This window comes from Amblyomma maculatum, chromosome 5 (assembly GCF_055883805.1).
Source record: "Amblyomma maculatum isolate TAMU_Amacu chromosome 5, ASM5588380v1, whole genome shotgun sequence".
NCBI classification, from domain to species: Eukaryota; Metazoa; Arthropoda; class Arachnida; order Ixodida; family Ixodidae; genus Amblyomma; species Amblyomma maculatum.
Window position 1 is genome coordinate 115,136,465 of NC_139348.1, and position 72,089 is coordinate 115,208,553.

A 72,089-nucleotide genomic window follows, 5' to 3' on the forward strand; every position below is an offset into this window, starting at 1 on the left:
AGGGAAAATAGGGGCACTACCAGCATTCTGTATTTTCTTCACCAATGAACTGTAACTATATGTGGTACACAAGATGACACACCATTCAGTGTGCTGTACCAAGGCCGGTCTCGAGGGAGAGCGCGCTTCTCTTCTCTTACGGCCTCACCTAGTGGGGTCTGTTTTGACCTCCCGCCGCACCTCGGTGGGGTCGCCACCGCCCCACTGCTGTGCCTCTGCTAAAGCCGTTCATGCGCAAAGGAAACGCACTCGCTCTTTGTCCAGCCCGCGTCAGATGCAACCGGCAGGTCCTGACATTTCACTCCTTTGGTTTATACAAAGATGCCATAATCAGCGTCTAAGATTTATCATGTACGAGGAATAAAATATAGTCAACACCCCTTGTCCTTCAACGAAGGACAAGCGGTGTTGACTATAATTCTTGTCCTCGTAGAAGAGTGTACATGAGGCTGCTTCTTTAGCTAGTTTCAAGATAGTGCAAGCGTCACACCCGAAGTCACTGATTAACTTATCAATGTATTCATCGAAGTAAGCTAAACCTGAATATGTGACAGTGGGTAATGGGATGACAGGAGATGCCACCACAATTCCTTCATTTCTTCGGTTACTGATTGCGGCCAAGCAGAAATGATTTCTTCGGCATTGACGAAAGCTGCCTTGATTTTGCTCCAAGATGAAACTTCCGTCTTGACAACGTGGTCAAGTGCCGCTGTTACGGCCCTTGCGTCTAGCATCTCGTTCTTTCCGCACATTAGCCTTGCTTTCCCTAAGAGAGCCTCAATGGGGTCGCTATTGAGTTTCCTGGTGAGGGCGGAGCCGACACCATTCCCCAGGAGGTATTCTAAAACTTGTACAGTAGACTCGTGATGAACAGAATTCCTTGAAACATTTCCTCAGTGAAAGTTCCCTTCTTTAATGCTTTAGAAGTTTCTTGGGTGCTTTATAAGCAAGTGAACTCGTTTGTCAGCCACTGCAATTGAGTATCACCAGCTGCGTCATTTATTAGCCTCTTTTTACCGCTTACAGCACAAGTGGTGTCATGAATATCAAACCATTCCTTTGTTTTTATAAGCATAATATGTAAAATTTCTTTAAAACAGCATTTTAAAATAATGTTTAAATACAACACATTTCCTAATATATAAATTATAATAACATTAAAAACTCAACCTTAGAGTCTACTTTGACTGTTATGCTAATACTTTATATCATGCAAGCATTATGCAACTCACATTATATTTTTATGAAATTATTTCCATCTTCGGTGCTATATATGGATGGTTTTGCATCTAGCGCTGAAAGACGGTTTTGCTGTTGCAGAGGAGTTGCTGTAATGTTAGCCTTGAAGAAGCTTCAATGTGATCACTGCTGATTTTTTTTTTTTTTTTGCATTTTTGTGCAGGCTTGGAAAAAATTCGGATTGAAATGGGCAAAAGTAGCTAACATGCCGCAATGTATGTCATATATGCTTCCGAGCGTCCGCTGAGCGACAGTGTTTTTTTATATAATGACTGTTCTCGTGTATAGTACACTGACGATAGTACACTGACGACATGCCGCTGCAGCATCTATTCCGTGTTCTTTCATTTTGGGCTGCACTCACCACGAAACCCGCGAGCGACAACATGAAACCAGGCAGAAGCCACCCGGCACCGCTGAAGCAGGTACGGAGCGAACAGTGAGCAGGTCGCGTGCCTTGCAGCGGTGGAGAGCGTAACTCGAGGAAAAACGTTCCCATTGCTCCCGCGGCTATTGAGGATGCCGGAAGAAAGAGCGCACTCTCTCCCTCGAGACCGGCCATGGCTGTACATACCTACCTTGCTATCCACCATGCACACCATAACGACCATGTAGTACACCATAACGACCATGCGCACCATAATGACCATGCACACCATAACAACGATGCCCACCATAACAACCATGCCCACCATAACGACCATGCACACCATAACAACCATGCCCACCATAACGACCATATGCCCACTACCATAATCCACCATGATCATGGTTCCATCATAACCACCATGAGAAAAATTTCCGACAGGGGTACCACGTGCCCAAGTGACATCCCCATTTGTCCCAACTGCAGAAAGCAGCATGAGGCAACGTTTTCCAGCTGCACTGCCTACCAAAAGGAGAAACTAATCTATAAGTACAAGATATCCAACAATACTGACTACAAGTCAGCAAAAGCTGCTTTAATTGACCAAAATCAAATCAGGAGTAGTCATCACAGAAAAAAACCATTGACGGGAAAGAAATCACAAGGACAGTCACAGAAAGATGATGCTGGTCATCCGAGAATTGATGACGTGGTTGAATTTCCTCCTCTTCCACAACATTCAGAGGTTCAACACCCATCTGTACCAAGCCCACAAAAAATTACTGTACAGCAGCCTCATTCGAGGAGTGCATCCCGGAACCGCTCATGCGAAACCTCTATTCGCAGAAACTCTGACATTTCTAGTTCCCAACTGTGCTCACTTGTTGAGGCTGTTCGTGCTTTTCTTACACCACTCTCCTCGCCGGTGGCGAAAGCCATCCTTACAATTCTTGATTTCATATCTCCTCTCCTGGCACAATGGCGGTAGCAGACAATCAGTCGTCTGCTCCACCCAGCGTGCAAGCCATCCGAAATAAGGCCACCATCTTTCAATGGAATGCCTGCAGCCTCCGCCCCCGTCTCTCTGACTTTCGACACTTCGTCTTCAAGCATCGTTTCCCTATAATTGCTATATCAGAATCTCGGCTTAATACTACAATCCGTCTCTCAGGCTACACAGTACTGCAATCAACAACTGGTACAGACCTCAGTAAAGTTCTTCTGGCTATCCGGAAAGACGTCAACTTCATCCAGCATCCCATACCAACTGATCCACATAATGAGTACGTTGCAGCCACTTTAAAGTGCATGAACATGCAGTTTACAGTAATTGCTGCCTACATACCACCTCGTGCTAATTTCAATATTGAACGCCTACAAGATATCATGCGAAGTACCCCTGTGCCACACATTATAACGGGAGATTTCAACGCACATCATCCTGCTTGGGGAGGCGTCAGATCGACAGCCAGAGGCCGGCAGCTATTCGACTTCGCACTTTCCAACAATTTATTATTTCTCAACGACGGCCAAGCAACTTACTATCAAGGAGCACGGTCCAGTGCTCTTGACATCTCCATGATCTCTGCTGATCTGTCAGCTTCAACAACCTGGTCTCTGGACATCGAGACTCATGGCAGCGATCACCTACCTACATATATTGAGGTTTGTGGCTTTTCTCTCGCCTCTCAGCGGCATAAAGTTCGCTACACGAACTGGGAAGCTTTCGCTGATGCCGTAGAAAAGCAGGATCTGTCGAACTTAAGTTATGACTCCTTCATTGCTGCAGTAGCACATGCTCAAACATTGCACACGAGAGTCCTCCACCTGCCAAAGGTGTACTCAGCTGTTGACGCCGAATATGAAAAACTTCGAGCAATACGTCGCAGAGCAGAAAGACGAGCGCGCAAGACACTTTCTAGAGACGATATCCGGACTTCTAGGCGAGCACAAAAACACGTTCAACGCCATTTGGACAAGCTAGAAAGAAGGAAATGGACATCTTTTTGTGCAAAATTAGATCCTAGAAAGCCACTATCTAAAGTGTGGAGTATTGTGCGAAGCTTAAGAAGTCAGCCTTCACAACTACATCCTTTCGAGTGCGTGGCTCTAAATGCCAATACTACTTGTCTTCATGTAGCAGAGACTTTCTGTTCAAAGATGATTGCTCCATTAGCAGCTCCTTCACTGCAAAATGTGCTCCCCACCTTTGTCCCGTCGCCCAACACTTCTTTCCTAGACGAACTGTTCACTATGGAAGAACTTCAAGCTGCGCTAGCAGTTACCAACAAAAGATCTTGCCCAGGGCCTGACCATGTTAGCTACACTTCGCTGTCGCGTCTTGAAAGAAAAGCCAAAACTCAGCTGCTTACCATCTATAACAACTCTTGGATAGCTGGCAGCCTTGTAGAGAGCTGGAAGACTGCGCGCGTAATACCCGTTCTTAAACCTGGTAAGCCATCAATTGATCTAAACGCTTATCGTCCTATTGCACTGCTAAGCTGTGTTGGGAAATTGATGGAAAAAATGGTTCATTCACGCCTTACCTGGGACTTGACGAATAGGGGAATTTACCCTTCATCAATGTCTGGCTTCCGAAAGGGCCGAAGCAGTATTGATAATGTTATTGCTCTTGCCAACTGTGTCAGGCGCAGCAAAGCTGAGCGGTCTCTAATTATTGCTGTTTTTCTTGACGTTAAAGGAGCATTTGATAATGTCACGCACGAGGCGATTCATTCAGCCTTGCGTTCAATTGGCATTGCTGGACGAATGTATAACTGGCTTTCTGACTATCTTCGGGATAGGACCATTTACATGTCAACGGATCAAGGTGACACGTCCTTACATCATGTGTCTCGTGGCGTTCCTCAGGGAGGGATTTTAAGTCCAACCCTCTTCAATATATCTCTTCTTGGTTTGGACAGGTCCTTGCCACCTACTGTTCAAATCTCCCTCTACGCAGATGACATCTGCATATGGTGCTCCGGAAGAAACAGGCGCATTGCGCATGCTCGGCTACAAAAAGCAATAGTTGGCATTGCATTATTTTTAAACAAGCGAGGTCTTGTTATATCTCCAGAAAAGTGCGCAGCAATTTCATTTTCACGACGTGATCTCTCCCGTTATGTACTGAAAGTTGCTGGCACTCCTATACCATATGTCAACCATCAAAAATTTCTAGGTGTGACCTTTGATAGGTCCCTTTCATGGTCACCACACGTTCAACAACTTAAGACCAAACTCTCTTCATACGTATCTATATTCCGTATGCTCTCAACGACCAGAAGAGGCTGCTCTACCGATTCCTTATTACGGCTTTATGGAGCACTTTGTGAAGGTCTTCTGCGTTATAGCCTCCCTGTTCTTCAAGGCCTCTCGCAGTCAAGCATTAAACTACTTGAAGCCATGCAGGCCAAAGCTTTGAGAGTGTGCCTTGGTCTTCCAAAAAACACTTCCACAGTGGGCACTCTGGCGGAGAGCAGACGTCTATCTGTAACCGTGCTGATACCGCAGGAGCTGCTTCGCGCCCAGCTGCGCTTTGCACGTGAACCTACCCACCCGTTTTCAGAGCAAAGCATGACATCACTCTCCAATCTACTGCCTGCGCAATATCAACGTGCAGTACTGTCATCTTTCCCACCATGGAGGTTTGCTTCATGGCAAATTTCGACAACTATACCTGGCATCAAAAGAAAAGCCCACACCCCAGGACCCGCACTTAAATACTTCGCCCTTGAGCACATCTGTGCACGCTACAGTCATCATTGCCACATCTATACTGATGGCTCTGTCACAGCTATTTCTTCATCCATCGGCGTGTGGATACCATCAATGCACACCACAATCTCGGCAACACTCAGTCATCGCACTTCAGCTGTGGCTACTGAGTTAACAGCTCTGAGAGAAGCAATTATATATATTCTACAACAACGCCCTGCAGCATGGGTTATCTTCAGCGATTGTCGCGCTGCACTACAATTGCTTAAATCATCAAGAATTCAGGAAGAGCTCGTCATTGACATAAATAAGCTACACACAGAGGCCTATGACCTGAGTCACAGCATTGTGCTAAAGTGGTTACCTGCTCACTGCGGCATCGCGGGCAACAACCTCGCAGACGCCGCTGCAAAAGAACTAAAAGATTCCACAAGGACAATTTCAATACCATTCTCACGAAGAGATGCAGCAAGACTTGTAGCAACTGAATCGTGGCGATTGCAACGCTCTCTGTGGTGTGACCCGAACCATCAATATCGACCTCTACACCGAATAGATCCCACTTGCGTCTTTCGAATTCCTCACAATTTGAACAGGTGGCATCGAAACTGTCTACACAGAATCCGCTTAAATGTGTCATACACAAACTACTTCCTACATAAAATAGGCATAGCGAGCAGGCCTCTGTGCTCTACATGTGATGTGTGTGAAAATTTTGAACATTTGGTAACCTCCTGTCAACGGTTTACTGCACATCGCAGGACACTGCGCAATAATTTAAGCTTACCTAAAGAAACAGCCTTGCGCCTTGAACATGTCCTGGGTCCTTGGTGCGACGGATCGTCTGCTGCGCGAGCTACCAAGGCCTTACTAACTTTTCTGAAGGACACAGGGTTGATTAATACCCTTTAAAACTCATCTGTGTGTGATTATGTGCGTGTGAAAGTTAGCTTTTCTTAAGGACACAGGGTTGATCAATACCCTTTAAAACTCATCTGTGTGTGCTTATGTGCGTGTGAAAGTGTGCGACAACGATTCTTTTTTTTTTCTCATTTATTTCCCCTTCCCCTCCCACACTCTGTCACCCTCATCCCTCAACCCTCATCAGGAGTAGCATGCTAGGCTTACCACCAGGCAGACATCTCCTGTTGCCATTAAAATATCTCTCTCTCTCTCTTGACGACTCTTCCTGTAGTTACGCTTCGGATGCCATCGCCCGCGCTGATGCCGCCCGCCACATTGCTCGAGACCGGCTTGGCGCGTCTCAGTGCTCACAAAAGCGTCGTTATGACCTACATCATTGTGACGTCCACTACCCTCCTGGTTCCCTCGTGCTTCTTTGGCTTCCGGCCCGCCGTGTGGGGATGTGCGAGAAACTTCTGCCTCGCTACGTGGGTTCTTACCGCGTCCTGCGGCAAGTCACCGATTTGACCTATGAGATCGCCCCTCTACAGCCCAAGCATCTTTCCACAACCACTCATCTAGAAATCGTGCACGTCGCCCGTCTGAAACCATACAATTCAAGTTCTCCTATGTAGGCAGCACCGTGACGGTGCTTCTCCCGCACGGGGAGTACTGTTACGGAGCACAGTATCGAGATGACGACGACGCGCTGGTGTGATGTTCTGAAGAAGACAACGCTCAGGCTAAGCTGGGTTCGTTCTGGTGGCGAGTGCTTCTGACAGTCAACTAGCGGTAACCGCTGTGTACATTTTCCTTAACAATATATACTGAAGAAAGCGTTCCAATAAAGAGAAGTAAGATGACATCGCAAACACATGCCATGACTATCGAGGAACGCGATTTACTTTTCTGACAGACTCAGCAATGAATTCCCAACGCACGCAGTCGCATTCTGGCGAATCAAACGTGTCTCGACTATTTCAGGTATCCAACGATTCCTGCTCGTTTGCTTCAAAACCGCACTCGCCGTCCGTGGCTTTCGGGGTTTACTAACGCAATCCTAGCAGTATTCAGACAAGCTGTACTTCCATGGTTGTGAAACATTGCGCTTGTGTTCTACCAGTCTTTCAATAAAACATCTGCCAATTTGCCATGTGTATGAATGGGCAGTTCGGGGAGCGCACTGTTGAGGTAAGGAATAGAAATATTTTCATAAATGAGATAATCGAAGCACGTTTATTTGCAAGAATGCAGCGGCATGCGTCGGGACATCATCGGTGAATATGTCAGAAAAGGAAATCACGGCCATAGATGAGCATGACACGAGCACGATGAATCTGATCTTATTTATTATTATTGGAGCGCTTCCTTTAGCACATACGCTTCCGTGCTCCAAATAAAATCGAGTGATATGTGAGCGCTTTGTCCTATCTCCCTTATGTCCCTGTCGCTTATGACCACAGAAACAATCGCAAAAAGAAACCTAGCTCGTAACCCTTTCTGACAAAACCTTATAAGTCACGAAAAAAGGCTCTACCCGCACAATGCCAGCGCATAATTATGTTGGAGTAAAAGGATACACAAAACACCAAATGTTTTAGGCAGTAATGTTTCTAAAAGAGCATGTTTCAAGTTTTCTTATTATAATGTCCTAACCGTAGGCTATGTAACGTTCTGCGTCTGATTTTTAGGGACGGAAAATGTTCTGGGAAAAATTGCACTCCTTGGGATGAACTTAGGAAGCGTGAAGGCATGCAAAAAATGAAAAACTAGTACATATTTGTTGCAAATGTTAAACGTCAAGCTAAACGCCAAAAAAACTATTTTAATGCTGCGAACTAAAAGTGTCTTAATGTAATATATCACTTTCTGTTTCTCACAAATGCTTCAAAACACTATTTTAGTCTCTACACTTCACAATTTCCAATATGCAAAGTGACTAGCGAAACACAGCCCTAAGAGGTGGCATGGCACAAAACTCCAAAGCACAATGTTTTGTTCTTGGTTTCTGTAAATTTTATAATGCCCTCCTCTCGAGTTATTACGAATTGAACACAACCAAAATCGTAAAGAATGCGGAACGTTTGATTTCCGATGCTGCAGACAAAATCTAGTCCCTTCTTTGCTGAGGCTTCGTTTAGCTTTGCAAAAGGCAGTAAACATTTTAATATTGGTTTTATTCTAATGGAATTAAGCCATCGTGCGTAAAAAAAAGATTATATGTGAAGGATCACTTCATAACCGAACCTAGCCCTTACGCTATAATTTACGCCGCCTTTTTCTCTCCTTCTCGAAACATTTTCTTTTTGCTTCAACAGTGATAATAAATTTTTAGTCACGTAACTGAAAAAGGAAATGAAAGAAGCTGCGGAAATGAATTGTTTTAAAAAGAGGGCGTTAAAATTGCAAGGACATCTTTTAAAATGCTGCTATCATTCTGGACGTAAGAAATTCTGACTGCTTAAAGCCTTGTCATTCATTGCTTGTTATTTTGCAGCGATTGTTTCCTTTTATATGTAACATAATATATTTCATTTCTACAGATCTTCGGCCATCAACCGCTTCTTCTCCTGATAGCCTCTGCTGAGAGAGAACTTCATAACCCCTGCTTGTGCATGAAGATAACGCTTGAAGCTCTCGCAGATAATAAAGCTACTTCCTGGGTCAACTGCTACTTCCGTCCTCGAGCTGAGTGAGTACGCTTTGGATAACATAGAAGCAGAACCGACAAGCGTCCGATTCATTCTCGCATAGTGATATCACATAGCATCCTGTATGGTTCATAAGAACAGTCTATAATAGGGAATGGCTGGCCCTATTGAGTATTAGATTACATAATTCAAAGAAAGTCTCCGCAAACATCACTCAAAAGTGTACAATATCCACCTGCAGAAAGCGAACATGAAAGCAGTTTCATAGTATTGAATTACTGCCTTCAGGAATGACCTAACATCCTAATTTTTCTGGGAGGCTGCGGATATTATGGCGAAAGCCTTTCTTGGCTCATGCGGAGGGAGTAAAGATATTAATGGTGAAAAGGAAGGTACAGGAATGAAATGTTCAATAATAGCAGTGACAGTCGTGGTCTATTCAGTGATACAGGTAAAATAGCGATACAGATGATTATAACAGGACCAATAACACTGACGATGAAGGGTACAGAAAACAGTTGCTTAAGTCGATGTCTTCACATTAAATTCCTCATCAATTTTACATAGAGAACTATCTCATATAGTGATAGATGTAAACGGTAAAGCTAAAATTACGCTTAAAAACATCTCATGTATGCGGTAATAGAAAAAGCTGCCAATCCCATTACTAATAATGACTAGATAAATTACAACAAGGGTTCTTTACTGACGTACGCAGTAGCGGAACTAACCAGGACAATAATGAGACTGAGTCGTAAAAATCAATCAGCCTAAATGTTCCAAAGAAAGCGTTAGATGAAGAGGTGAAGCAGTTGAGATGGATCATGTTAGTACAAACTTCTGAAGGCAGTGGGGCCATTGTGCTCTACAACTGCCCAAGATGCCTACGCAAGGCCTCATTACGTCGGAGTGCCTAATTCTCTAAAAAAAAAAAAGCCAAGAATATTTTATTCGATAAAAGAAACGACGCTAAGGAGTCGAAAAATTACAGCCCAATAAAGTTACTAGCAGTTATGAATACGGTTTTCGTAATGTAATTGCTAACAGAATGAGCATACCCTACACTTCAATAAACCGAATATTCAAGCAGGTTTTCGAAACAGGTATTCTGCTGTCGATCATATATATCTATACTATCAACCAGGTCATAAAAAATTCTTGCAGTATAACCCGTTTCAATAGATAGCATTCATTGACTTCTAAGAAGCGTTAGATTAATTCGGCACTGCGACCGTCATGCAGGCTTTGAGAAGCCTGTTCTAGATGAGCGATGTGTGAAAGTGCCGGAAGATATTTATAGTGGCCGGTGGACAGTAAACATAGTTTTGCATAAAGAGAGCATTCATATTTCCATAAAGAAATCTGTTAATCAAGAAGACACAATCGTTAGGACTATGCCCACCTTTCCTAAAAGAAATAGTCAGAAACTTCGAATGGACTAAGTTGGAGAAAAGATTTAATGGAGAATACCTCAGCAGTCACTGATTACACGATGACTCTGCTTTCAAAGTTACTGTAGGGTGAGTTTCAAAGAATGATTGTGGATCTAGCATAAAAGGCTGAAATGTAGAGCTAAAAATTAACATCACAAAGTAAAAGGTATTGTCCAACATCCTCTGGAAGGCACAGCTGTGTTCATTAGCGGTGGAAGTGGTAGATGAATATGCCTATTTAGAGGGAGGGGGAAAATTTATCTATTAAGCTAAGTTGAAAATAGAGCCCATTTGGCTATTATTCGGCAATTACGACTTGATACTTATCGGTACCACTCATCAGGAGGACAGAATCAACAGAACAGACGGTAGCGCAAGTGCTACCTTAAAATATATAAGATGTTTTGCATTTCGACTTTGAAGCTGTCTAAGATCGGTGCAAATAAATGTTCACGAAATGCTTCTATGGACTTGGAATATAGAGCGAAGCGTTTGCAAGCAGCTGGAATAGTGTTTGTAAGGTTCAACAACCCAAAGCAGCGCAGGCTTTGAGAGACTAAGTAGTGGAGAGCTCTGAAATTTGGACCACCTGGGGTGCTTTAACATGCACTGACATCGCACCGCATACGAGCGGCAATATTTTCGCAGGTAGGAGGATCCCGCATTCTTGGGCACAGCAGTCGAGCAGCGCCCTTAACCCCTTCACCCCCCCCCCCCCAAATGTACATATATTTATATGTTTTGGTCTCAAAAATTTGAGCCCGTCTAACTATGCACGCGTGACCTCAACAACTGGAGAAAATCTCCCTAATGCGATGATCGGTATGTGATCTCTCTGAAAAGGACGTGCATTTCCGGCTAGCACTGGTCTGTTATCTGTGTAGTTCATAAGTCAATATATATGGAAAAGAACCTAACCACCGAATAATGACTCGCCGGTTTCGGGGGTCAAGCAAGAAGAGTAATCACTGTCACTTGTTATACCACTTTTTTGTTGTACCGAATGCCCTACGGAACACCTGCATAACAAAGAGAAGCATTATGCCGAGTGTCGTCCTCTCCCGCGCGTTTAGCTGAAATTTGTACACAAGTATTTACCAGCAGGCACATGATAAAAATAAACAAAATAAAATTGCAAACCAATAAAAACCCTTTATCAAGTTTGCACAGTATTCGATAATCAGGTTTTTGTACAGGCTGAACTGAAATGAAACTGGTCGAATGGTGATTCTGGAATATTCTGTATGAGCCGGTGTCCCGGATTTCTGAAGATTAAAACATCACTGGTCTGGCGAAAATATGCAGAGTTGTAAAAAAATACTGCATTTATAGATATCTTGGAAATTCACGCCAGTCTTTGACGTCAGTGCCATCTGCTCTAGGAGGTGTTTCGGTGTCATGAGAAAGAGCGATATCTACAAAAGCAGCAATAGCTGTAGTTCCTCAATTACATGAATAAACCATGCTGACAGGCATGGCCTCACGATAACTTTCATAAAACTAATATCACAATCGCGCTGAAACAGGTGAGCCACCGGATGTGATGTCTGGCATAGTACGCAAAGTTTATGCTTTGAGAACAGAGCAAGAGCATTGGGCTTGCGTGCGGCGAAGCCAATTCATATACGTAACCAGCATTCTCTTCGTAAGTTGCTTTATCAAATGTGCCCTCTATCTGTCATGCTTAGTCTTAAACATAGGTTCACCAGAAAACAGGGACGCACGAGTTCAAAGTAAAATCATAAATTATACTTTCCTACGTCTTCGCTGCTGCCACAGAAGCGTTAGTGGATGACGAGGTTATTCATTCATTCATTATTTATTTATTTATTTCGTATGTTACAAAATACAAAGAAACGTTGATGGAACCATAGTCATCAATGTTTGTTATGTGAAGCCCATGGACAGAACTACTTGCTGTATCATAGACATTCGCTTCTGCACTCTAGATTTGTCACAAAGCTACTGGTAAGGACGTTATGATCTTCTCGTGTTCATTCTCGCTCAGGGGATATACAGTACTAGAAAATATTGCTCATAAATTCTCCAGTAACATATTTAGGAGCTAAATGTAAGTACTGTTAGATTACGAGGCTTGATGGTGGTCTCAGTTGAAGAGGGATATCGCTCTCACGCGCTTTTTGTTCCTAAAACCACATAGTTAAAGAAAGGTTTAATGAAGCCAGGAATATAGCGCCTGCAAAAAGACATACCAAACATAACGATTTCATTTATTTGGCATGCGATATTACTGTCACCTGTTGATAAAGCCGCTAGCGACTAACATTTTCTTCTACGGAATGAAGAACGTCTACTTCCTGCCGTGCAAGCTAAAACAACTTCTTAAAGATAAATAAATGAAAAAGTGTCACCTTTCAGCATGAGAACAGTAGCTGAATAAATATGATACAGTATCAGTCTGCTGCTTACTGATCATAGGTCAATGCTTATGTGAATGTGTACATATTTGGGAAAACTTTTACTGTGTTTGTCGAAAAGCAGTGGAAAATGAGAGCCATGAAAACCTAGCTCCAGTTTTAAAATTCTCACCCGCAAAATACAGATTGAATCTAGGCGAGCTCCCCCTCACCACTGCACTGGTATAGTAAGCACTGTGCCAAAATAAGGAAAATCTAGTGCACACGGTTGTCCCAGAGCCTTATGGAAGTTATGGTGCACCTAAAGAATAACAGCAACAACACAAAGAACACTTTTATGAATGTTTGCTTGACAGTGACTCGGGATCATGTGCTTGGGCAGAAAGCACTAGTAGTGATTTGCAGCAGGTACTTTGCATTAGGGAAAGGAGTAAAGAAATAATAGATGCGCGGTTACAGGTATTCGCATAAATATCTGAACACATAGGTGACTTCTAAATGCCGCCTGTCTTGGACGATGGGTGCGACAGCGACAAGAACGTTGATGCAGTCACACTGGTCTGGTGTCCAGGACATGTAACAAAAGCAATTGTAACTTTATATTTTGAGACCTGCACAGAGACAAAAACGCCCTAAAAGCCGCAGCGGGCTTTAAATCAGTTTTATTTTTAGCGAAACACCTGTTCGCAATCAGCTAGAATTAGGATTGTGCAGTAGCCTCAATATTAACGCAAAATCGCATCCTCTCTTGTGTATCCAAAATAAATACCGATACTCTAATGCTGCACTTTTTATTGTAGCTTTATCCTTACCCGAAAGTTTTGATTTACGTTCACCTAGGAACCACGGTATTTAAAATCATCTCTACAACCACCCGGCAGCGTGGTGGCTGCATTCGAAAATACGCATGCCTCTGCAATTATTTTGTTTCAAAGAAGTTGGCCGCACTAATTCCCTTATAAAAGAACTAACACTAACAATTTTCTGAAGAAAAATATGTTATAAATGCACTCTTTTTTTTTTCTCTTTCAGAACATGTGCGAACATCATGATGAGAGCGTATGTATTTAAGACAAGTTCAACCTTTCCTCGTCGTTGTTGCAAATGGGCTTCAAAGTATTCGAAAATGTTATCTGCAATTTTACAACGCACTATAATTTTGATTGTCTGTTGTAGAGGAACGCCTAAACCATGTTTGTGCTGGCAACGTTTGATATCTCTCGATAAAAGCTGGGTTAGCCCGAGAGAAAATAGTCAGTACTTTGTGCCAAAGATTGCTTTTTGAGTCACAGCAAAACTATACAAGACAATTTGTCTCTACAGCGTCGCTAGTGCTTATGCAACAGTTCCAAGGGTTGTAACCATTACTTTATATTTCAACTAAAATACATAATTTTTGCGGTGTTCTCTATCAAAATTGCTACTTCCGTGTTTTAATAGTTCTTGTTGACTTACAATAATACAATAAAATGATAAATGCATCACACGAGCGTTAAGTGTCCATGACTGGAGACTATTTAGGGTTGAAACAACCCTAAATATATATATATATATATATATATATATATATATATATAAACAAGAAAGGTTATAGATCGTGTCAAGAACACATATTGCGGTCGACAGCTTCAAAACCGCCTCAGAAGAAATCGGCAGCCGTCATCACTAACTGCAGTTCTCGAGGATAGGAAACAACAGGGACAGAAAGAAAACGTTTGCTACAGAAGAAGGCGCTTTCTTGCAACAGACAATGCCTCATGCGGTACCAATTCCTATTCTGCGATTCCATTTCGCTCTCGTGTATGCCTTCTACTTCACGTTGTTGGCCACTAGGGAGACCGAGACGTTTCACTTAGATGCGGAGCTAACTATTCCTCAAAGGTATTCGAGGCCTTCTAGTAAAGCGCGGTTGCTCAAGAAAGAAGATAGGTTTCAAGATTCCATCCGTGTCTGCGCATTCGCGTAATGTTTCTTGAAGAAGGATATGCCTAAGACGGATCACAGCCGCACTGACGGAGAAGTACAATGGCGAAGAATCGGTCTGTCCATTCGTACCAACTTCTCCTCAGCATTGTCCTCATGGAGTCATGGGGGGACGTTATATGGGTCGTCGATTTCTTGAGCTCAGAAGCGAGCTCTTCACTGAGGTTGGAGTTGTCTGCACCTGATTCCACCAGGTTATCAAAATGCTGGCGACTATACTCAAAGAACGTGTTAAATCTTTTGTTAGAAATATTGTCTTCATTGAATTCAAATTGGGAGCAACTCTTTTTAGGAGCTGAGGCAAATATTCTCCGAATTGACGCGTTCACCTTCAGCGTTCTCTTACTGATACCTTACAGGCTTAGCCATAAGGTCCAATTTGCCTCTACGGGCAAAGAGAAGAATATTTCTGGCATCTCTACACTAAAGAAAGAAAAGTTGTTAATCGCAAGCGTGCGGGCCATGTTCTGTAATCTGGCGGAGCATGAGCAAGGGGGGTATGTTTTAAAAAAGTGGGGGATTTGCATATAAATCGTGGTGTACACTAATTAGGCCCCTTTGACGTAGATGCAAGTCGAGGTAACTGAAGTCTGTGGTCCCGTGCCTAGAGATCACGTTTGAGTTACGCACAATCCCCGATGATCTCGTTTCTAAACTTGTTCCTTTACATATATGTACGTGTGATGGTGATGACAAAAATCTACAAAAATCTTACCAGAGTCGCGTTTTTCTTCCCGTATGTTTGCTTTGGTCTAGACGTGGTGTTCGAGTGCAGTAGCCTTGCCGAGGTCGAGCTTTTTTACCTAGAGTGCTTCTCATGCTGGCTGCTTTCGCGATGAATTTGTCAACTGCTGTTTGCTTCTTGACCTAAATGTGTGGCGTTGCTTACCTGGGATCCTTGTCATCAACCTTGTTTTATTTATTCTACATTCCAGCTTACAAAAGGTAGATTTTTCATTGATCCGGAGGAAAGAAGGAATAAAAATGGAACTGAAGCCGAGCAGGGGACGTGAGTAAGGCCCCTATTTTAAAAGGTTTCTACCCACTTTATATAGCTTACAGTTTGAACCCCGAGCGACTTCGAATAGGTCTGCGTTTGCAAGAATGAAGAAATCCACACCCTTGGAATGCCACTCGGTGAAGAGGGCAGTACTTTGTCGCAAAAGAAATTTTGTATTCACGACATAGACTGTATAGCCTCTGCGTTGGTGCTGCATTTAGAACTAACCTCCCTTGAAAGCGCGGTACATTAAATATGGCAGTCGACGATGGCCGAGGATTTCATGCTAATGGTGAGCTGTGAATGATGAGGCAGTTCCCATGTGGACCAAGAGCATGTACTCTTATTCTAAAGCGTCCACAGCATGTAGGTCACTACTTCATAACCTCGTCTCCCACCAAAAGACGCCCCTCACCAGCTTTATCTCAGGGAGAAAAATGAAGTAGATAGTATTTGACAAAAAAGTTTCGCCGCACACTATCTGTCACCACGGAAGAGGAAAAGACGAGAAATGCTTAGGTTGTTACCGCTCCAACACCCGACATTGCTGGTCTTATTGCAATAAAAATGATCTTGATAAAACTAGATGGCATGCTTTTTTTCCCTAACGAAGAATTCCGGGATTCTTGGATGCAAGCTACTATTTCCGCTGATCCTGAATTAGATTTGCCGGCAAATTTTGCCGAAAATTAAGCCAATGTTCAGTATTTCCTGTAGGTTTTATCTCGGGCCAGCAATGATAAACCGTGAAATATTTTTTATATATAGTTGCGTCGTTTAATTTCCAGGCAACGTTAGCGCTGTAATTAGGCCGCTCAACTTCATTATTTTGTCAACACAAACATGCAATCCTGTCAGCAGCATCTCTGCTCTAAAAATATACTATTATGTTTATTTCCGCGCAGCTTTTCATCCCCCAATTTGTTACCGCTAACGAATAATCATGATCATAAAAACATTTCATTCATTACGATGTGAATAAAAGGTTGCTGTAGGCAGCAAAAGAAGTAAATGAAAAGGCGCTCCCCTGATATGTTGTACAAGACACGCAGTGAAGCATGCCTTTATCGCCACACATCACCACATGATGACGCCAAATTCGGCTCAAGCCGCCTACACCAAACGATCACTTGTTCTTATTGCACCTTACCTCAGCTAGGCAGTTTTCTAAAGGCGTCTAGATGGTTTTCACTTACATTAGAAAAAGCACGCGCAAAGAAACAGGAACAGCCGACGATTACAAGCTCAGCACTGCAACCGTAATGTCTTGGTTCACTAACAGACCAGACTCCCTTCTGTGAGCAAACGCGCATCAAAAATGATGGCCGTATACACTCTCGCCAGTAATCTCCAGTGGCGAGCCGCCTGATTACAACTCTCCAAATTATTCTGTGAGAACCGGCCCCTTAATGTTGGTTATGCGGATGCAAGGCATGCCTACCATTTCCGAATAAAATATACTTAGGTCGGCTAATTTCTATTTCGTGCGCACTGATTTGCAAAGCACGGTGCTATTTGCGAGATGCTACAATTGCAGCTGAAAGAATTTTCATAGTTACATTTCCTTTTCCCACTTTATTCAACTGTTTACGGCCGGCGGCTTTTGGCAGGTGGAAATATTAAGGACGTTTTCAGGAATGCTCATTCTTTATCTTAGGGTGGGGTGTAACGCTTTTGGAATAAAGGCATTGGTAGCTTTCGCTGCTTAGTTGGCCTGTAGATATATAAAAAAGACGTGATGTTCATTCAGGGTTACTCTGCGACCGAGGCTTCCTGCAGGCACTCTTCAATAAGTTTGCTGACACAAGCAGCGCCAACTAGCATCCAGCGGTAGCTAGAAATCAGGCGGCCCCAGGCGCATACGCTATGTATCTTGCGGCCGCCATGTTCATTTGCGTTCTGGATCTTTTTATTGAGCGAGAATTACTCATTTTGTGGCTTCACTAAGCTCCTGCGATGCTTCGATGCTAAGGATGCAAAAAATAATAATAAAAAGCGCAGATATTGCTGCGCGTGCCATTGCTTCAATTGCGAAAAGGAGCTGACTGTAACTTATACCGCTTGCATGGGAGACCCTTTTGGAATAACGTAGAGGCATGTAAATAGTGGGTATGCAGCGAGTAAATTAAGTAAAATTAGATTTCTATTCATGGCTCTAATACGTCTCAAAGCGATTCAGTCTCCGAGAGACGCCTTAGTGGAGGGCTCTGGACACTTCTATAACCAGGGGTCCTTCAACGTGCACTGACATGGCATAGCACACTGGTGCCTGGCTCTCACCTTTACCGAAAAGCGTTCGCCGAAGACAGGATTTGGTCCTGCATCGACTCCCGCAGTGAAATTCGTTGGTGTATGGGGTCAGTCACGCACATATGCAAATGTGCGCATAAACTCAAAGCTGGGTGAGCGCCAAAGAGCAGTACAATCTGCTAGGACCGCCCAATGCTGCAGTGGGTGGAGCAATCACTACAGCCCACGATTGATGTCATCATATTTGGCGCCTATTGTAGGCGAACTGCAGGACTGAGTGATATTGACTATATTTAAATGCGGGAAAGGCAACTGAGTAGACCAGTCGCTGTATCAAATTACAGTTGCATTTTATGCAAGGCGAAATACAAATATGCCAGCGTGCTCTAGCAACTGGAACTGAAATATGGCCCCTATATGGAAGGTTAAATTCAAAATAAACTCGAAGCATACAATTACAGATTTGGACTGGCGTTGTTTCCGGTTGATATATTATTCAGACGCCGAAAAGGTAATCTTCTCTGGGTGGAGGCCTGTGATACCCTGTTCATGGAGCAGGAACTTCCAACCTAGTTCCGCTTCAAGAACATATCACGTCGGCTTGTCAAGCTACTCAATACTGTCTCGTTCCAGGCGATACAGAAGAAATCATATCTCTAAAGGCCTCACTTATCGATGCTTTGTCAGCGGGTGTTGGCTTATATTGCGGCTTTCTACACGCCTGCGTTAAAATGGTACAAGAGTCATTCTCGTTTTCGTTTATGAAGCAGGCTAAAGTTGCACAGTGCTTGTAATCGCAAAGGTATCTATACCCGCAACTGCACCTGCATTTTATATCATCCACCAGACAAACAAAACTGTTTTAATTGTATGAAACTGTATAGCTTAACCACTATGAAAATATTGTCGCGCACTTCCCGCGGTTCAGTTTGCTAACCCGATTGTAGCGAGTGAGAAAGCCAACCGAGTCAGTGTGATGCACTTCCCGCGGCTCACCCAATTGTAGTGGGTGAGCCAGTCATCCACGTCTTCCCCAGGCTTGTCATAAACGTGCCGTGGTTCCCCATAAGTCTGTGTGGTGGTCGGTTGTGCTGCTGGTATGGACTGTGATGAAACATCGGCTTGCTTTATCTCCGTTTGTACGAGGGGTAGCTCGGCAATTCTGCATCGGCGATGTAGGAGAGGTTCCGTGTGGATCTATATCCGCAAGCTGGAGCACACTTGTTACGAGGTTCATTTACACGGATTAGGATGCTCTAGCGATTAGCACGCCAAAGTGGACAAACCCAGCTTCCTCTTCCTCTTCTGCTTATCCCGCTGTCACGCGTTAGTAATTATAATATTAACGATGCGCCCTTTACGGTGCGCACACTCCCAGACCACCCTTAGAGTGAGTGGGGGTAGCTGTTCCGGTCGCAAAGGAGATGCCCTCGACCTGCGTGGCAAGCTCAGCCGGAATTCAACGACCTTGTAGTGCCAGAAGGGGGTGGCCGTTTGGTGCCCAGCTATCTCCGATTCAAGCCAGAGTAAGGGTCGCAGTTATAAGTAACAAACAGAACACACTTTATGCACAGCAAGAGACGATACAAGAAATACACAAGAACCCTAAAAATTAACAGACGAGAAATTCACAGAATAACCAAGGCTAAGCATGCAACTACAGAGGTATTCAATAACAGAGAGGCTTTACAACACACAGCAATACACGAGAGAGTCAATAAGCAAACACCGAATTTTTCACCGCTCACTGTTGCAATTCGACGCCTCGAGAGTCACGATGTGGCCGCCATGTAAGACGAGCGCCGCTTCCTCGCAGGTCTGTGGGCCTGCGAGCAGCGTGTGATGAATCACCGTGATCACGCTGATGAATCACTATCATCGCCGGGTGATGAGAAAGAGGGTGACGCCGACGCATACAAAGCTACGCGCTCTCTCGCGCTGAGAAGGAGGCATTTCTGTAATGTAGTCAAAACTTCAATGCGGCGCCGCGCGGGCAGGCTTCGTGCCCCGCCGACTTTATAAATATGTGCGCCAAATTCATGACACCCGTAAAACGTCTTCTTCCTCCAATACAGGATCGCGAGGTGTGCGTGAAAATATTATGCTGCTGCAAGCAAGTGAGAGCAAAAACTGGCTATCAATATCTTGATTAATTTCCTCTCATCTTCGTTTTGGGCTTTAAATGTTTGAGCGTGAGGTGTCAGTGTACTATGTTCTTGAAAAGTTCCGTTTATTCATGTGAAGCTCAACGTCATACGAGTACTTCTCAAGTCGCGAACGGCACGTCGTGATGAGGCCCCTCGTCGACACCTTTCACGTTATGGACATGCCAATTATCGAACAGGAGGCATCGTTTCCCCAGTGTGGATACTCCAAAGTAGCTCTCTCAAAGTATTCGATGGTCCGTTTTTTCATTTTATTGGCTGTGTCAAACAAAACAGTAGAAAATGACGACCGACAAGCTCTTCGCCGTAGCGCGCGAGGGCAATGCAATCGAGCCGACCGCCCCGCGAGGACGTAGGACATGCTGTATTTTACTCCCTAAGGGACCACTTATGTTTCCACAATAATTGCTTTTGAAATAGTTTCAGTTAGCGCCTATAAACAGCTCCAAGGCGTTCAAAATACATTGCCATCCATGTTCCTAGTAAATTTAGAGATTCATATTCTATTAACCTCTAACGTGAAGACATCTGGTCATGTCTTCCGACAACAAAACATTAACTTACACCGATACGCTCAATCCGTAAACCGAGTTGAGAAAACATCCCCTGCTGACCTGCTACAGAGACTGCGTTGCCAATTTTGAGAGGTCTCTTTACTGTGTCATTTCAAGAAATTTCTTTCAATCAGTCCCTCTCAAACATTCTATGCCCCTCGCGCTTAGAGGCGCGCGGGGAATGTACGAGCAGGGTTTTTTTCTGTGGTCTGAATAAGTTCGTGTTAATTCACACGACGATATATTTGGCGTTCATTTCTCTTTTATTTTGTTCTTCAGATGATAGCGGTACTTGTTATGAATGTGTAGTGATGTCCTTCACTACACCCTTTAAATCTGACACGCCATTTGACATACACAAATATTCCTAACTCACCTGATTTGATCATGTACGCGGATGATACCAATATTTTTTTTTACCGACTGTGCCTTGTCTAGATTAGAAATTGCGGTCAGTGAATATTCAAACAATTTAGAGATTTGGTTTACGGCAAATAAACTCAGTTTGAATCTTAATAAGACTACATACATCATATTTAGGCCAATCAACATCAATCTACAATCCAGTATAGTAATTAAATATAACAGCAACGTTATAAAGCAAGTTACGAATAACAAGTTTCTAGGCGTTTGGTTCAATAAATACCTTTCATGGAATACGCACATTTTAAATTTAGTAAAATACTTGAGCAGAATTATAGGATGTCTTTACAGAATTTCTAATTTGGTACCCGTTTGGTTAAACATTGCAATTTATTATGCTCTTTTTTACTCCAAACTAACATAGTGTATTCTCATATGAGGAACCACAACTTCTACAAATATGAATAAGTTGATTGTTGTCCAAAAAAAAGCCCTTTGAGCTATTCAAGGTTATTACGGTATACCGCGCGACTTGCGTAGAGAACCCTTATTTAAAAAATATGGCATATTAGCCGCTCATCAGATTTACTACTTTCTTCTTCTGCAGTACACTCACCATAATAGGCTGTATACTACTCTACCTGATAGATCTACAGTAACGTATGATCTGCGAACACGAAAAAAAACTTGTACCTATTACTCGAAGAAACTATGGAAAACAGAAATTAACTTTTCAGGTGCCATCCCTTATCCACAACACACCAAATGTGGAATTTTCACTGGCACCTAAGGTATTTAAACAGAACGTAAAACAATATTTAAATTAATATCTCCTATAATTTCAATGGTGGCAGTAACTGCATTTTTCTCATATGCAATCTTTTTTGTGTAAATATATTTTGCTATAAAATATATGTTATTGAGTGAGTGGTCTGTTGATTTGAATATCCAATGAATACTGCATGTATTGATACCTTTTATATATTGTATGTAAGTGTTGAATGTTTTTTTTATATATTTTATATACACTAGAGGTGTGTGCTGTTGTCTGCAGTTGTCTGCTGTTGTCTGTTTTGGGAGCCAAGGCCTAGTCAGGCTTGTCGCCTTTTGCCTTGGCTTCCCATTTCTTTTAAAAGAAAGGAATAAACTCCAAATTCAATTCCAACATACGGAGTGTACTAATAGGCTGGCATCTAAAATAGGCATGTATCCACAGAAGTAAATTAAATCTATTGTGAATCTATTTTGCTGTTCACTGTGTAACTCTGCGGCACTGGAGCATCCATCTGTATTATGCGATAGAAGATCAACTGTGGGCATGGCTATAATGTTCCGATTTAACAAACTGTATGTTTTAAATCAAATATAAGTATCATAACCCTAGACATATCTGGCAGATCATCTAACTTGTGTTTGGCGAATGTTAGCGACTGTTGCTTATGTGCCATAAAACCACATATAACTAACTACTACTAAACTGCATGATGGCGCCTGTTTCGCCCGAGAAGCGTACCTGAGTCGGAACATAAGGCCACAATGGCTCCACTGCCGTCTTAACCTCACCTTTCCAAGCATCCGCACGGGTTGATAGCGCCTATCATTTTCACATGATCTCGACTCACCACACGAACAACAAATCGAAAAGTGCTGGCAATCGCTGCTCCCAGCGGCCACTAGCAAGATGGTTGGTTGGTTCACAGGAAGGGAAAGGCGCAGTAACTGTCACACTTGCTCTGTGGACACCTGAACCGCGCCGTAAAGGAAGGGAGGAAGGTGGGAGTGAAAGTGGAAAGAGAGAAAGGGGAGCCGTAGTGGAGGGCTACGGAGTAATTTCGACCACCTGGGGATCTTTAACGTGCGCTGACATCGCACAGCACACGGACGCCACTTCGTTTCGCCTCCATCGAAACGCAGCCGCCGAGGTCGGGTTCGAACCCGGGAACTCCGGCACAGTAGTCGGGCGTCTTACCACTGCCACTAGCAAGAGGAATGCTCGTAATTTGATACACCTGTATGCATCATTTTCTGCTTCCTATCTTAAGGCGGCCTTTGGTTGCAACCTTAGGATAGCGTTCCTAGGACTTCACCTTGCGCATGCTTATTATGCTACAACCTACAGGTCTTGTCCTTTCTGATGCTTTCATATATATGCCTGTTGCATATATAATTATGTGTTTATTTTTTTCGCCTCGCGGTGAAGCAGGCCTGTGTTACTGACACGGCATAAGAAAGTATTTATTTCAATATGGGCGTGGTAGTCGCTGCAGCGTCTCATCAGCGAACGTTCCGTTCTCGCTGTTGCTGCTGGGCATCGAATGCGTCTAGTTTGGCTATGTACGCAAAATAAATTCACCACACATTTTCTCACTGAGGTGCACTGAAATTGCTCGTTTTGTTCCACAAGCTATTCGGCACCTTTTTTGCACCTGCGACCTGTAATTATTCATTTAAGGCGCCTCAATATGCAACTTGATGAATTTTAGAAAATTCAACAGCCGCGTCTGAAGTTTATGTTTCCTTTCATGGTTCTAAAGTTTTAGGCTCAAAACTTTGGCTTCATTTGGTTCACGAGGTTTAACGTCCCAAAGCGACGTTACCGTCGCAGGCAAGGTTAATGAGAGAATCCGTAGTGGAAGGCTCCGGAAATTTTGACCACTCGGTGTTCTTTAACGTGAGCTGACATTGCGCAGTAAACGGGCATCTGGCGTTTTGCCTCCACCGAAAAGCGACCGCCGAAGTCAGGAATCGATCCCGCATCCTTGAGCATACCAGGCAGACTCCCAATATTCCTTAAAGTATGAGCCATACTACTCGGTACATTTTGAGCTCACCACCGCTGTGCAATTTTAAGAAGCGATGTTGAATATGGTTGGAGTACAAAATTGGCAGCGTGTTCATTTAATTTAAGGAGTTTTAAGAACATTATCCGCAGAAAGAACCACCTTGCGTTCTTCACTAACCGATGGCCGAATTTTGGTGCATTTCTACCTTTTCTTGACGAGGCGCACAGTAAAGAGGTTGTGTCAGTGCACGTTAAAGAACCCCAGGTGGTCAAAATTTCCGGAGTCCTCCACTACGGCGTCTCTCATAGCCTGAGTTGCTTTGGGACGTTACACCCCACAAACCAAACCATTACCTGCGCTTTCACGACGTCCATTTCGCGCGACCGGTGAAGGACGCAGCGGTTGGCCCCATGCTAACATTGTTCCCTTAGCTCGAAGTCACGCAGGCGCTAGATGTGAAATACACAAATGCTAAGCAAATACTGAATATGATGCAGCATATGATTTGTCGGACATCTGCGTCAGGGGCATGCCGCTCACTTTATTTCCAGCTAGAGATTAACAGGCACTGTGAAGAAGAAATTTAAAGTTTACGGTTTAAAAGCGATTAAAAATCAAAATGTAATAGTGTCCTCATCAGTTTTGCATTTCAGACTTTTAGGCACAATTATTTAGAAGTCGCCGAGGCCGCCCAATCGAAGCAATGATCTTATTTCTATAAAACCAAAGGAAGTGCATGTTATATTTCGGTAAATGAAAGCTGGTGCAAGTCGATGGCTTGGCGAAGTGCAAATGGGTGTGCATAGATGTCTATTCAGTTTCACGTGGTACAAAATTTTCTGAAATTTTAAATATTTCATTCTCACTGTACTTCTTCTTTGGTTATTAGGTACAGTGTTTTTTGTGATAAATGCCTAAATATTCTCCTGTTCTTTTCTGTAACAGGCAATCTTGCCTTCAAGTTGAAGGACAGTTACAACATACTCTATGCAGAACAAAAATGTTTTATTGCCGCTGTCAAAGAAAGGAAAGACGGTAAGCCACAATATATGTATTACTAGGTAACCCGCTTAGTTGTATGCGCATAGCACCTGAGACAGCAGCCTTGCCTTATCTTTGAAACAGAAAGCAGATAGAATTGTACACTTGTCTGTACATAACTGAGATAAAATGTTCTTTATAAAATGCAAGAAATTGTCTATAAATATTCTTTGGTGAGCCTCGTTGAAGGGCGTATTCTCTATATTTGTATATATTAGTGTGAAATTATTACTTCCAAGTCACCGATTGAGTAAAATGAAATTGGAACCACACCACCAGATGAAAGACAGCTTTTTCCAGTTCTTGAACCCATCACAAAAGTTGAAAATATATTGCTTCTGTGTGGTTTTTTGTAGTAAAGGAGACCTCCTCCAGAGTAATGAAATATGATGTTATTAGCTGGCCGGCGCTTGAGAATAGAATATTTAATCGCACATCAGCAGTATAACCTTCCTATGCATCTAAGCTTAAAAATCAGGTATTGCAGGTAGGGTCGGCTTAATCTTATTATGAAAGAAATTTGTCTTAAGGACAAAGAAGGCGGACATATATTATGATGAGGCTACCGAAAAATATAAAATAATATGCCTCTGCCTGTGCCACTAGGTATAACGGGCTGACAGTCATTAAGTGGAATCTGCAACTGAGGCTAAATATTAAAAAAATGCGTAGTTTTATGCTGCTGTGCAAAGAAGAACTGAAATACGCTTCCCTTCGGAAGCAAGGTAATAGGATCCATTTACATTGTAATGGACTACGTGGGAAAAGCACAGCGTCAATTGTCGGCAAGAAGGCAGGACCACAACCATAAAGCGAAAACCAGAATCAGTCATACTCCTGAGCGATGGATGATGAGCCGATTCTGACCGTTCCTTGTATAATAATAGTTATTAGTTCACGGGAATGGAAAGAAGTATCTGTCACACTTGCTCTGTAAAGACTTGAACGCGCAGTAAGGGAAGGGAGGCAGGTACTAATGAAAACTGAAATAGAGAAAGAGGCACCGTTATGTAGGGCTCCGCAGCAATTTCAGCCGCCTTAGTATATTTAACGGAAATGACGTCGCATAGCATAAGGACGCGTCTTCGTTTCGCCTCCATCAAAACGCAACCCGCGGATGTCGTAATGGAACACGGGTACTCCGGCAGAGTACTAGGACATCTTATCTACTGCATCACCTCGACAGAGTCGCTATATAAAAGGCCTCCGTAATTTTTCGGACAACCTGGGTGCTCTATATAAGAGGGACTGTGTAGAGGACGCATGAGAGCATTTGTTTCTTCGAGAGCATGCCCTCACTACTCGGGGTGCTAACTCGCTTTTCGCATCGATGTCTCCGAATGCCATTCCCCCAGTTAAATATAGGTGCCCACCAAAACGCTAGGTACAGCGCCTTCCGTTTCAGCCAGAACACCTAAACAAATGCAAAAATATCGTAATGAAAAAGCAATGTGACCTTTATTTGAATACTTCTGGGGTACACCCTAAAATTAAACAGCTATTGTACCATCCTTGCCACAAACCTGAACTCCGGCGCAATGGTTGCGACACTTGACGTCTGTACCAATGAACCAGTGTTGAACTTCAAAGCCGACAGATACATAATAATCGAGGCGAAGCGGGAAGGCGTCCGTGTGCTGTGCGTAGTCGGTGCACGTTAGAGATCCCCAGGAGGTTGAAAGTGCTCCGTAGTGCTCCACTATTGCACATCTTTCATTCCTCTTTCATTCCCATTTTTCTGCCTGGCCTCGGAGCGCGGTGAAGATGTTCACCGCGAGAGTGACAGATACCACCCCTTGCCCAAACTCTTCTATTTTTACACTTTGGTCAAAATACATTTTAATCGGTTTAAATACAAGCATAGAAAAATGCCGCAATGAAACGGTGGAATTAAAGCCGCTATCGCGTGTATCCTCCCAAGCATCCTTGGCCGACCATTTACGTGTGGCCGACGTTCGGAAAATGGTCGGCAGCCTACTTAGTCGGCTAGTAAACCACGGCAAGCGGTCGGCCCGTAGGTAGCCGCCAGCCATTTCGGCAAGTAGTTCGCAGCGGCCTTTGGCCCGACTTTTTTGGCGGACTAAATGCCGGGCACGGCGCCAGGTTAATGGCAAGAGTGCGGCAATGCGTTGGCCCGACTGTTGAGGCGGTACATTGAAAAAAAGTTATGAAGAGCACGACTGCTACTGTTTTTTAAATTTGCCTGTTACTTGGCTTTGGTTTTTCGCGATGTTATGTAATTTGCGCTTAGTATGGAACAAAATGATACATGCTATTCAGTGTAAATGTTTTGTTACATTAATTAATGCTATTGTTTGTTTAACTTGTCGCTCACATTTTTAGTGAACCTTATAGCTGTTAGTAAAATTATTTACCGAGTTCTGAAAAAGAGCAAGCCACAAGGTGACCGCGATTTCATGTGTAGATCATGTCATTATACTGTTTACTTATTACGAAGCGCAGCTGTAGGTGCTGTAACATCAGTTATATTTTGGCGCACAAGCTCCGTACACCCCATTTAGCCCGTATCACTCACTGAAATGCGTCCGCTATATGGCAAGGCACTTGAGTAGACGTAACTTCTCGTTGTAAGGGAGGAGAAGGCTATTGTGTAAAATAAAAGAAGCGGGCAGAAGAGAAAAAGCACACGGGGGCAGAAATTATGCCACTGGTAAGCCTTGGCCGCGGCGAACGCTCCGGCAGGCAAGCAAAGAGACGAATTCTAAAAACACTACTTCGCAGCAGGAGAAGAGAAATGCGTACACGGAGGGAGACCCGGACGAAACAAAACCGACCTCACGCTCGGACGTTTCGAAGGAAGGGCGGAAAAGAGGGGGGAAATGGTGGGAGGGCGGGGCAACTGTGTCACCCCCGCAGCTCGAAAGTTGGTGGCGAGCGTTCCTGACTGGGCGAGGGAAGAGATGTATACACGCCGACTTTGAAGAGAGCATGCAGTTTTGTGGTATTTGTATACTATTTTTGAAGGAGCTCTTTTCGAACAAAGTTGTCTTACGATCAAATACATGAAGAAAAAAAAAAACGAAGGAAAATGATTATTGTCCAGGTTCATACTTTTTTTCTCAAAACAGTCTGGTAAAGCTAAGAGCCGCGAGAAAACGGACCAGCGTCCTTGTCATTTGGTTTTGTTTCTTTGCGTGTGGCCCATTCATCCTCTTTTACGACCTGCCGGGGTGGGACGGGCGGCTCTTTTCATTTTTTTTTTTTTTCGGAAGTCGGAGGGGCGCATTTTCGCAGCTAGCGGTCCGATTCTACACCGGAAACTACCCCCCTCTCCTCCCCCGCTTCTTGTCAACAATTCTTGGAAAACTCGGCAGCTTGTGCTCGTGGGTGCGTGCGTGCTTTCAAGTTCATTGCAGAAGTGTAGAGCGCGACCAAGAGACGATCTCGAGCGCGCGAGGACGCTGTACGTGCGAACGAAATGTTGGAAATGTAAGCGCGTTTTCCAAAGTTGCGCGTTATTAGTTAAAATTACAAGACAGTCAACTTTGTTACCTTCAATAACTAGGCGCTGGACAACCAGACCTCTTTTTCATCCGCATTTATATACTGTCAGGACAAGTGACTGTAGTAGTTTTCAACCGCTGTATCCTTTCAGTAACTCCGCCAAGCCATCCTGAAGTAACGCGCTCCTCCGGCGCGTTTGGACACAAAAAATCGAAGATGCTCCGCTTTTTCTGTTTTTTTTTTGTTCCTTTTTCTTTTTGCTCAAAGAATGGGAGTGTGGTTTAATAGGAACGAAACAGTTGATTTTTATTTATTTTATTAGTATTTTGCTTTTGTTTTACAGATTGTTTTGAATTATGGCTTCTATATTTTCTTGCTTGTTACTGTCCACTCCTGGTCCGCGAGAGACATATTTTCTCAACGCATCCTGCATATCAATATGAGTTTGAGACCCCTATGTTAGACAGAGTGATTGAAAATTAAGAATATTTATTGAGAGCTACACGAGGTACGCGCAATAAAAGAAGCTAATTGAAAAGAATTCTTTCCTGAAGCAGCTGCCGCAATTTCGGGTTTTTGTTGTGGCTTGCAGACTAATAATATGGAGAACTTTTAGTTTTAAGGCGTGAACATGTATCGGAAGTGATTAAAGCGAATTATCTGTCGTACGTACTAAGCCGAGAGATCGCTTGTAGAATAGCCCTGCATATGGAAGGAATGCTGCATAGGTCCAGAAACTTAAGACTTCTGCTTGAAAAGTACCGGGATAAGAGAGTAGAAACGATCATGACGTCATAGGCGTGAACTTCAACCATTTACATAGCAGGGAACCAAAGAAATCTTATTGATAAACATGGAAATAGCAAAGCACACTGGGACAATAAATAATGTTTCAGTAAAACAGCAAACAGTACCGAACATATAAGGTAGCGGCAAGAAATATATAATGCAGTGAGTTTCTGGTCACACGTTGTATATCAATAATGCGCAGCTGCAACAGGACTCCATCGGGAGCTCTGACCCCTTAACAAATTTCCAGACAGTCGATTGCTCGATCCTTTGTGCTCACACATATACGCGTGAGCCGCAGGCTTGCGTCTTTCAAGACAAGAACCCAGTTCAAATCACTTCGATGTACAAAGTGACCTTCCTGAGGTGGATGTGCCGCGTCAACAACCTCCGGATAAAGCTTTGCTCTCCAAGAACTAACAGCTGGCTATATCTAGGTGAGACGCACTAGCATGGGGAACAGTAGACAAGACAACGGGGTCACCGAAAGAATACGATCGACCGCGTTCCTATTCTGCCAAATGATCAATCCCACGGACTTCACTACACGTTGTTCGAACGCTTCGCGCGGCCTTCCACTGTGCGACGAAAAAACTCACGGCGCTAGGCAGCGGAATGTCCAAGCTGCGACGCAGTCCTTAAGGACACGTGTGTGAGACTCGACCTGACCAAAGTTGATACTGTGCGGATCAATATGCCAGCTGTAAAGCCTGTCTTAATTTGGTGGGGATCGAATACGCCACACTCAGTGCGCCACCGAAAGTCTCTTAGAGCATGCGGGAGATTGGGTGCAACAGGCGTCTCCCACTTCGCATACGTTTGGCACATATGTATAGGGGCGCTGAATAGCAGAGCGCTTCGCAGAGATTAGATACTGCTATGGCTATCCATGCTCCGTCTACAAACATCTCCTCTAACTATGCGAACACGTGCGCCTGCTTCCCCTGACCATGCACTACAAGCATCTGCCTTCTACTTCCAAGCCAGTATAAAAGTTAAGGCCGCCCAACGTAACCTATGTGATCCACTAACTCGCGGATACCCGATAGCGCACAACAAAGGGCATAATGAAGACAAGGCGGAACCCAGATAGGCGCCACCACCTAGCTATAGTGAAAATATAATCAAAGTAGATTGACTTTGCAAGAGGAATCCACAAGAAAACACGTGCTAAGTCATGCAGGGTCGTATCATTGGGAGGCTGGATCAATAAACAATCAAGGAACGCAGATGTGGGAAAGTTGGCACCTGTGTGCACTAGGCTTTATCAGAAGTTTCGCGCATACGTTAATTAGCTATAACTTTAGGATGAACAAGATGTCCGAGATTATTGAGTTAATAGTCTATCCCGACATCGGCACGAAGCCGTGTGTGACGCATGCACGTACGCACGCACGCACTTACGCACGTCTGCAGTCGCACAGAGTAAATTGTTCCACGACCTTACACAGTAGTACGATGGAATAGTTAATAATATTTGAAAGAACGAAATAAAAATTAGGGGGACGCTCAAGCTTCCCCTTAACATTCGACGGGATACAACGCCTTCTCATTCTTCTCTCTATCTCTCTATTTCGATGGACAACCGCAGTTAATTGTAAATTGGTTATAGGAAAGTAAAGGCGCAGCATCTGTCACAGATCCCGGTGGGAACCTGGACCGCATCTCCATATTTACTACCACATTCCGAATATTTCAGACAAAACCCGACGATACTCAAGCGAAAACCGGGTTAGCGAGGTGGCTTTTGGACCAAATGAGCTGTAACGCTTCGCATATATACATATATGCTGCACTCTCGATAGACGAAACTCGAGTATATTGCCGACATGCGGATAAATGGAACAGCTTGGGACAAATATTTGCACGCCTCAGTTAAAACACGGGGATTAGGAAAGCTTTATTCCTTATATATCAATATGCCGAGGCCGACTGTCTTTATCCAGAACACAAATGTGGTCCTGATAGTTTTCAAATAAAAATGAAAGGCACGCAAAGAGCCGATCGCCCGGACGATTCGCCTGCGAACACAAGCATTGTGCAAGAAGTAACCTTTGGTTCTTTTGAGAAAATTCAAAGGGATTGCGTTTTGAGAATCCCGCGCAACATGACGAGGATCGATCGGCTCCTGCACCAGTGGCGGTCTACCTTGTTAAATTCTTCAACGTCAGCCTCACACGCAGAAATATGGTATGAAATGCCAGAATATATATAAAGTTCCTCGAATCCCCTTTTCCCCAGCCGCGTATTCACTGCTGCTATATTATATCACTAAATAACATTGTGCATATCAAAGTAAAGTCTCCTGCAATACAGCAGGTTTCCCCTCTACGTTCCATGAGGCAGTCGGCTTAGCAGGAGAAAAGTGGAAAATTCGTATCATTGAAACAGCTATTTTTATGCAACATTGAGTTATACCGCGTGCATGATATATATTGACACTATATCATTTGAGCCTGCTGATAGAATTATACATTGCGCAACAGAAGGTGAAATTAACTGTTATTTATACATATTTTGAAATAAAGCTTTAACCGCGCGCTAATTGAGCCGCAGCGGGTATGGTACACTCTGTAGTTGATCGCGAGTTGTCATGAACTTATGCTTGAATTTGTGAACTGGTAGGCGCTGATTGTCTGTTTGAAGCATACTTAGTATTAAGTGCCTAAGATTTGCGCGGTAACTGCTGTGAACCTACGAATGTAATTGTCCATTTTTTTTATGGTTAAATGGTAACCTCTGAATTTAAACAACCTCATCATAAAGTTAACCTATAACGTAACCCTAAGCAAACCCACGGTAAACCGAAGAGATCACGTGCCTTTAAGGTTTATATGTTAACCGTCAATTACTTTTGCCAGTGCCCTCGAAACCTATCAATCCTAAACGCCCTTAAATTCGTTTCGCAGCCTCCGTGAGTTTACATTTCGTACGGGGTCAAGAAAAGAGGCGGTGAGCTTTTATGAGCTTTCATCCGGATCCGGTGCACTTTGCCCTGCAACCTTCTACTGATTTTCATGCATCCCTAAAACAAATGGACAAAATATATTTTTGTCAGAAACTTGCAGCAGTTACTATGTGGCTCAATCGGTATTTACCAGCTTGAGCTCGAGGTCACGGGCTTTAGTCGAGCTGCAGAAGCCGCATTATGATGGAAACCAAACGCGAAAACGGAAATGTGGTTTGCGATTAATATGACAGCCCGAGGGACTCTAAATAACCCACGTACTGCTTTGGGAAGTATAAATCCGCATGGACTATGTAATCTCTGCAAAGGCACTCATAATATACAGTGTTCTGCAACTTGACCGTCTTGGAAAAGTTTCCAAGACGGTTCCGATAAAGTTGCTGAACACTATATACATAGCCAGGTCTTGCTATTTTGGCTAAATGAAGCTGCAGGTGTTCTACTGCCCCACACTTGGTTTATGTGGAAGATATTCGGTTAACAGAACATTACATACATTCACTCCAAGCCATATTTTTTTCATGCAAAGAACTACAGCCGCTGGTATCAAGACGGGGGCTCTACAGAAGCCGTAGAAAAAGGAAAAGAAAAGAAACTACCTCGACGCTTCTTGAACGACGAGGGAGGGGGGGGGGGGGGGGGGCGTAAAAAAGAAAGAAAACTGCTTCTCGCTGCGCGGGACCCGCTGTCCCCCATCGGTCCATCTCTTCTCCCTGCGGCAAAGCGGAAAGAGCCACGGGGAGGCGAAAGGCATCGAGGCACCCTACCGCGGGGGGCGACAGGAATGCCGAAGCAGAGAGAAATAGCGGGAAAAAGAAAAAAAAAAAAGAATTGCATGCACCGCAGACAGGGAGATTCTCCCTGCCTTTGCAGCTTCTCTCCCCCCCCCCCCCTCCTCCCTTCTTGAGGTCACGTGGCCAAAAGGCGGGAAAACACATCCCGCGCGAGCTAAGATGCGCGGCACCACTCAGTCGACGGCCAGCCTCCGTGAGTCCGTGTGGGCGCGCGCGATGCCTACTGCCTAATTTTATCGTCCGCTTTTATTTCGCGCAAATTCAATCTGTCTCAACCTCCTGCAGCAGTCAGCGTTTGAAAAGAACAGCCCATATATGTAGCTGATGATTGCAGCCGCTCTGTACAGATTCTTCGTGCCGAAGTTCACCAAAACATGCGTAAGTACATGATCTTTCGGTCTTGATCAGAGGAGCTTTTTGCTAGATTCGATATTATACTGAACATAATAATGTATTGTTTTGGAGCATATGTTTGTCTTGTTATATACTCCTTGCATCTTTCTTCAAATATATATATATATATATATATATATATATATATAATTGGTGTGGGCGCTGAACGCGCAGGAAGACTTGCTGAGCCGTTTGGAAACAAGGCTGCGGCTGGCTGCGGTGGCAGAATTGGCTCATTTTGCTGCAGTCTGGGTCCTTGGGTATCTCCTGTCCCAAAATGCTCGCCTTTTAATATGGAGGGACACTCACTATACCGATCAGGTAAGTCCAATTAGCACACATTTTGTTCAATACGACAATATACTGCAACTGTTTCTGGAGCGCGTATATATATGCGCATCTTATTACTACGTACATTTTTTTTTTTTTTTTTATAATCGATGTGTGCGCATTTCGCTCTGATTGCGCAGGAAGACGTGCTGAGCCGACTTGGAAACGATGCTGCGGCGGTGGAATTAGCTCTTTTCGCTGCAGTCCGAGGTCCGATCTCCTCTGCCCCAAAACGCCCGTCTTTCACTTCTTCACATCGAAGTGCATGCACTGACATGTATACCGACCAGGTAAGTCAAATTATCGCTGATTTTCTTCTATACGATAATGTACTGCAACTAATTATGTATTGTTTTGAGACTTATGCGCATCTTGTTACTGTAAATGCATATTTTGTAATTGGTGTGCGCGCCTTGCGCTGATCGTGCAGGGAGGCGATATCAGCTGATCTGGAAACTGGCTTCGACAGTGGAAGCTCGTTTCGCCGAAGCCCGAAGTCCTTGGTCTCCTCTACACTAAAACGCTGGTCTTTCGCTTCTTCATGGCGGTGCACTTGCCGGACAGGTATTAGCGCTGATTTTGTTCTATCCGACTCACATCGATGGGACGCATGCAACCCAGTTAAATGTCAAATGCTATCACTGATATAAATATTGCAGCACCCCTCGCCATAGGAGCGATCAGAAGCTGTACTAGCATCATCGCTACTGCCAAGCAAGCTCGTGCCAGGACTGAGTACCAGATTTATGCCGTGTTTATTATTATTATTTTTTTTTTCTGCTGTAATGATGTATATACGTGAAAATTGATGATTAAGTGATGCGGTGTGCTGGCAAGGTAAGTGAGCAAGTGCGTTCATTTTGTGGATTTTGGAATTATATATGTGATGCACACAGATCTGAGCCGTTTCACATTGATTTTGCTCTGTGCGCTTGCTTTCTGGACAAGCAGTTGTATTTTCATCGTGCGGATTATTTCCTGGTGCTTACATGCTCATGAGGTGTTCAGCTAACTTGTTTCAAGCTTTAAAAATTTAGAACGGGTTCTATAAGCTTCTAAGAGTTGGGCTGTCTAAATAGCCGTCTTGGCTGATGAGACAATTTTTAAAATAATGCTCGGTTGTTAAATAACGAAAATAAATCAGATGACTTATCGTTAAATATCCGGTCGCTTTTGCTGTAAAAGTTCCATCTAGTTTGAGAAAATTAAGCTGTATTCTACGGAATAAACTTATTGTAGGTTTCATGTAAATATCGCGGAAACTGTTTGTTCTGCCGCGTTGGAATCCCTCATACGCGCTCTATGACAAGCGCGGACACTTGGTTTTGCTAGAACTATTAAATTGCAGCATTAGCATGCAAGAACGCGCTTCGGGAGGATAAGGTATGAGTGCGCTACGGTTGCAAATTGCAACATCATGACTCCAGCAAAACAAAGTGATCGCGCCTTTCTCGCGGATTCACGGATCCTGATTACCTATTGCGGCTTTGCGCTAATGCGTTTTCAGTAGGGTCGCATGAAGTCAAGCGCATAAAATATATTGGTGTGATAGTGCAGTTGGTGGCAGTGAGCAGACATTATTTTTTCTACCTTTTCACCCTATATTTGCCTGCAATGTAAAAGTGTAGGCGAAAAGGAAATATTTAATTAAAACACTTTTCTTCATACAGCTGACCAAGATGGAACCTGCCGCAGATCCGACCAGTCGCAGACATCAAGTGGTCGACAGGCTGCCAAAAGAAGGAGACCAAGCCTCAAGCCCATCTTCCATATGTGGCACACGCGCAGTCATATATATATATATATATATATATATATATATATATATATATATATATATATATATATATATATATATCCACGCTTATTAAAAAGCAAATCGCGAGCTTTTTCTGAACGCTGTTGACAAATAAATTTTTCACCAAATACTGCAGCTTTTGTTTCTTCATGGCATCAGAAAAGCTACTGCTTTTCTTGATGCATTTGTATGTGCTACCCCGTTATATATGCATGGGCCACGATATATTAAATGCATGGCATGATACTTGCACGAGGGGCGATGCCGGCCACTAACCGGCGTCGGGAAGCAACCGGCCGACGTACGGTCTTTCGTCAGCAAAATGCTAGGGCAGACGAGCGGCCGACCATTCAGTAACGCTGGCAGACGGCAGGCCCACGTGCGGCAGGTGCTCGATCACGTCGGGCCAAAAGGTCGGGCCGTAGTCGATTGCCGAAAATCGGCCGACGTTAGGTCAGTGTCAATCCCCGACGCCGGCCCTCATTCGGGTGCCGAAGGTCGGCCGGCCACTTTTCGGTCGGCGAGAAAGGTCGGCCCTACCTTTTGCCACACACTTTTTTTTGCTTGGGCTTAGGGTAAGTTCGCTCTGTTCTCATGAGTCAAAACGGCAAGCGTGAAAACTTGAAACCTGAACATGAAACCTAACCTTGCTAAACCACACTCAATGGAGTCTTCACTCTTATAACTAAGTTGAAGACACGCTTAAACCGCCACCTTTTTTTGCCTTTTTTATTCTCCTTTTCAGAGCGCAGCTCTTTGGCGCCTGTTCCTGGGTTTCGCGTTGTTGCCGCCGCCGCCGTCGGCACCGTCTCTCGTAAACAGCTCCCTTTTAACTATCACCTTCCTTCCTTTTCTTACGGTGCTATTCAGGTGTGCGTAAATACTAATGTGACAAATACTGCGCCTTTCCATTCCTGTGAAACAATTGTGAAAGGCACGCTCCAGAGCTGAAGTGGAAGACGTGGCCACACATGGTACACACTGCAAAGATAATAATTCATGAATAAAGCGAGCGCCCACACCGAACTGCACGGTAGCGTGTTCTGTAATCTAGAATTCACACACTCACCGTGAAAAGCATCATATTTTGATGTATTTTGCGTATATACAGCTAGTTCACCCTGATAAAAAAAAAACCTTTGCTTAACAAAAAAATGTCTCCATTGGCGTCGTTTAAGTATTAAGCTCTTTGGCATCCGTTTCTGGGTTTCGCGTCGTCGTCGTTGTCGCTGTCGTCTCTCGTAACCATTTGTCTGTAATTGTACATACATGGCTTCCTCAAATTCTTTGCTTCAATCTATCGAAAAGCTGAAACAGCTGATGCGCTGCGCTCAAATTTCGCATTAGGAAGTACCGTAATCGTGGCCAATGTTTGTTCACTACTGGCTCTGCAGCGTTTAGACTATTCCACACCTTTCTAAGTGAATTTAAGTTTTCTTAAATGTATATTGCACAGCCTTATTACAGTGAAAGCCTCTACAAAACATTAATAAATCTGAAAACTAATGCGGTATAGATTGCTTCCCGGAGGATCCACGCTTTGTTTGGTTACCATTCACCATTTTACGCCGTTTCTGAACTAGTGCGTAATTTTGCCTCACAATATACAGGCAAACGAAAACTGAAACACCATAGTAACCGACAGACCGGATTCCATGCACGAAGTTGTTTATTTAACAGCATCAATTTTTCTCTGCTCATTGTCATGGTGACCGCAACCCGATCAGCACTGGTCAATTCTTTTTTTCGCCTTTATACACCGAGCGAGCATATTTTTTTTTTTTTCGAAGAGTTTGCCACAAGGCATAAGTTGAGAAAGGGGGAATGGGATGCAGGAGATAGAAAGTTAAAAGAAGGAGTGCAGTCCAGTTGTGCTTATGAATTCGAGAAGGTTGGCAGTATAGCGATTGTCCATTGTCCATTTGTCATAATCACTATCGCGATTCCACCGCAGGCCCACCTTCATGATTATTCGTTGCCTGATGTGCGTTGTTGATGGACACGTCCACAACAAGTGGCGCACATCGCAGACGTCAGGTGGAGTGTCACAGTGAGGGCACCTGTCAGTCACTGGTAGGTCTTTTTCCCGCCATCGATGTCGAACCGATGGGGTCAGAGCCGCCCCTGCCCGGATCCGGCGCACTGTCACCTCCTCCTGCCGAGTAAGACTACGGGGGAGAGGGTGCGAACACGGAGGAATGAGAGCGCGTGTTCGGTGGCGCAGAACTTGCGAATCGGAAACGTGGGACAGGAACGGATCTGGGGGAAGAGGGGAAGGTGGTGGATCGTCTGATGTGTTTATATGCGTCATAGCATCTGCTTGTATGTTATGGGGATCGCGAGCATGGCCGCGAATCCAGTGTATGCGAATAGGACATGGGTACTTTGAACATAGCAAATGTATAGACTGTGTTATTTGGAATGTGCGTCGAACGGCCTTAAGCTGTTTAAGGGCAGTGAGAGAGTCTGTGTAAAGATGAACTGCATTGAATGTAGGAACTGGTGGGAGGGAATGTATAGCATTGTAAATTGCTTGGAGTTCCAGTGCCAGAGGGGTGCACGTATCCGCGGTATATGTCACGTGAGTGTTGAGATGCGGATGAGAGGGACTATACACGGCAGTAACTCCTCGCTCTGCAGTATGTGATGCATCGGTATATAATATGCACCCTTGAGGCAGATGTGCGGATGATACCGACGGGGAAGCAGTGGGGCGATTGTCCGTGAGCTGGCAGTACGACCATGGAGGTAGTGTCTTTAAATGATGTAGTTGTAAAGACTGTTTGCGAGCTCTGTTTGCCGTCCGCTGATCAACGAGTTCAGTGAGCGTATTTAGCTGGGCATACTCCTGAAGTAATGGTATGGGTGTTAGGCGGGGGAGGTACGTTATTGCACGCATAGCCTCACGATTGATGGCCTCAAGGGAGTCCCACTGTCTGCGGGTGAGACGTTGAAACTGTGCCTGGTATATTATACGTGGCTGGAGGACAGAGCGAACAAGCTGGCGGGCCGTGTGAGCACGCGCGCCGCCAGATCGCATAGCTATGCGACGAATGAGACCTAAAGTAGCGTGAGCGGTCTTACGGATGGCTGTCAGCCACGGTGTGCCAGTCCCAGAGGAATGTAGAAGAAGACCAAGAATGCGAACGGTTTGTACCTGAGGAATTGGGGTATTATCTATCATAAAATTTATATTGGGAGCTTTCCGTAAGCCAGCTTTATTTCCAATTCGAATGAAACAGGATTTTGTATGCGAAAGAGTTAGGCCCAAAGGAGGGAGGCGAAATGTCAATATATCCAGCGCATGCTGGAGGGCCGCCTGATGGACAGACGTATCTGGGTGACAGCACCATAAGGTTATATCATCGGCATACGCAAGCACCCGTAGAGAAGGGATGGCCTCTAGGGCTCGAATAAGTGGAATGAAGGCCACATTAAATAAAGTAGGGGCGAGAACGGAGCCCTGGGGCACTCCTCTGTTTGAGGGCAAGTGACCAAAGGGCTTTCCATGGACACGCACACTGAATGTTCTATTTGTTAGAAAGGCGTGAATGGCGAGGAGAAACCTGTGTGGAAGACCAAGAGTTTGTAGGGAGGCAAGAATGGCTGAGTGAAGGATGTTATCATATGCCTTTGTTATATCTGTAGCGATCACAGTTCTAACAAGATGACTGTGCGGAGAGTGGTGAAGCACGTCAGCAGCCAAAGTAGCAAGACCGTCCTCCGTTCCTATTTGCGGGCGGAAGCCAATTTGGGATTCTGGATAACAATCATGGGATTTCAACCACCACGATAAGCGAGTGGCGAGAATGTTTTCGTAAAGCTTGCAGATTGTTGGCGTCAGGGAAATTGGACGAAGGGCCGAGAGAGAAACTGGAGGATGACCTGACTTCGGTATTGGAACAACAATAGAATGCTTCCACTCGTCCGGCATGACACCAGAATGCCACACGTCATTGAATGCATCAAGCAAGGCCTGCAAAGCAGTCCCTTCCAAGTTGCGGAATAAGGAGTTAGGTATGCCGTCGTGGCCGGGAGCAGAGTTAGATTTGAGGCGTTCAATGGAGGCCAGCAGCTCTGCCATGGTTAGGTCAGAAGTAATCTCATCGGGGGGTTCGGTAACCGGTAAGCAAGGTGGAGAAGTTGAGGTGGAATCATAGTGGGGAAAAAACTGTCTGGCCGCCTGTTTTGCAAATGTGTCCTCATCTACATTCATAGCAAGGCGAATGCTCTCTGTGTAATCAGAAACTTGAGAAGAGCGCTCCATGGCGTGAAACACTCTCCAAAGTTGTCGATTACTCTGCTTGGAGGACAGGCGCTCACACCATGAAGCCCAACGTTGCCTTGCTAGACGCTTTTCATACCGCCTCGCACGCGCGGTAGCCCGGTGAAGAGCGGGGATAGCCGATGGGTCATCGGGGTTACGAGCAGCATAATGATGTGCCTGGCGACGCAGAGCCCAAAGATTCAGGAGGTGGATGTCCGGGTTTGGCTCGTCTTCATTTACAGTGGTGGTAATCGTGTGGGACGCAAGAACAGCAGAGAGAGTAGACAATGCTGATGATGGGGTGAAATCAGATAAGCGATTGTCTGCGCGTACAGAGTCCCAAGATGTTATTCGTACGCTACGGCGTATTTTACGTATCCGCGAAGGAGTGAGAGAGATAAAGAATGGACTGTGATCACTACCCCAGGTATCTGGTTCAACAGCCCAACGAGGGCTACCAGGGCCTAACCACCAAGTCAAATCAGGTGAATAAGGCCCACCTCGTGGACGGGTAGATGTATGCGGGTGGTTTAAAAGGTGAAAAGAATTATCTGAAAAGCTTCCCTGGATGTGTGCACCCCTGGGAGAATCCGATGGGTAACCCCACGAGGTGTGTGCGCCATTGAAGTCTCCACCGACTAGAATAGAGATACCCGAGTAGGTAGAACGCAGAAAACGAACCCATCCAAGATTAGGAGATGCGGAACCAGGACGGCCATAAAAGGAAACTAGTATAAGTGGCGTGCGTACAGGCTTAACTAGGAGTGCTACCACCTCTTGGCGTGTGTTACACCAGCGTGAAAGGTCGATCGGTGTGTGGGGAACTGAAGTGTGAATATAAATTGCAGATTTACCTGGGCTGTGGGAAGAGGTGATGCAACGGCGATCAGGAATGGAAGGTGAATGGTAAGCGCAGAATCCTGAAAGGCGAGGAAGTGAGTTATGCTCTTGAAGTAAGAAGGCCCACGCCTTTAGCTTTTTGTCGCGAAGACGGATGTTCACTTCAGAGGCCTTATTCGCAAAGCCTCGACAATTCCACTGCACCACCAGAGACAGTGCATTATCCATTGCGAGGCCGAAGAGCTTCTACGATGAGGGAGGTCACCTGCTCCATAAGGGCTAATATTTTATCCACTGTCGGGGTATTCGGGGTTAACGTGTTGTCTGCACGTGATTGTGGTTTGTTGCTTATTCTAGGTGATTCATTTGAAATCTTATCACGAGGTATTATAGTTCTTCGAGAGGGGTGAGAGCGACGCTGTTCTCGGAGCTGGGTGAGTTCGTCTAGACGTTGGCGAGCCTCTGCAATGGCATTGTCTAAAACAGCGTCTTCATCTGCGGCATCCACATGTGATTGGTGCACTGGCCGTTTTGGTGTACCATTTGATCCACGAGGGTGGGTTGCTTGTGCGTATGAACCATGCTGAGAAGACGTATGATGAGCAGGTGGGTCAAGTAAAGGAAGTGCAGGGAAGTCGGTTTCTTCACATGTAAGAGCAGCGAAGCGATTACTTGTGGGAATATCTTCTTTTCCAGGCGGCTTGCGCGACGGCCTCGTTCTCTTCTTCTTTGGACAAGCGGGGGAGCGCATGTCATGGTCCGCCGATTTGCATAGGGCACAAAGCGCTATTGGTTCATTCATGTCGGCCACAGCTGCCGGATTAGGGCAGGTATTTTGCATGTGCCCTTTTTTATGGCAGTGATAACAAAATATACGACGAGGTCGGAAGGGCTGTGGTTTGATAATCGCACCATAATAGGTTAGGTACTCAGGCAAAGTCAGCGGGCCTTGTAGAGTGAGTAGGTATGAACCCCTGCGCCCCAGAGGCCGTGCTTGCAACACTGAGTGAGTTGAAGAGCGAATGTTTGCTCGCACCTCCTCAGAAGGACTTCTGCTGTCAACATGGTAAACGACGCAGCGGAGGGTGTCAGGGCCAGAGGCAAAATATATTTGCACTGGGACATGCTCATTCGCATCCAGGGGAATTTGAGTAACTGCACACATTTTCTGGGCGTCCACCAAGGATGGCAAGTTCACCGTAATGGTGTTCGATGGGCGATGGGCGACAAATCCACAGTAGTTAGTAGAACCTAGAACTTGGTCAATTGTGGCTTGGACACACCGGGGAGGGATAGTCGTTATATCAAAGCGCAATGTAGGCTTGATGGTGACGCAGCATCAGTTAGCAGCAAGTGGAAGCGAGGCTCGACTCACTGGCGGCATCTGTGGTGGTGTCAGGGGCTGACACGCTGTAGTTGGCCTTGGAAGGGAAGACTGAATCGGTGCGACGGGCACAGTTCCTTGAGGGAGGGTTACAGGCACCGAGGCGGCGGTGCAATCCATGGGACAAGCCGAAGTCGTTCCATCCGAAGACGAAGCAGACTGGGGGCATGTAAGCGTTGATGATTGCGTGGACGTGGATGTTGCGCCAGGTTGTAACACAGCGGAAATCCGCACACCTGCCGTCGGCGGAGCAGAATCCATGCAGGCGCGTAGCCCAGCCTCGCTCGGCAACGCCGAGCTAAGCCTAGCCTGCGCCTGAGGGATCCGGTTGGACTTTCTTACTTGAGAAAGGGCCCACCGAGTCGGAAATCGCTCCACAGGGGCGTCTTCGTCATTCGTTCTTACGGAGGGCACTGTCCTACCCACACAAAAACGACAGTTAATAGGCGAAACAAGATAAAAACACAGAGCTCTAAGCGGACACGTATCAGCTCAGGCGCTTCTTCTTCCTCATCACAGCACCAAGGTTAGGTTCCCATTGGCCTTGATTTTTCGGCTGCTTAATTTGTGTATGAACGCTCTAGTTCGTATAGTTGATTAGGGATCTTCGACAACAGTCTTAAGATGGGACTAAGCAGTGCCGTCACTGAGGAGGAAGGGGAGGTAAACTGTTGGGATGTGTGTGGAACAAAGTGTGCAGTTCCTTCTTTTTTGTAATCTTGAGTGGCGTGTTGCCTTTTCTCTATATCCAGGTGAACATATTTGCATGCTATGGGCTGAAAGCAGCAAAGAGAGCAGAGCCAGCCGAGGTTGCCTCAACAAGACACAAAACGTTTGCATTACAGAAAACGTCGACCTCCGTGGAAGCTGGAAGCGCTGCTTTGAGCACGATCAACTGAGTGCAAGTGCACGTGAAAAATTATCACAGCGAGAACAACAGACGAGCAGCAGCACAAATCATTAACTAGCTCCCATGATGGCCGCCGTTCACTTCTGGGCGTTCCAAAAGAGCTAACCTCCGAAAAGATTATTTCTAATCAAATGCTTACGAAACCTTTCCTTATATTTCACTATTTCACAAGTTCAATAGCGGCAATATGGAAGGGCACAGAAAAAAAGGCCGTTGTGCGAGCTAGTTGGTGCGGCTTACATGCTCCAGCTTCTGTGTAAGTTAACTTTAACGTAAATGTGTAAAAGACCGTCGAATCATATAAAGAATAAATAAAGACGATACGCGCGCTCACATTTTTTCATTGATGTCTCCTTAAACTTATAGCATTTAAATATATGTGACAGATCCAAAAATAAGAATGATTAGTGCATCTTTATATTTGAATACATTTATGTAATACGTAAAAGTAAAAACAAATGAAAAATATATCAAGGAAGCCACCAATTTGCAAGCCTATGAGAAGGCGAAGAAAATAATTTGTTTCGGTGGTTAATTACTGATATTCGTGAGAAAGATACATTTTATAAAATTTCCGCATTCAGGAACCTAAAATTATTAAATATGCGGAAGTGTTCTCGCAGGTATTTCTGCGTTTTCCGCCATTAGTATTGAATGCTGAACTCATTGATCTAAGTGTTACTGCTCAAAAGTAATGAAGCTGTACCTCAAGGCTATCCTGACCTCTGACCAATACTGATTTATTAACCTTGAAGCCTTCAACATCGGCCTCAATGGGGTATATTTCTACCATGGCGTCCAAAAACCTTTTTAGGAAAAATGTTTAAGAACCAACCCAACAATTCTCGGATGAAAAATGAAACTCAGACTGTATCCCACTAATATTCAAGGTTAAAGCATTCATATCCGCTTGTTCTGCTTTCCAGTTTGCTATACAACACAGAATGAAGCATATTATGCCGCCTTTGCTAATCACTCGCGAGTAATCAACCCCTTCTTAATGCGATAAACCATCAAGTGCATTCCAGGGCCTGTGCGATACTGGTCATGTTGGGAAAATAGCTACACAATGCTCGACAGCCAAAATCAAAATGAATGGTGACACATTGCTGCACTACTATTAAGAACAGCACATGCGCCTCCAGCTCACTTTGTCGCCACTGTTTCGGCAAAAACAAATGGTACGGCTAGAAATGGAATATACATTGAAGGCCGACTGCTATATGCCTGAAATTTGTCCTCTGCAAAAGCACAAGACCTGTTCTGAGACGGGCACTAATTGCTTTCCTTTGTTGTCTATTGGAGTTACTGGCACGGGAGGTTGCAGTTGGCCCGTCTTATTACGAAACTGTGCGTAACCCGAGGGTGTGGCCATCATGCAGTCCTGGATATTTCTTGCTGCCTTGATCATCTGATAGTTCGGATCCACATATACCATTCCGTAACCATTTATACTTACAAGATGATAGCTCCCGAAGCATGGCAGTTAGAATAATCTTGCGCAGGTATAATGTGAGTGTAGTTTGAGGTGGCAATATTTCTAGTCGTGGAAGTGAGTACTAGAACTGCTTTCCACACCATCTGATGGTTACCGCCGTCTGTGTGCTGTCTCTACTCTGACTCGTACCTAATGCCAGCCATTCATCGGGTACCGGCATCAGGTACTTGACGAACTTGCCCACCAAGGCTGTACGTTGAGCGTCAGTTTCAGCCGTTGTCATCAATAAGGGATCTGTGTACCACTTTTCACAGGACGGCGATTTTCTCAGCAGCGAAGAGCCGCTGTAATTATGCGTTATCCATTTTCTGCTTTCTTTTGCACTGTTTACAACCATGGTTCTTCTTTTTAGCTCTTGGCAACTCAAGCAACCTTGTATTCTTCTTGCTAACGAGCCCACTATGTGCATGTAATATTCTTTGTGAATGGTCTTGCGTTATTTTCGATTTGCTTCAGGTAACCGCCGATATGTAATGTGATCCTGACCAATCCATTAAGCCATCGGCATCCGAAATACTTAAAGCCATCCAAGCCACCCAGTCCGGGCAGTTAACTGTGCTCAAAGGGCTATCATCAATCAAATCATCTCTTACCGACTACAAAAATTGAATCGGTGAAGTAAACAACCGCTTTTCTAATATCGAAGAAGATTGTGTTCCTTGTCTTCAATAAAATCGGAAGTAAATTATATGAAACCCACAACAGTTTAATGCAAGGAAGAAATGTCCTCGGTAATTACTCGCCTGGACGATGCCTAAACCGAGCACGCAGAACTTATCTGGTGTTTCATGGTTTGGAAGCTTCCAATAACTAATCATGGCAGGACACTGAAAAAAATAAACATCGAGCACTGCAGCCAATACCTTGATGTATGTATCGAGCCTCGTGACATCGAGAGCAACCATCGTCTTGACAAATTTTTTTTTTCACGAAAGAAACAACCTATCATTGTCAAATTGAAACATTTTAAAGAGAAGCAGCACGGGCTGTCGTTAAGCAACAAATTTAAAAATAATGGCTACAAAGTCTCCCAGAATTATTCTCTCAACCCTCGTCTTGCGTGTAATTTCGTCTACATCGGAATGCGGTAAATGTAATAACCTCACCTTTAAACAACGATACGACACGCTAATCTCCGAACAGAAGTCATACATATATTGGACCCCAATAGTAATATGGCAACTGAGATCCATCCCTAGCAACCACTTCAACATAATCGCACAGTAAAACAGCCTCTGCCCTTCCAGTTATCATTCTTGTACACAAACATCCATATATAATGCCAAATCGCAACGCATTATTTAACCTGATTGATTCCTGCAGCACTACTATAGCCTTAATAACCGAAACCTGCTTTACACCTACAATTAACGACACTGAGGTATTACCCTCGAATTTTAATCTTGATATATTCAGAATGGATCATAGTGATGTTAGGGGTGGAGGAGTCCTTATTGCTACTGATCATTTATTACGTTGTTCTCAAGTGAACATTTTACGCCCATTAGAAATTATCTGGCTTTACTGTGACGCATTGTATCCACGTGTTTTGATTGATATTCTCCCAATTAATTACTCTTCATTCAATTGTTGGTTTCATGACACCTTGACCAGAATAATGACCCTGTATTCCAATACGGTAATTTTGCTTTTTGTCGACTTCAACTTCCATATATCATATGGTCTGGCCATGCTTCCTCGCTTTCAAAAATTAATGTTGCAAGCGAATTTGTTCGCACCTGTCTTACTTTCGGACTAGATCAAGTTATTGACCATCACACTCAAATTATTGATCATTCTGGTAATATCCTGGACCTCGTGCTGACGTCAAAACCAGGTAACTTCTCAATCATAACTTATCTAGAAGTTTTCAGCGATCCATTGAAAAAGAATGCTACCTTCTCATGTCATATACAAAACAGAAAAAGATAAAAAACGAACACCTTTTATGATAAAGAAGATTAAGCATTCTCCAACCATCACCTCGATACCTTTCTAGATAAGGTCAGAAGTGGCTTTGCATACCGCTCCCTAAGAGATAACTGGTTACTTTTCATGTCCGAAATGCAATGTCTAATCACCATATATATTCCGACTTTCAACAAAACTGAACGCCCTGGTTCACCATGGGATAACGGACACTGAAAAGACTACGCAATAAAAAAAAGCAATTATTTCGTGCAGCTACAACTATCACTACAGTCCAGGCCTGGAATAAATATCACACTGCAGCTGATATGATTCGGATTTAGCCAGAACTAAAAAAAACTTCCCTACCACCTTGTCTATTATGCAGAAAGCAACCCGAAGCGCTTTTGGAAAATGATAAGCTCCTCTACTTCAAACATAATTTCTATCCCTGATAATTCAGGAGTTTCTCTATTCGAAGCTGACGTTTAAATTATTTCAAATGACACATTTATCTCTGTATTTACACAGGCACCCTTTGACAATCTATCTGAAGCCGCTTACTGTCTGCATCCGCATGTTAGCCTTGATCCACACGGCAATGCTAAAATCACAGACGTACCAAAAATCTTCATCAGCAGGTTTGGACGGTATCAACGTAAAAATTTTAAGGAACACATATACCACTGTACTATAATGTTTTCCTTAATTTTACAGCAGTCGCTTTCTCCGTGCTCATTACCACGTAACTTGCGGATCAGAAAGGTCATTCCAGTCTTGAAGAAAGATAACCGATCTTAATTCACCCTTGAACCATAGGCCAATCTTATTATTCACTGTTTGTTGTAAAGTTATGGAGCATATAATATATTCGCACACTTGGCAGTTTTTATACTCAAATAAATTCTTCCATCTTATCCAGCAAAGCGTCCTTAACGTCGTTGCACTGACACTTATCTTGTTCTCTTTCTTCACTATATACATACATGCCATGATTGCAACATTCCCACACATTCTATTTTCCTTGAATCCGAGAAACCATATGATAATGTCCCTCATAGACCCCTAACACTTAAACTCCCAATCCTAATTCTTCCCCCCCCCCAATGTGCATAAAATAAAAGTATATATGTGTAGTATAAAAAAAAATAAAAGTATATATCTGTAGACAAAATTATTAACACACGATAAAAAGATCTGGATAATAACATGCAATAATGCCACTCGAAGCAACAAGAATGTGGCGGACAGATAAATTTTCTTTAGCTTGACTGAAAATGATTGAGCAACGGGATTTGAAAAGAGATCCAGCGTCTCTAGAAAAGGTAACAAAATTAAGTTTTCCTTACAAGAAACAGAAATAAAAATTAGCCGGGTTTAATGCTGCTAAACCCAGTCTGTTGGCCAAAGGTTCGACGACGGGCGACCGAGCGTTGCATCGAACACAAGCAGCATTCCATTGAAGGCATCATAGTTCACCGGCGTTCCAGAATCAATCCACTATTATGCGTCGAGCACACGATGCCGGCAGACGCTTTCCTGCTCCACTCGGTCAGCTCTCCGCGGCGGTGCGCGCCTGCACAATGCGGAAACTAGTCCTCTTTTGCGCGCCGGCGCGCGCGTCTGCTGGGATGCCTCTGTATAGCGAGCGCAGCCAGCGGCGGAACATGTTGCGCACCTGCAGGGGAAACCGGTCTTAGCGCATGCATACTACCGCTCTTTTTCAGGCCCCGCGAAACGCATGAAGGGTAGCGTAATGTAGCATTCGCTAATAATGGAGCAAATATACCTGATATTGTCGAATGCTGGCCTCCCTTTTCATCAACAGGTGCGAACAACTTGTCACTGCTAGTCGGTACCTTGTTTGGGGCTTGCAATGTCAGAGCATAATACTCAGAGCAATATGGGTAACATTTATTTCAGTCGCGGCCATAAAGAATTCTGGCACAATACTCCATTACTGTAATGATTTACCCAACCATTTAGGGATACTGTTCATCGAAGGCGCATGCAGGCCTGATTTCAGTAGGTATTTTTTATTCCCAAATATATCTTAGATATTAAAATACGTGTATCGCTGCTTGTTATTCACCTTGGACGCTAAATATTTTTTAACAATTTCATTCCCTCCTCGATGCCTCTGCGGTTAGCAAATTTCAACCATCTCTAAGCGATTATATCATGCATATAGTACATGAGCCACAAGAAAGGTATAATTTCCGAACAGGCTCAGTGACTTCGCCAGAGTGCGCATGCCATAAGCCAACGCTCCGCGAGCACTACATTGCACTATAAATTCACTCGCAGACAGGCCGTCAACAGTTTGTGCAATGCATCGCCAGTGCGTTTTGTTTGCATTTGCTGTTACATGGACGAAGCGCACGGCCGGCGTTTATGGCTTTTGGGTTGTTTTTTTTTTCCTCCGCCTTCGAAACGCAGCAGCCCGCGGCGCTGCAATACCCAATCAGTTTCGCTTCCCCGCTCTGCACCTTCTCCACCCTCACCGTCTCCTGAGAACGTCCTCTTCAGAAGAATTCTCTCTCCGATTACCTAAGAAAAAAGACGTGTCTTTGTGCCCCTCTCTAGGTATTGTTGACTGTAACTTTTATTCACACTCCACATACCCATCCACCCAAACACCCCACCCACTTCTATATCTATTCTTTCTTTTCTGTTTTACCCTATTCTTTCTTTCTTGAACATTTTTTTATTCATTCTCGTCGCCATCTTGTATTTCTTATAATTTCTTGGGCCTTTCGCAGTTGTGACCTAGATTACAACACTGGATACTACGTCTTTGTGCTCTCCATCATCATTCACTTACAATGTTATCCCTCAATCAGGCCTGGCTGGCCCTAGCGATCACATGTCATGGGTGACACAAACATCCATGAGTTCATTGCCGCGCGAAATCGTGCCCGTGTCATTCACCATAGATTTGAACGAAGTGAAGCTTCCCAAATTTGTGATGAACACGAAGCTGCACAGCGGATGTTGAGTGTCACACAGAGCCACCTTCATAGAAGGATGCTATTGATCTCCGTACCTCTCAATGCAGCATCTTATCACTCCAGAATGACAAGGTTGAAATCTTTTTTGACACATGCACTGCTGATGCACATGATTTATCTATCAACCCATTTAAAGAGATCCGGCCAACTCTTTCTCCCCATCCTCATTGAATACTAAAACTTCTTTTGAACTTCTTTTGTGCAAGCAAAGATTAACCAGGTATTAGGAAAGCGTAGTCAAATATCAATCATACCCCGTACCACCAATCAGGTGATATAAAATGCTTTGAATATAACCAGCCCTTATACAAGATATCCAATGATAATGAAGAGAATTTGACTCAGTAAAACATTGGCGATCAAGCATTCATTGTGAATTCAGGGCGCATGTAAATCTACTGGAAGTTATATGTAGTTACTGCACAGCAACCATTCTTCTGCACGAAACTAAAATCTCATAAAGAAAGGGATTATGCAATGAGACACAATCTCCCCAGTACTCCTCACAGCATGCTTATGGGAAGTATTCAGCGGTTTTGAAAGGGAGCAGTTATGAATAGGAGCGGATGGAGAATACTTAATTATTCTGCGACTCGCTGATGGCATTATCTTGCTCAATAATTCAGGGGAAATAATTGCAAAGAGTTGATGTCTTAGGAAATGCAGAAAGGTGGACCTAAAATCGATATATATAAGACTAAGATAATGTTCAACAGCCTAGGAAAAAAAAGAAGGCTGCAATAGGTAGAGAAATGCTGGAAATCGTAGATATTTAGGACTACTTAGGAGAGATAGTAACACCTAATCCGGATCATGAAATAACTAGGTGAGATACAGTGCATTTGGCAAATACTCAGTGATTATGACCGGCAGCTTACCGTTGTCGCTCAAGAGAAAAGTATACAACAGCTGCATTTTACCTGTACTCATTATGGGGTTGAAGCGAGAAGCTGACGAAAATGGTTCTACCAAGTGGATGACAACACAGAGGGCTATGCAACGAAATGTGGTAGGTGCGACGTTAAGAGATAGGAAGGGGGCAGTGTGGGTCAGAAAAATACATCGAGTATATGACATTCTAGTGGAAATAAAAAAGATGAAATGGGTATAGGCAGGGCATGGAGTGGCTAGGTGGAGAACCGACCGTCACTTAGTGTAAGAAATGGGTCTCCGAGGAAAGGAACCCTAGAAGGGTGCGGTAGAAAGTTAGGTGGACGGATTAGGTTAATAAATCGCATTCTTCCAGTGGTTTAAGCTTCACAAGACCGGGGTGATTGGATAAATATAGGAGAGGTTCGCCCTGCAGGGGTATAGTCAAGCTGACGATCACCTGCCTAGACATCGCTCCTTAAGCAATTAAAAATAATAAAAACAAATATTTACAAGCTCTATTAATTGACACCATTTAAAAACACCCTCTGCTGTATCATGCAAAAGCAAGCAATAAGATATGGTATTTTATCTTATGCGATGCTACCTTTGCAAAACTGATAGAAGGTACTTGAACGGGTGCACACTAATAATATCTGAGCATGCGTGCAGAAAATTCTGCGTAGGCATTGCCGCTAAACTTTACTGTTCTCGTTGCTCTCCTTCGCATTGTTGTCATTGACCCCGAAAAAGTACCTGCATTAACCTCGCATGGGAAGTGACTAGCCGATAGCTTGTACTACGTGAACGATAACCATATAAGGCCTAGTTAACATAGATAGCCACCTCGCGAAGCTGTTTTGCTATTTGATTTCGACAGAAGAAGGCAATCTGAGGCTCGTGGATACCAATTGACGTAGACAATATTCAAGCTTCATGGGCACGTTCATATCACTTGGTCTTTGTGGTTCGTTATATCAACATCTAGCAGTCTCACATAATTGTTCCCACCCACTAGTGTATGCTTATGCGTTTATGTGCCGTAGCATAAACAGAAATGGGTAATGAGTGTACAGGTCAACGCATGTACAGGAATGGGCGGATGCTGACGAGTATCATAAGATACTTCGAACTATTCGCATATAATGAAGCTTAACTGTCTCTAAAAATTTTCTCTCATGCTTCCTTCAATACTCTTTTCGAGGCGGAAATACTGGTGTCTTTATATGTGTACCGCTAACGTTGCTCACAAAGCTATACGGCGATTATTAATTTATGGAGCCATTATTTTTTCTCAAGCAGACAACGAGACTGAAATCTCTCGAAAGCTCTCTACGCTGAATTTATAGTACTGATGATGCCTGTCAAGGAGTAACATTTAGATGCCCAAGGAACTTACACTGATGCCGCTGCAAATCTGCTGAACAATATTTGCGTCCTGACCTTTACGATTCAAAGTAATCAGACGAATTTGTTTTGAAGTATGAAGTCTCAAGCCACAAAATGGCTCAGTGTGCGTTTGACATATATGTATTAGCGGCAGCAAAATATGGCTGTCACGATGGTTAGGCAGTGTTTACCATAGTATTATAACTTTACTTTGTAAAACAAGCTGGTATGCAATGCTCTTTCGTTTCGTGGAAAGTGCTATAGCGGTATTTCGGTGGATTTCAAGGCAGTAAACAACAAGAGCCGATACGGCTGTTCCCTCGAGAACAAAGCATTGCAATTCCTGGAAGATAAAGTGCGTAACTACCACTATCACTCTCAATAAAACTTTTGAAACGCGCGCATGCTATTCCTAGAAAACTCGATTTTACAATACGGATCGGCGTATCCAAGGCCACCAAGCACGTTTGCTCACTATGTTTCAGAACAGTGCATGCCAAAGTCCCGAAGAGTGCGGCGGCGTCAAAGAGAGTTTCGCGTTTTGGTGTGGTCCGGCGGCTTTGTGTGTTGGCGGCAAAGATTACACAAGGATAACACTAAACCAGTCTAAGGCGAGCCCCATCTCTGAGCGATATACCAGCTTGGTTCAACAAGGTTGACGACTGGGCAAGTTGGTAAGGGTTCATATTTAACCGGCTTGGTGTTAAATGACGGCCTGATACGGGCAGTGGTCGACAGGCTGCACGCGCATCTTTGATGCGAGCTGCTTAGTTTGGTGTTAGTCTTTTCAGAGCCATAACGGCCCTCGGAACGACTTCGTAGACTGCTGCCTACACCCAAAAGTTTAGGAGAAATGTAACCGAGTTCAACGAGGATGTTTGTTGGGATTGTTTCTAAATATATTGTTATTTCTGGTGCCAGTCTCGTAAAGATATCGGCCTAAATGAAAGGGGAGATTGGAGGTGCATCTTGAATTTTTCGGATCTTAGCCTCCCGCTATCCCTTCCGAAATCGTGGTACTGAAAAAAGGAATTCTTAGAATCCAATTAATACGCCTATACATTTAATGCAAAAAAAAAGGTATTTCTATCACGCTACAGGGCATACTCGCCTGAGTTAGGGAAAGTGGCTTAAATGACATTACTGCGTGTGACTGCGGCTGACAGAGAATATTACTACGGTTAGGCGTAGGTCAAGAGAGCAATGGGGGCTGCGGAAGCCACTGGGGTCCTGCACTAGAGACTCCGCCTTGAGTTTGTGAGGGCAAGGGCACTAAGCCTGACCACAGAGCAGCCTTCATGTAGCTCTTCTTTTTTAATAAACGGTTTTACCACCACCTACTCTTAGGTATATGGCATTGCGGCTCCATGCCTGCTAGTGATTTATTGTATCAATAACGTTGTTTTGCAGCGTATAATATATATATATATATATATATATATATATATATATACATATATATATATATATCTATATATATATATATATATATATATATATATATATATATATATATATATATATATATATATATATATATATATATATATATATATATATATATGTGTGCAAAATGAAACAATTTCTCGCGTAGGTATGCATGCTGCCCCAAACAGTGTTGATGCATTCAAATGCAATTCCTAGAACTAGAGGGTGCATGCCCCAGCAGTTGTACTAAATGCCAACCGAACTGCATATTGTGAAAGAAGACCCCGCTGAAACAGCAAGGAGACAAGGCAAGGATGCCGTGTATCGTGATGGTGAACCGAGGTTCGTGCCTCAGGCGGTGCCGCTGGATGATGATTATGCTATGTACACGTGAAAGACGATCCATGGAAGGCTCACACAATTTAATAAAACGATGGCATGTGTGAGTCGAGTCACCAACAATATTGCCAGCTTCTGGCGTGAATCTCGAATGCCCCATAACACGCGAAACTGCTTTTACTATCAGCTTTTGTAAGAATGCGGCCCTTTCTTTCATTAACGAGATGACATTTGTTGTCCCGTTCCGGCAGGTTCCACATTGTTTGTCATCGTTGTCGATGTTGGGAGTTAAAAGGTCGCTCGTGATAATCGGCACGCCACATGGCCGCATACAGAATTGCCCACAACTCTAACAAAATGTAGGATAAGCGGCATAACGCTTCATATTTTAAAGTAGAGTCCCATACACAAATCCATATTTCAGGACCGCTGTACAACGTGTAAAACACGCTACGCTAAAGTCATCCTGGCATGTTCATATTGTTTAGGCATCGCAAAATATATATATATATATATATATATATATATATATATATATATATATATATATATATATATATATATACATACATACATATATATATACACACAAATATGTGTGTGTGTGTGTGTGTGTGTGTGTGTGTGTGTGTGTGTGTGTGTGTGTGTGTGTGTGTGTGTGTGTGTGTGCGTGCGTGCGTGCGTGCGTGCGTGCGTGCGTGCATGCATGCATGCTCCGATGAACCATCGGCGTGTTGTATTTCCTTCCGTTTTGCATTTATTGTTATTTGTCCCTAAAATTATCTTAAGCCTAATTCTTGTCAATGCCAACAACAAAACATAAAAATGTATCCCCTACTTTTGCTTCGACTTGCAGACAGTTGGCTCCTTTAAATTCCATGATACAGAGGCCCTCATTTCCCGTTAAATTATCTGCCCATATATATATCTATATATATATATATATATATATATATATATATATATATATGGACGCGATATTCGGAGGTTGTGGGTTTGGTTTCCACCATCAGCACGTTGTTGTTTCTTCTACTTTGGGTTTATTTATCTTTTCCCTAAACAGATTAGATTACAAATGTATGTGATTACCGAAGTAAAAATTAAAAAAAAAAGAAGACAGTACAATCCCCAAATGTTTCCTTGGCCTCGCCGACTGTTGGCTTCTCGCCTTCACACACACACACACACACACACACACACACACACACACACACACACACACACACACACACACACACACACACACACACACACACACACACACACACACACACACACACACACACACACACACACACACACACACACACACACACACACACACACACACACACACACACACACACACACACACACACACACACACACACACACACACACACACACACACACACACACACACACACACACACACACACACACACACACACACACACACACACACACACACACACACACACACACACACACACACACACACACACACACACACACACACACACACACACACACACACACACACACACACACACACACACACACACACACACACACACACACACACACACACACACACACACACACACACACACACACACACACACACACACACACACACACACACACACACACACACACACACACACACACACACACACACACACACACACACACATATATACTACATATATATATATATATATATATATATATATATATATATATATATATATATATATATATATACTTCAAATAAACTTGGAAACAGTATGAAGCAATTTTTCCCTTGTATATATATATATATATATATATATATATATATATATATATATATATATATATATATATATATATATATATATATATAATGAAGAGGGGTTTATTGGTTGTTATTCGGAGGACTGGAGCCGGCGACCGGTGACACACGACGATCGTAGAGTAAGGTACAACCTCCTCCAAACAAGACAGTCCGAACTTCGAGTGCGCGCGCCAGCTGATCGGCCAGGAACTCAGCCGTCTAAGAAAGTCAGAAGCAGGCTTGCCGTGATCGCTCTCATGTCGGCGAAGATCTTGAAGGTCCGACGTGAATGAGCGAGCCAGCTGACGGCACTGCTCAGCATTACGGGTAACAGCAGAAAGAGAAGTGTACTCTGAATTGTTGGAGTGGTAAGGAAGTATGGTGTCCAGCAGACAGGAAGGCTCACGACCGTATAGGAGAAAGAATGAGGAAAATCCAGTCGTTGCCTGAGACGCTGTGTTATAGGCATAGGTGACTTACGGAAGCACCTGATCCCAATTAGACGCGTCAGAAGAAACGTACATGGCGAGCATGTCACCAAGAGTTCGGTTAAACCTTTCTGTGAGGCCGTTGGTTTGAGGATGGTAAGCTGTTGTGGTCTGGTGTATTATTTTGCAAGCTTCTAACAGCTCGTGGACCACTTGTGATAGGAAGACGCGGCCGCGGTCAGTGACAAGTTCACGAGGAGCCCCGTGACGTAGAACGAAGTGACGTGGGATAAAGGAGGCGACGTCACAAGCACTAACCATAGGCAGGGCTGCAGTCTCCGCGTAGCGAGTGAAGTGATCCACGGCGACTGACTATTATCCAGAGGTTGCGTGATGTTAAAGATGGAAGGGTGCCATAGAGGTCGATGCCGACCCGATCGAAGGGTCGCGCTGGACAAGGCAATGACTGTAATGGGCCGGCGGAGGGGCGTGGGGACGACTTCCGCTGCTGACAAGCAGTACAGGAGTGAATATAGCGGCGGACAAAGTTGTACATCCCCCGCCAGCAGTAGCGCTGGCGGAGACGCTCATATGTCTTCAACAAGCCAGCATGTGCGATTTGCGGGTCGGCATGGTGATGGGCACAAATTTCTGTGCGAAGATGGCGAGGAATGACCAAGAGAAATTTGCGACCATCCGGGCGATAGCTGTTGCGATACAGCAGGCCACCTTGGATCATAAAATGGGAAGCTTGGCGACGAAGTGCTCGCGGGAATGAAGATGTTGAGGACGCAGTAGGACGTCTATGAGTGAAGATATCCAGGGATCCTGGCGTTGTTCAAAAGGAAGATCGTCGGAAATAATGGCAGCAATGGAGGGTTCGGATATCGAGTCCAAGGGTGCAGGAGAAGGCAGCCGCGATCGCGACAAGGCGTCAGCGTCTGAGTGTTTGCGTCCCAATCGATATATCACGTCAAAGTCAAAGTCTTGAAGGCGACGAGCCCAGCGGCCGAGGCGTCCAGAAGGGTCTTTCAGGGAAGCCAACCAGCAGAGGGCATGGTGGTCGGTGATAACGTTGAAGCGGCGGGCATATAAGTAGGGGCTAAACTTTGTTAAGGCCAATACGATTGCAAGACACTCCTTTTCCGTGACGGTGTAGTTAGATTCAGCTTTCATTAGCGCTCGGCTAGCGTAACCAACTACATATTCAGAAAAGCCGAGTTTGCGTTGAGCAAGGACAGCACCGAGACCAATGCCGCTCGCGTCAGTGTGCAGCTCTGTAGGAGAGGATGGGTTGTTATGGCGGAGAATGGGCGGCGAAGTGAATAGACGTCGGTGCGTAGTGAAAGCATCGTCGCAGATTGGAGTCCAGGTAGACAAGTCGGCAGGGCCATTCAGCAATTTTGCAAGCGGTGCAATGTTGGTAGCGAAATTTCGGACAAAACGGCGAAAATATGAGCATAGGCTGACGAAGCTGCGCAGCTCTAACAGAAGTCGGTTTCGGGAATTCAGTGACCGCACGCAGTTTGTCCGGATCGGGCAGGACACCATCTTTGGATACGACATGACCCAGTATTGTCAGCTTGCGGGCGCTAAAACGACACTTCTTCAGGTTAAGCCGGCGTTGCGCCCAGGAAAATGTTGCGCGCGGGGGAAAGCGCAATTGCTTCACGGGCACTATCAATAGCAGCACTGGGGGTCGAGTGGCAATTGTACTCGAGTATGATATTGTGAGAATAGTCACAAAGCAGCACCATCTCGACGATATTTGCAACATCTTGTATACAACTCGCACAGTGACCCCTGCCACGGGGTTGATGCACTGTGAGCTGGCTGTAAGAAGCAAGAAGCAGAGAGCAGTGTCGTGATTTTGCGTATTTTGTGGCGGTTGTGGGGTTTAAACAGGCCAGGACTAGGGAAAGCAGAAGTCGAAGTAGGGGTAACGAGAGCCGAACAAAAAGGAGGAATTTCGTTCTCCTCTGCGACAAGGTGTTTAGCAGAGCGAGCCGGCGTTTCGCCCAGGAAAATGTTACGCACGGGGGAAAGCGCAATTGCTTCACGGGCACTATCAATGGCAGCACTGGGGTTCGAGAGGCGATTGTACTCGAGTATGATATTGTGAGAGTAGTCACAAAGCTGCACCATCTCGACGATATTTGCAACATCTTATATACAAACTCGCACAGTGATCCCTGCCACGGGGTTAACGCACAGTGAGCTGGTTGTAAGAAGCAAGAAGTAGAGAGCAGTGTCGTGATTTTGCGTATTTTGTGGCGGTTGTGGGGTTTAAACAGGCCAGGACTAGGGAAGGTAGAAGTCGAAGTAGGGGTAACGAGAGCCGAACAAAAAGGAGGAATTTCGTTCTCCTCTGCGACAAGGTGTTTAGCAGAGCGAGCCGGCGTTTCGGCCAGGAAAATGTTACGCACGGGGGAAAGCGCAATTGCTTCACGGGCACTATCAATGGCAGCACTGGGGTTCGACAGGCGATTGTACTCGAGTATGATATTGTGAGAGTAGTCACAAAGCAGCACCATCTCGACGATATTTGCAACATCTTATATACAAACTCGAACAGTGATCCCGTCCACGGGGTTGACGCACTGTGAGCTGGTTGTAAGAAGCAAGAAGCAGAGAGCAGTGTCGGAATTTTGGCGTATTTTGTGGCGGAGAGAATCACTTATGAAACACAAGGCAGCATCCGTATCCACCAGTGTGAGAACGGAAAAAATCTACAACGAATACTACGATCACATTGTTGGGAGAAGACGAACGACTTAACGAGTTCTCAAACGCGCAGATCTTGCATAGCAGAACTGCGGCCTTCAGTTTTTTCCTTGGAGAGGGGCCTGTCCGTCGGGCATCGGTTAAATGGAACGTCGTCGAGGTGAAGACGAGCGTTGTGTAGTGTATTGAGCACGACTTGGAGACTATCCAGAAGAGACGCTGGACATTGGTGGCTCGTGATCGATGTTGTAGTGACACACATCATTCCCAGGATGATGCGGGCGCTGATGGCGAAGACGGGCGACATGGCCCATAAGCCCGCAAACGGCGCAGGTGGACGATTGTCGGCGGTTCGCGATTGTTTCTCAATGCGCCGTTGGGGTCGAGGAATTAGACAGTTTTAGTTTCACGTACGTGGGAGCTTCACGTACGCGAAGCGCCTACGTGTGACAAGTGCGCATGCGCAGAACGTGAAGAGCCCGCGGGAGTTTCCCGGACGTACGTGAGATTCGGATTTTCACGTTGCCGTCTTCACGTTGCTGGCGTACGTAGAGTTGACAACATTGCGACCCCCTGTCCGCCCGCTTCACAGCAATAACCGCTTCGCGGCTAATTCCTCGGCACGATATCGTGTTCTAAACTATTGTATTCGCTTTAAGCTTACCCAATCTTACCCTCGCGTAAAGTTTCAAGTGACAAATAGCCTTTTTTTTAGATAGAAGGACGATTTTTCAGCGGTTAAGCTTGACGCAGAAGCGTTTGTCGTCGTCATAGCAACGATCTCGCGAGGTCACGCCAGACCAGAGTTGAGCGAGAAGTGGCTAGAGTGCCAGATGCAAGCCGGCAGCCAACCGGAGCCAATCCGTTGTAGGGGAAAGGTTGTGAAGTTGTAAGCATGAGTTCTGTTGGTTCTGTTGCTTAGCGAATTCGCTTTTCCAAAAGCGATGATCTGTGTATGCTTCGCGACGTGAGACAATGCAATCCATTCGAAGACTGCATGCGACACGCTGTGCGGTGAACGCATATAGGTATGCGTCTTGCTTATTGTTCACTGTAGAGCAACGACGTTGAGAACAGCAATTTCCAATCCGACCGACTCTTGGCTACGGCCGCAGCGTGGCTCGGCTCAAGGCAGCTCGACTAAACAAAATTGGTGTGGTTCATCAGTAGTAGATGGCACGGCATAACACGTACGCACAAGTTTTTGAGGCTTGTATGAAAGGTCCATACATTTTGCTTCACGTACACCACGTACGTGAAACTAAAAGTTGTTCTGGCGAAATGCGCGCAGCACATGTAGACTTCTCACGTTTGCGTACGTAACACTGTACGCGCGTGAAACTAAAACTGTCTAATAATAGAGACTGCGGCGGCATTCAAGGGGGTGGACAGTAAAATGTATGGCTGCACTGCTAAGAAGGAGTAGCAGCGGACTCCACGTTCTAGCGGTTACTTCGGCGTAAGCCAGTGGTGCTCGCACAAGAGAAAGCGGAAGACTGTACGGCAGCACTACGGCGACGTTCTCTTCAATGAATTTTCAAATAGTTGGCGCCATGAACGATGCGAATTGCGAAGGATAGATGGTCGGTTGAGTGGGATGTAGAAGGTCAGCTGGCATGAACCTTCGCGAATGAAGACCGTGGATGCTCTGCATAAATTGTGACGCCTCCGCGGGCGATGGAGCATGTTCCATGGCAGCAATGCCATCAGCAGGTGCGCCAGTCTGCCAAGTAGATGCGCTTTGCTTCCGTAGCTCCTCGAAGCTGCGGCACAGTGTTGTAACGTCAGATAAGTAAGTAGGAGTACTTGCAAGAGCATGTGGAATGCGGTATCAGCCACCCATTTCAGAATGTCTGACTCTTTCAGTCTTGGGCATGGACGGATTGGCACGCTTGCAGCGTTCAATCACGTCCTCAATGTACCTGGTAAGTGTTTGAGCCTGAAGCTGAGCATGCGCATGGAGACGTTCTTCGACGCGGAGTTTATGTACCGTGGGGCGGCCGAAGACTTCTGGGAAGTTCTTGTTAAATATAGAACATGTCTTGAAGTAGATAATTGCCAAAACATAGATTTTCAACGTACATGATGCAGAAGAAGACGTTGCTCAGTTTATTGGATCATGGTCTGTAACTTGTCATGGACGTGGTTTTCGGCACCGCTGAAAAAGGACGGATCACGCTTTGGTTCTGCACCGTAATAGAGGACAGTGAAAGGGATGGCGCCAACAGTGGGCTCGGAGCTCCTTGCAAGGTAGCCGAAGAGGGCAAAGTGCGGCTCCAAATTTCTAGGGTGAAAACAATTACAAGGTGTGTACGGAAACGGGCGATGACTGGCCATCAGGACAGTATGCGATCAAAATACGAGCTATTTCTCAAGAGTCAACCGGGCTGCCTTAGATTCCACTTCGTCGGCCTCGTCTACGTGTCGAGTGAGCTGCTGCCGCACATATATATATATATATATATATATATATATATATATATATATATATATATATATATATATATATATATAATATAAATATATATATATATATATATATATATATATATATATATATATATATATATATATATATATATATATATATATATATATATATATATATATATATATATATATATATATTGTAAGGGTACGTTGAAGTTCAGGTCGGTGTTCTGGTCGACCGTTTAACTAGCGCGTCAGTCTCTTTCGTCTTCTTCTTTGTCTGCCGTCTTCTTTTTAGCACGCGCCTTTCGACGCTCGTCGTCTTTGTCACCTTCGAGTCACTGAGCATTGGTGTGACACTACAATTATCCCAGGAGAAAAAGGAGGCATCCTGCCTACTCATGGTGTGGACCCAACAGGCGGGTCGTAACAGGGCTTGAGACGGTCAAAGTGCACTATTTCACGCCCGCGGCGACGCATATCCGGGGTCGGTACAAGCGGTTCTATAACGTAGTTCACCGGAGAGGTCTGGCAAATAACCCGATATGGGCCATGGTATTTGGAAGCAAGTTTGGTAGAGGCCGGAGGGGGTGGCTGGAACCGAAAGCCACACAAGGGAGTCTGTGCTGTATGAAGGAGCTGGACAAGACGGTGCGCGAAGGAACTGCTGGTGACCTTGGTTCTGGGTTGTAAATGATCGCGCCAACTGGCGACATTCTTCTGCATATGCTGCTGCATGAGAGACGGTGGTCGCTACAGAGGTGTAAGGGCGATAAGGAAGTATCGTGTCCATAGTTGAGGTGGGTTCACGGCCGTATAGAAGGAAACATGGGGAGAAGCCGGTCGTGCTTTGTATGGCAGTATTATAAGCGTACGTGAGGAATGGGAGAAGCCGGTCCCAGTTTGAGTGGTCGGAAGCGACATACATGGCCAGCATGTCACTTAAGGTGCGGTTAAAATGTTCCGTCATGCCATTTGTCTGCGAATGGCAGGCCGAGGTAGAACGGTGGACGATGCGGCACTGCTGAAGAACGGCTTCAATGGTCTCGGAAAGAAAAACACGGCCATGGTCACTGAGCAATTCTTTAGGTGAACCGTGGCGCAGAACGAGATGGTGCAGGACGAAAGACGCAACGTCTGACGCCGACGCAGAAGGTAAAGAAGATGTTTCTGCGTAGCGGGTAAGGTGGTCAACAGTCACGATGACCCAACGGTTACCAGCTGGAGGGACTGGTAGCGGCCCGTAAAGATCAATACCAACGCGATCGAATGGTCGGCTGTGGCAGCGCAAGGGCTGCATCGGAACGGTGGAGTGGTGTGGAGGGTTTTTGCGGCGTTGGCATTCCTGGCATGCGCGAACGTAATGACGCACGAAGCGGTACATACCCTGCCAGTAATAGCGGAGGCGAAGACGAGTGTAAGTTTTCAGCACTCCGGCGTGGGCACACTGAGGATCGGCGTGAAAAGCGGCGCATATTTCCGAACGGAAGTGCCGAGGAATGACAAGGAGCCACTTGCGTCCGTCGGAAAGGTAATTTTGGCGGCAAAGCATGCCTTCGCGGATGGAAAAATGACGATCTTGGCGGCGAAGCGTTCGTGAAGCTGGGCGCAGAGACGGTGTAGATAGAAGCGTGAGAAGAGAAGCGATCCAAGGGTCTTGCCTTTGTTCATATGGCATGTAAGTAATTTCTAGCGAAGATGAGTCACTTATGGTGATAGCTGTCGAGTCAGAGTCGCATTGAAGAGGTGCCCAGACAGGGCGTCGGCATCAGAATGCTTACGGCCAGACCGGTAGGTGACCTGAATGTCATACTCTTGTAAGCGGAGGGCCCAACGAGCAAGACGGCCAGATGGGTCTTTAAGGATGGACAACCAGCAGAGCGTGTGATGGTCCGTAACAACAGAAAAGGGACGACCGTAGAGATACGGGTGGAACTTCCCAATGGTCTAAATGACGGCCAAACACTCCTTTTCGATTACAGAATAATTTTTTTTGCCTTTTTTAAGGTGCGGCTGGCATAATCAACAACGTACTCTGGTTTGCCGGGCTTTCGTTGTGCAAGGACAGCGCCGAGACCTACACCACTGGCGTCAGTGTGCACTTCTGTAGGCGCCGCAGGGTCAAAATGGTGGAGGATCGGAGGCGACACTAAAAGGCGCTGAAGCGTCGAAAAGGCCTCATCACAGTCGGATGTTCAAGACAAAAGAATGACGTCACCGGCAAGGAGATCAGTCAGCGGCGAGATCATCGAATCGAAATTGCGGACGAAGCGACGAAATAACGAGCACAGCCCGATAAAACTACGCAGATCCTTTAGAAAAGTACGGCGTGGAAACTCAGGAACTGCACGGAGTTTCGCAGGATCTAGACGAACACCGTCTTTCGAAACAACGTGTCCCAATATAAGAAGCTGGCGGGCCCCGAAGCAGCACTTGTTCAAATTTAGTTGCAGGCCGGCATCAGTCAAACACTTTACCACACGCTTGAGACGATCCAAATGGGACGTAAAATCTTTTGAAAACACGACAACATCGTTCAGGTAACAAAAACAGTCATGCCACTTGAGTCCGCACAGAATTGTGTCCATCATGCGCTCGAAGGTGGCCGGCGCGTTGCACAATCCGAACGGCATGACGTTAAATTTGTAGAGACCGTCAGGTGTCACAAAAGCGGTTTTTGGTCGATCGTCAGCTGCCATGGGTACCTGTCAGTAGCCCGAACGAAGATCCAGAGATGAAAAGAATTCGGCACCTTGAAGGCAATCGAGAGCGTTATCTATACGTGGAAGGGGGTATACGTCTTTTCGCGTTATCTTGTTCAAACGCCTGTAATCAACACAGAACCGTATAGAGCCATCCTTTTTCCTCACGAGAACAACTGTAGAAGCCCAAGGCCTGTGCGAAGGCTGGATGACGCCACGCTAAAGCAGGTCATTAACGTGCTCGGTGATAACTTGACGTTCTGCAGCCGATACCCGATAAGGGCGCTGGCGTACCGGGTCGTGCGCATCGGTGTCGATGCAGTGAGTGACTACGGATGCGCGCCCCAAAGATGTCCGAGGAAGGTCGAATAAGGAACGGAAGCGCCGCAGCAAGCTGACAAGCTGGTCGCGTTGATCTGCTGAACGGCTGGCATCCAGACAGCCAGAAAAAGCTGCAGTGGAGTCGTCGTTCTGTACAGAAGCAGGCAAGTCAATAGTATTGAGCTGAAGTGGGGTTGGGTCTTCTGAGACGGCAGATGTCACAGCGTCATCAAAGGGCCCGACATTACCAAGACCTTCTCCACGAAGACGCGCTGACGGACAAGGCGACGGGTTAGAGACGTATATGACGCTGTAGCCACCACAGAAAGTCAGAAGGGCGATAGGGCGGACTAAGCAATGGCGACGATTAGCGGCATGAGCCGGAGTGAAAAGAACTGTCGAATCAGAAAAGCAGACGCAGGAAACATGCACGAGGACGGTAGAGCAGGCGAGGATGTCAGTATCTTTGGCCACGGTTACCTTATCGACGTGGAGCGGTGTGTCAGGCGAGGCGGCCGGTGAAAGCAGAGAAAATTCGATGCTGGCTCGGGCACAATCAATAACCGCATGATGACTGGTGAGAAAATCGCAACCCAGAATCAGTTCGTGAGAGCAGTGAGGCAGCACAAGAAATTCGGCAACGTACAAAACACCCTGAATTACAATTCGAGTTGTGCACGCCGCAAGTGGTTGAATGCGATGTGAGCTGGCAGTTCGGAGAAAAAATTTCGAAATAGGCGTCGTAACTTTACGAAGTCGGCGGCAAAGGTTGGCACTTATAACAAACACAGTGGCGCCAGTGTCCACTAGCGCGAGAACTGCGACGCCATCAACAAACACTTCGATAACATTGGCCGGGGAAGACGGAGGACTTGCACAAGTAGAAGAAAACGCAGTTCTTGCCTCCGGAACTGCGGCTGTTAGTTTTCCTCCGGGTCAGCAGGAGAGCGACGGCGCAGCGGCGAGAGGTAACGACGGCGAGGAGAGGGCGATCGGCGGGAGGAGTGGGAGGAGCGGTCAGGATAAAATGAGTCCGTCTTGGGAAGGTGGGAAGGTGGTTCAGAAGTGAGACCGCATGCTTTCGGAGGCACGAATAACCGATCGTTCACGAGAGAACGCCGGGTAGAAGCTCGTTGCCTCTTGAGGACGTCGTACCTCTGGCAGAGCTGAACCACTTCGACGACGGTTTGCGGGTTTCTGGCCGTCAACATGTGAAATGCATCGTCGGAGATTCCCTTCAGGATTTTAGTGATCTTGTCAGCTTCGGACATAGAAGGATCAACACGTCTGCAAAGATCCACAATGTCCTCTATATAGCTGGTGAACGTTTCATCGGGATTTTGAGCGCGGACTTCGAGGCGTTGTTCGGCGCGCAGTTTGCGCACAGTGGGGCGGCCAAACACCTCGGAAAAGCTCATTTTGAAGGCCCGCCAGGTGAGTAGGTCAGGTATGTGGTTGCGGAACCATAAATTGGCCACATCGGTAAGGTAAAAGAGGACGTTGGCTAACTTGGTGGGGCCGTCCCACTTATTGTAGCCGTTTACGCGTTCGTAGGAGGATAGCCAATAATCTACATCTTGGTCGTCGGCGCCACTGAAAAAGCTGGGGTCACGCTGGCGAAGCCCACCAGAGCACATGATAGTAGGGGCAGCGGTGGGATCAGTCGAGCGTGGAGTGGCGGTCTGGCTTGTTGCCTCAGGCATAGCGGATGGCGGAGCGAGTGTTCGGCTGCGAAGCTCCAGCGGGAGAGGAGGGAACGAAGAGCAGCCTCTACCAAATGTAAGGGTACGTTGAAGTTCAGGTCGGTATTCTAGTCGACCGTTTAACTAGCGCGTCAGTCTCTGGCGTCTTCTTCTTTTTCTGCCGTCTTCTTTTTAGCACGCGCCTTTTGACTTACGCTCGCATTTTTGCCACCGTCGACAGTCACCGAGCGTTGGTGTGACACTACAATATATATATATATATATAGATATATAAACAGGATGTCACACAACTTTCCCGATTAACTAATTTATTCCATCAGTTTCGGACGGTGTACCATCCTACTCCAAGGTAGAATATAGACACAGAAGATGGCCCACCGTCCGAAACTGTTGGAGTAAAATAGATAATCAGGAAAGTTGTGTGACATCCTGTTTGATTTTACCTCTGGCCCATTAGTAACAAGCAAACAATATCTATCTCTCTCTGTCTGTCTCTCTCTCTCTCTCTATATATATATATATATATATATATATAACTGCTCTAGTACCTTTAGTATTTCGAGAAAACCGGCGTACCGGAAGCACATAGGTAGCATGCGTCACGGGCAAAACCTACTTTCGTTTGTTTAAATTGCACTCAACATTTCCTTAGTGCTCCCTGATTCACCCATTAATCTAGGGCCCTGTTTGTCTCACATATGCGCGGCCGCATAGTCTAAAGGATCAATAGAGGCATTTTGTGTCGATAAGGAAGGAACCGTATGCATCATTGACACCTCGATATCTTTGTAAAAGGCCGAGATGCGCATTTTCTTGCGTGCTTTATTATATAAACCGTGATTCAAGATGTTGTTACTTCCATGTAGAACGGATATGTATTTTTGTGTCATTATTATTCCGAAATGCGGACATAAGCGTCCTCTCATTTTTGGTAGCATGACAAGGATTTTTGTGTACGTTTATAGCTGCTTTAGTGGAGGTATATGGCGCTGCTGCCGTTGCGTAGTGTTTAGAGCGCTCTTATGCTGTAAAGAGGAAGGTGGGGTCGATTTTCGGCAGCAGTGGTGGTTTTCGATGGAAGCGAAAAACCAAGCATTTCTGTTTAGGGTGATTTCGGCACACGTTAAAGAACCCCAGGTGATGGAAATTTCCTGCGCCGTCCACTATGGTGTCACTCATGGCTGGAGTTATTTTGGGACGGCAAACCTCACAATCTAACCAGAACAAGTATATTTAAAAGAATGTGAACTAATCAATTTAGAATTTATTGATGTTAAAAAATTTTTTATTATATAATAGTTGATGTCAATGACCATGTGCTCTATCTGCGTGCTATCGGCCGATTGCACACATCAAGTCTGTGAATGCTCGCCTCTTCACGACGAACTGCACTTGTTTCCCATAGATCGCTAGTGAAATTCTCATGTCGAGTTGTTCTCAAGGAAAGCTGAGAGGTAGTAGAGTTCGCAACAGCTCTTAAATGCTCATTTGCACTTCGTAGTCGCAATCAATTGTACTGATAGTCGAAACGAGCATCTGTGTTACATTATGTCATGGGGAGTAAAAGTATTGTAGCTATAGAAATTTTACTAATTGCAGAATATGAAACTCCATTAGTCTGTCCAAAGAATCACATTTACCATTTGGCTGTGCTGCGAATCTCGCCGTCGATCATCAGAAACTTGATATTTTTCTTGGTTGCTGGGCACGAGTTATAATATAACAATAAACGCAAAAGTTTAAACAAAATATTAGACAACAAAAGCTGTTGTTATTGGTAAAATATGTAAGATCTAATTTTACCCGATTCCTTTGTAAATCAACCATAGATATTATTGTCTCCTTAGGTTTACATAAAGGTTAGGGAGGAACTGTGTTGACTATAGTTTTTTGCACCTCAAATCCAGGCACACTTTCTTTAAATAATTGGAATAATATCGCAATTTAATAGTTTATGCTAGCCGCCACTATTTATTTCCCTGTGAATATATTGAGTAATAGGATTGAGAATTATTTTACTCCAGCAAATACTTTTTGCTTGAAGCGTTTGGTTTGTTTTACCAGTTACGGCAGCCGAATTTCTGTGCTTGAAGAAATATATTTATAAATTATTTGTATTTTGCAGTGTTGGAAAGTTGTGCACACTTTGAGAACATATAAATTCTTAACAATTCCGGCAGAACGATATATTTTATGAATGAACTAGGAGTTGGATAGAGCCGAGCTATTTAGGAATAATGGAAACTATTGTTCGTGCGGCTTTATTGATATTTCTTGGAGTGTGATGCAAGCTGCTAACATAGATGGAAGTACAAATAAGTAAGCAAATGCTTGGATACAAAGAAAAACAAAATTTGCTGTTTTTCGTATAGATCACAATCTCTGCCACAATAAGGCACAGTGCGCATAGACACTAAAATATGTGCTCCTCCTGCCAGAGTCGACGCAAAATGTGAGGAAAATATTTCTTTGTTCTCTATCCCACCTCCAGTCGTATCAGAAGGCAGGCTGCGTTTCATTTTCATTGCAATTCGGGAGCAGTAATGTTATAAAAAATCTGATAATTGTCTTTTTAATCTGGTATAGAGTCAAATAACATCTCTGAATACGTATGTGCCTAATTGTTTATTTCTCAAGCATATCATGCGAACCTAGCTGAGAGGGACGTTGCGGAAAAGTCTGATGCGTATGTCTGATGCATATGTATGCGTAAAATATTTAAGCCGAGAACACCCTAAGCGTGTATTCCACACTAATTGTCTAATTGTCGAAACTTAAAACGTGCCTCTCCCTTACGGAAATGCCATATCTGGACTTATAAAAAAATCCAGATCAGGTATATCAGGAATTGGGCAGATATGGTATATTAGGACAGATCTAGGCCAGATAAGGCATATCTGCCTAATTCCTGATTTCAAGTACCTGATAAGGCATATCTGGTTGTATATGCCTGATCTGCCCAATTCCTGATTTCGAGTACCAGATAAGGCATATCTGGTCAGATATGCCTTATCTACCCAATTCCTGATTTAAAGATCTAGCCCGCATGGCATGTAGGTTTTGAACTATAGATCTATATATCTACATATCAACATAACACTTTATTACAACACACACAAGACAATTTCAGTATTCCAGCTAAATGCACACTCAATCAAGTTTGCCAAGGGAAACCTGAATTTCCCATTTTAATTCAAACCTTACAGGAAAATAGCTTTGAAACAACAGGTTTTCTTTTTTCCCTGCCTATATGGAATCGCTCAAAGACGGGCCTGAATTACGTGTGTATACCGAGGGTCAAAGACATGCTCATCCGTTAGTAAATATTAAGATTCTACACATTTAGGCGCGATACTATAGCAAACTAATGGGATATCTGAACAGATTAATGTCTACACGAGAAGCTAAAGTGAAAGACATTAACCTATTAAATTAGATATTACATTTTTATTCTACTCTTTTACACACAGAGCTTTAACCAGTAGATGCTTTTAGCTTGAGCTGGTTTACTTGCGAAGCTAAATAAAATAAACAGCTAATAATCGCACTAGACTATTGAAAGGGAATTTAAAGGTTTGTCGATACCCGGAAAAGGTACCGCTAAACCGCAGGGCGATAAAACACACAATGCTGGTAATGCTGATAATACCTAAACCTTAGCAAAGTATATATACGCTGTCAGGAAGTACCGGTGTTACCTTAAGCAGAGACTGCAGTGCAAAAAGAGCGAACGCGCCTAACTCGTGGTTGCTTTTGAAATTAAGAGAGAAAAAAAAGTAAAAAGCATGTCCGATGGCATTTGTCATGACAGCGACAGCTCTGCCACTAAACCAAATCAAGCATGAAGCTACTTAGGTAGTGCAAATAATAATATTAATAAACAACGAAGGACCCTATCCACCCACTGAAATTTCTTAATATTGCTGGAGCAAAAGACAAATTAGCAACGAAATGTACGGAAAAATATCACATACTGGCAATTACCATCCAATTTACTGATTGGAAAATTTTTCCATCAAAATAATAAAGTGAACAATATCCTGAGGCTGGCAAGTGCTAGCTCCCGATAAGAAGTCTCACGCTCACGGTTTTGGTGATCGGGCGTGAAGATGAGGCGGCACAATGAGGGTGCGATCCGACGCAATGGTGAAGATTTGGCCGGGCCACCCAGGGCAGAAGCCTCGAAAAGCTCAATCGACCATCAGGTTCGCTGCCAAGGCTGGGGAGGCAGCTTCCACCCGCAGTGGGACACGGTAATTTCCGCTGTGCCGACAGTCAGACTGAAGCTCTTGTAGGTTTGCTGTCGCATTTTTGTTACATGCACACAGCTAATAGCGAACAGGCGCTGGCACACACACACCAGCATACACAACATGCAGCACGCCCGCCAGCCGCACCAAACTCCGATGTCTGCCACCGCGAAAGGAACGAGACAAGTGCTTAGGCGCACGGAGTTGAAAGGGGGAGGGGAAAGAAGCAAGCACACACAAAACGGAGAGCTCGCGGCCTACGCGGTATAGAGCGTGGCAGCGAGGAGGAGAGATGAAATGCGAGCCAGCGACGCAGCGGCCGCCGCTGTTTAAGAGGGAAGAGGGGAGCGCGGGAGAGGAGGAGTCTGTCTAGCCAGTGCGGCCCTCCACGCAGCCACCGCCAGCTGTCTCTGAGGGTGAGTCACCGTCTAGACAGCTCGGAGGGCGCCGTATACTGAACTGCCATCATTTTCTTGATATTTTGAATCGCTCAACTTAACCGACCATGCGTTTGTGCACCGGACTGCCGCCGCATTTTAAATGAAAATGCGAGTTAGTAGACGGAAAGAGGAGCATGTAGCCATAACCCAGCGCCCTCCTGCATTAAGGAACACATGGTGTAACAATTACAGTGCAGCGAAATCTGCATATTTGAAATATTAGGAGTCGTAGCTATTTTCTAAATTGGATACAATTAACACTAAGCATGCAGGCCATGTTGAGTGTAGAAAAATTGAAGGTCGACCACATGATGCCAATATTGAATATTTGCAGAAGGTAGACGAAAGCCATATATTGCTAATATACAATCACTATGGCGCCTACATAATTAAGGCCCCGATGAGGCTATATATAAAGTCCTGTTGAAGCCAGGCCTATGGCCCTGATCTGTCTATATAAGGTCATGACGATGCCATATGTGCCCTTTATCAGGCCACATAAGGTCGCGAGGATACCATATATGCCCCTGATCAAGCAATATAAGGTCCCATTACCCTTTCAGATATGGATTACATGTTGCATGATATGGCCAAATCTGAGCCATATAAGGGCAACATATTGTGCATATATGACCTTATCTGGCCCAGATAACGTCTTATTTGCTGCCTTATATATTTGTATCTGGCAGCATATGTTCCATATTTGGAGCAGATATGGGATTTCCGTAAGGGTCTATTACAAACCTCGTACTCTCACGCCAAACAAAATTTTTGAAGAAATGTATTGTAAGAAAAACCTTTCAATAAACTCGGAATCGCTAATTATAGCGACAAAATGAACAGCGTGTTATCACACGCCTATAAATGCCTCTTCAAACCCTTCTTTTTGATACATCTGTTCGCTGCCAAATAAATTAAGCACGTTTCACTCTGATCATAACTTAAGCTCATAATAAGTGGGAATGACTAGCGAAAAAACGTAATTCATTCGGTGGACGCTGACGCCGAAAAACTCCTTTTTAGACCATTGACTTTCGATCACCGATACGGGTGGAATAATCTACCTTGCCGCGATAGGGTAGTGGTTAACGCGCTCAATTTTAGGAATCAGGAATGAAGGACCGAGTCTTGGCCGTAGCGGCCACTTCCTGTAGGTGGCGAAAAGCCACGGCATCCCTGTGTTGTGCGATGTGCGATGCCAGTGAAGGTAATAAGCCCTTGGCAGTCGACATTTCCGGAACCTTCCACTACAACGTCTCTCATAGCCTGAGCCGCTTGGGATGTTAATACTCCCAAACCAAACTGTACCTTATCCCAGACTGTCAAGGCAATGTAATTTTTACTGAGCAGCTGTTTACGACAACAATACCTATTCACAGTATACATATCACTGCAAAATCAATATTTCGCAGATCTAACCGAGTGTCGTAGATTGTTCATAATAGGCTATGTCACGCATAACAATCGCCTATACGTATAAAATGTCAGTTCTATTAATATGAAATATAGACATTACTAAAATATGAAAATATCGACAAACTGTGAAATAACCGCTGTAGTATATCTTGAAAAATTATATGCTTACCACTAATTAAATTTCATAATCTAAAAAGGTTAAATTCGGCTAAGATTTGGGTTGCGAAGTGCCATTTTTATGCACGCCAGAGGCGGGAGTTATGTTTATATACCTACTGGCTGACACCGGCGAAAGCCGTGAATTTTGAAAGTGGTTTCATTGCGCCAACACAAAGAACGAAAATAAAGACAACACCACGGAGCGCGGACTAACAACTGGTTTTAATGGAAGAAACGGAGTCATTTGATACACAAAAACGTGATCGTTATCAGATTGTTGTCTGCGAAAGAAGTTGATCTGTTTAGATTATCGCGATGAGTGTCTAGCTGTATGCTTTTGTTGCCTGCGAAGATTGATTTCCTCGGGTTTCTTCTAGTGTCCTTATGTTAGTCCGATGAAGATCAGGTTTTTGTGTATAAAACAACTCCGTTTCTTCCATTAAAACCAGTTGTTAGTTCGCGCTCCGTGGTGTTGTGTTTATTTTGGTTCTTTGTGTTAGCGCAGTGAAA

General features: G+C 44.7%; 1 long non-coding RNA gene across 1 annotated transcript; it reads left to right on the forward strand.

The window, feature by feature from the left end:
* Positions 1-28,131: 28,131 nt before the first annotated feature.
* Positions 28,132-35,282, forward strand: LOC146189276 (uncharacterized). Its single transcript, XR_014707282.1, has 5 exons — positions 28,132-28,277; positions 33,411-33,557; positions 33,707-33,856; positions 33,997-34,130; positions 35,237-35,282. It is a non-coding gene; the product is annotated as an uncharacterized LOC146189276 (long non-coding RNA).
* Positions 35,283-72,089: the final 36,807 nt, after the last annotated feature.